Below are 71,797 nucleotides of genomic sequence, written 5' to 3'. Positions count from 1 at the left end.
ACTGCTGCCTAACTGTTAAGTATATAGTAAAGGTTGATGTTGCACTGATGGATCTTTCTACACAGAGACATGTTTGGGATTTATTTTTTGAATGTCACTGATAATCCTGGAATTCTCAGAACCTCTTCCCTATACTTAACCCTAGTTGTACAAATTAAGTAAGATGTGCAAAATTCTTGGGCTAAAGTTGAAGTTGATGGTGAAAGGCCGACATATTTTCTTCAAATTTTCCATTACCTGGGTTCATTATTTCTTATGCAAGGGATACGTTGCTTAACCACTCTCAACAATAAGGGATCTGTGCCTTGCCGTGTTCTGTGTATTTAGGTCATGTTTTAATATGATCTTTTTTATGTATTTATTATTTCTTGACGGTATAGGCTCACTAAGAAAGAGATGGTTGTGTGTGAAATCAGTGTTAGAATTTGGTTGTCACAGCGCCTCGTATTATAAGTAAGTCTCCCTGTTTGTACGTCTGCACACCGTTTTGGTCTTACATAAGCTAGCCATAGAGAAATGTTTTTCCTGCTTGGTGTGTAGACTTTTCATTCAGAAGTTTCTGTCATGTATGATGTTCGAAGTTTTATGATTTTTTTTTTTCATGTTTCCGAAAGATGTATTTTAGTTATTTTTATGTTCTATGTAAATAATGTTTATACTTGTGACTGTTTTCCCCATCAAGGTGAAGGTACTAGAAACTATAACAAAGATCTTATATTTCACGACCCTTATCTTGAGCAATAAAATAAGTGACGAGAAGTTGCCAGTTTCAACTTTTGTATTTGTGTGTGTGTGTGTGTGTGTGTGTGTGTGCAGAGGCACATCTTGTCACCAGGCTAGGAAGGAAGCTGCTTGGGGCCACTAGATGTTGAAAAACAGCTCAACTTTAAACTATAATAGCTGCAATTTGTTTCAAATGTTCATTACTTTGGGTTTTTACTTGGGGCCCCCACTGACACTAGAATTGTGTGTGTGTGCGCAAGATGGAGAGCGTTAAAGAGAGCTATTCATGGTGATTTTTTTTCTGAAATTGTGCAATTTTAAGAATTTGCCCAAATTATTTTGCTTTTGTTGTGCCTGTTATAATATCAGTAAACACTATTGTTTGAAGTTGATGGGGATATGTGATTAATCCACTTTGCCAATGCTACGTTAAAATTAATTTAAAGAATAAGATTATACCGGTAATATAGGCAGAACTTACAGAACATTTCACATTTTTCAGTTTTTCGGATTTTGCATCTGTTGTGTTATTTTGACAACTTGTAATTTTCTACAAATAAATGTTCTAAATTACAATATTTCCTTTGAAATTCGGAGGAAATGTGGTCGGTAGTTTATAGAATGAAACAAGTAAGTTTGCGTTACTCAAACATACCTATCCATAGCAAAATCTGAAAAAAATGACATTTTCTTTTTTTATTTATTTTTTGTCTGCGTTGCAGCTGCGCAGCCTTGACCATCCAACCCTGCGTGACGTAGTCTTCCAATGACACTTCTGTTTTGACCGCGAATGAAAGCCGACGCGGGAAACTTGCTAGTTGGGGCTGAAGAAGGACAGGTATTGCTCGGACTGGGCTTTTGTAACAGTGTATTTAGAGTCATCTATTGTTTAGGTGAGTATTGTACAACATGTACCTAATATGGTTCTTTATTCCACTCGTGTTTCACATTTCAGTAAGTTTACGTTTCCATGTCACGTTAAATGAAAGCAAAGTTGTACTGAGATGACTAGGAAGATGTTGCTACTAGCTAGCTTGTGAACAGCTAACATCGCTACTTTTCAACTTGCAGGTGGTAATAGATAGTTGCTCACCAGAGACAAGTTAATATCCCGTCAGTTTGGAGTTTATTTGCAGTTGGGTGAAATAGCAGGCATTCGTATACGTTTGTTTTCCGTTGTCTGATACTTGTTCGCCGCATAGTTTGCAGTGCAAGTGTGCATTGTTTGTGATGTTGCAAGCTGGTCCCTAAAGTACCTGGCGAAGAAAATCATTTGATTTGTTCAAGCCAGTGTCAGATTGCTTGCCTACTTATATAGCGACCACACTAACAGTTACACTTCTCTGCAAGGTTTGAGCCATCCCGTTCGCTATGCGACAAGGCAAAGTAATGGCAAGGCCTTCTAGTTATAGTGACATTTCACTCAACAGCATTTCATTTGACCATTGTAGAACTGTCTGACGTGGTTTCTTGACCGAGTATCACTCCATGTTTGCAAACCTTTCTAGCCTCGGCTCGCCTTTTATTTTTGACTTCTGCTCGTTTCCCCCTGGATGTAGCGACCAACACAATGAAGGTGGTAACCTGTGAAATTGCATGGCACAACAAGGAGCCCGTGTACAGTTTGGACTTCCAGAGGAACCCCGAGACGAGAGTGGACAGACTGGCCACAGCAGGCGTAGACACCACAGTTCGGGTAAGCAGACACCAGGAGGGGGAGGGTATTGCATCTGGTATGTGTGTTTACTTTATGCGTGGAGTAATGCCTAAGGAATTCAAGGTGTTTGTCAGCTTGCATAAATACACAAATACAAAACATACACAAAGACCTTATACACACAATTGTACATTACAGTAAAAGTATAGCACACTCTTGAGTACCACCATCAGCCTTACATACTCATGCTCTCACTCACTCACTCACACACTCACACACACAAGCAAGGTTCACCAAGGTACAAGAAGTGGGTATTAAAAACCATACTCTGTGGCCATAACGATGAGCGTTTGCAAAGCTGATGTGTATGTTTGACCCTTCGTTTGTACCATAGATATGGAGGGTGGACAAAGGCCCAGATGGGAAGGCCATTGTGGATTTTCTGTCCAATTTGTCCCGACACACCAAAGCAGTGAATGTTGTCCGCTTCTGCCCGAATAAAGAGCTTCTGGCATCAGGCGGAGATGGTAAGTGTTTGGGAAGTCTTATAATGCTCACTTGCTTCTAGATTCTGATAAATCATTACAATAAAGGGATCTTTTCAACTCCGGTACAGTTCCTTCTGTTCAGCAGTCATTTACTGCATGAGGTTTTTTGTATTTCTTTGTGTACTACTGACCGGGAGTTGTGTGTGTCTACCTAGATGGCGTCATTTTGGTTTGGAAGCTTAACGACAGCAAGGAGATTGAACAGCCTTCGGCTTTCAATGATGAAGATGATGACCAGCTTAACAAGGAGAGCTGGAATGTTCTGAAGACCTTTAGGTGAGAAGTGTGTGTGTGTGTGTGTGTGTGTGTGTGTGTGTGTGTGTGTGTGTGTGTGTGTGTGTGTGTGTGTGTGTGTGTGAGAGAGAATTGTGAATTGCTTCTAACCATTATTTGGAATTGTAGTCCCTGTGGCAAGTATAGTGTGTGTGTGTGTGTGTGTGTGTGTGTGTGTGTGTGTGTGTGTGTGTGTGTGTGTGTGTGTGTGTGTGTGTGTTGTGAATTACTTCTAGCCATTCAAAAAAGACAGAAGGAAAAAAATCCTTGGTCCAGGCACTTCAGTTTGTTAATGTAGTAAAAAAACAAACTTTATTTAAGGGGCAATTTTCCTTCTGTCTTTTTTGAACATTGAACCCCTTCCAAGAGCTCCAGTTGGTTTTGAGGGACACTAGTAGCGCTCTACCAACTCTTTTGCTGAATACTTCTAACCATTATTTGAAACTGTAGTCCCTGTGGCAAGTATAAAACGTGTGTGTGTGTGTGTGTGTGTGTGTGTGTGTGTGTGTGTGTGTGTGTGTGTGTGTGTGTGTGTTTCTCTGCCTGTTAGGGGCCATATCGAGGATGTTTATGACATCTCCTGGACTAATGATGGGAACTTCATGGTGTCTGGGTCTGTGGACAACACTGCCATCATGTGGGATGTCAACAAAGGTGGGCTCATGCATGCACTGTACTTCTACATTCCTGAAGTCGTGTTGGGAATGTAAAGGATGGGTTTTTGTTTTTCTTTCATTGGTCCTTGGCTTTTCTCAACAACAAAAAGTTGTTGAAAAATAATTTAATTCATATACAAAGGTAGGCTCCTCCATGTATTGAGCTAATGTGCTCCTGAAGTCATGCTGGAGATGGGAATGACAAATTAAGCAGTCTTTATAGTTACATTGCCTTGAAAGAAGGGGTTGAAAATAGAAATGCATTCTCTTATTTACTTTAATCTAACCTATCTTAGTTTCATTAAAAATGTAATTGGGGTAGGCACCCCAGTTGTCAAGTGGCATATCAACAAATGTTTTAATGCGGCTCATTTACTTGTGTGTTCCAGAAGAGCTAGAGATGGTGAGGACAAATAACGGTCGTCTTAAGTACATTTCTGGGTTTTTGTGCACTTATTGAGTGCGTCTTAATATGCGACCTTGCCTCCTCCACTTGCGCGTGTCTCCTCGTCCCGCCTCCTGACCCCTCTTCCGTGGAGAAAACGATAAAGTTTCCCAGCTGTCAGCCTAGCCACAACAACTTTTGAGGGACTGTTTTTCATTCACCATCCCAATTGCAAATGAGAAAAAAACTCTACAATTGAGCTTTTGCAAGATATTGAAATATAATGCTGTTGTCAGTGATGTCATCATGAAGAGAAGCAAGTGGAGGAGGCAAGGTCGCATATTAAAACGCACTCATTGTATATAGGAAAGTGGACATAATGTCAGGAAGGGAGTGGGAGATCAGGAAATGGGGTAAGGTTTGGAAATTACCCCGGCCAGATTCAAACCTGGATCCCTGTGAGCAAGAAGGCCATTTGTGGTATGGTGCAGTAACGTGAGGTGCCACTGCACCCGCAAATTAAGCCGTTTGATTTGATAACCTTCATAGCTTTGCCTTTGAAAGAACAGGTTTCAAAAAATAGACATGCAATCACTTACTTTAACCAAAAATTAATTGATTGTAGTCACCCAGTTGCCTGAGCAGGACTGGTTTTTGGCCGTTTTCCTCAATGTCACCTGCAACACGTGGACATCATTGGGCTTCTTGAAAACTTAATATAGTTTTTGGCAGTGCTGTTTGCAAACAGACCAATCAACAAATGGCCACAGCTAAAGCTACAATGGATAATGTTCTGAGGTTTTCAGGACATGCGGAAGGCTTTATTTTTCTTAGTGAGTGCCTGAACCGTCAGCCCTGAAGCATTTCTCTTTGCAACACGTTCCTGAATAGGCCAAGGTCATGATTGTGGCATTCAGCATGGGTCGTGTCGTGTGTGCATGATCAAGTGACAGCCGAGTATGATGAACATGGCTGGCAGCGGATGATGCTTACAAAGAACATCATATACCGTACTGTATTTCACAAGTAAAAACTTAGATTTGTCATTACTAGTATGGTTGAATGTTCATGTTAGCAAGTTATTACCAATTGAATTGCATTTAAGCCATTCACACACAGCCTCTGGTATAACCTTTTTGTCACCAAAAGGGTTAGACTCTCGCTAACATCATAGCAATTTTGTTAGGCTGTAATTAAGTGTTTTCAGCAGAGGGTGAAGGGGCCACTCTGTGAGCCCATCTGCGCTCAGTGGCTACTAGCTAAACTAGTTATGCCGTGTCCAGACCAAGAGCGAACTACGCTGCCTGGTAGCGTGGGTAGCAGAAGAAGTTTCGCCTTGAATACGCTGTATTCGCTCGAGACGCAGCATTGACATGTTTCACATAACGGCTCTGGCTTGACAGCCTGGGACATTCGGAGATATGAACGTTCCGATTGGTTGTCGCCGAACAGCGTCAGAGCGAATTCGCCTGCGATTAGATTTAATTTAATCTTCAAAATTCGCTCTGGTAGCGCAAGAAGCTTCGCTCCTGGCGAATTTGCTTTGGTAGCGCAGGTCGCGTGCCCTCCATAGAGAAATAATGACTTCCTTCGCTCCGTTCGCTCCTGGTCTGTACACGGCATTATGCTATTGTATTTGTGTTGATGTCACATTTTGCAAGTTCTAATGTTTTTCTCTGTTGATGTGCAGGTCAGAAGATGTTCATCTTTAACGACCACAAGAGTTATGTACAGGGGGTGACCTGGGATCCTCTTGGCCAGTACATTTGCACATTAAGCTGTGACCGGTAGGTAAACGTGCATTTGTACGGTTTTGTATTTGCTCATTTCTCTAAATAGACCTCCCTATGAAAGGACTGTCATAGAAATGCTAGCGGGAAAGGGAAGAATTGAAGCTAAGTTTAGAAATGATGATGATGATGAGATGATACTGGCGTCATCTGTGCCTTTGAAAGCAAGATAAGAGTGTACAGTACACTACTTGCAACATGTATAATACGATTGCTTGTGTCTTTTGGCTTTGTCCAGGGTGATGCGTGTGTACAACGCCCACCAGAAGAAGAGGGCATACAGCGTTAGCAAGATGGCCTCCAGCTCTGCACCTGAGGGAGAGGTAATGTGGAAATGGAAATTCATTTGGATCCATTTGCGCACTGTCAGTCTCTGTGACTGTGAATTGTGAAGTAAATTGTGTGTTTGCTTCAACTTTGAGCATCATTGGCTGCGTGCATAGAATATATATTTGATCACTGCCCTCACATAATTTTGAGTTTATGACTGCAAAATTCTCTCAGCTCAGCTTTTGTTTCGATGTTGTAAAGACAAATCAGGCTTCAAAGCTTTCATCACATGGTTTGTGCACTTGGTGTTGAGAGGTAAAGCCTAGATGCTCAGAGGAAAGGGCCACCTATATGCGCCTTACCTCTGTTCCCTCTAGCATACGAGGTAAAGGCATGTCATTTGAACTGTTAAGTGTGACTGAACAGATGTACGTATTGCAGACCTTGTCGTTGGTATGCAATCGTTTGAATCGTTCGCCATAGGCTGACCCCAAAGCACACTGACATTCTGAATTCATGTCTTCAAAGGAAGTGAGTCTGATGTCAGTTAGCCTTGGAAAGGCTGTGAGATTAAAAGTAAAAAGGTGTGTGTGTGTGTGTGTGTGTGTGTGTGTGTGTGTGTACTTCGTGGGCACAAGGGCAGATTTCTTTTTGTCCCTCCACCAAAGACTTTCAAATCTCACGGCTGTCCTTTTGCCTCGCTGACACTGAATGGGTCAGTAGAGGCTGTTCATCATGGTTACCATCTTGTGTGCTGTATTTCCACACAGGTGAAGAACTACAGGATGTTTCATGATGACAGCATGAGATCCTTTTTCAGACGGTTAACCTTCACTCCAGATGGCTCCTTTCTCCTAGCCCCTGGTATGCATACACACACACACACACACACACACACACACACACACACACACACACACACACGTCACGCATTTATTAACAAGTGGAAATGAGTTGTAAATGAAGCAGATATACATTGCAATCACGTACATTTCCTGCTGTCTTTTCAGCTGGATGTATGGAGGCTGGGGAGAATGTTACCAACACAACCTACGTCTTCTCCAGGAAGAGCTTCAAAAGGTCTGAATGTCTGAAATGAGGCTGTTCAATTATGGAAACAATCAATATCACAATTATTTCAGTCAATATTTGTATCACCATTTTTTTACAATTTGAACACAAATACACAGTGGTGTTCTGCATGAGCACTGGTTAGCAAGTCTGTTCTGCGCTCGCAATGGCTCAAGTGGAGGGGAATGTCTTGCGCGTAGCATAGCCTACCTTTTTGGCAGCTTAGACAATGACCCAAAAAAAATGTTTCAACTCGATTTTATGAAATTTGATTTCGTTTGACAGCAAAATTGGTATCCCAACATAAATTTGATATATTGCACAGCCCTAGCTGGCCCATTACTGCATTTACTGTAGTTATCAAAGTACACTGAACCCACTGGTCATGTCGGCTATGATTATGACCTCAATCGCAGAAAATCGTCTGCCAAATGCAATGTAACGGGTAAAGGTAAATCTCCAAGCTAAAATCCATCCAACAGTTAAAAAAAAACATTCATTTTCACCATAGTTTTCTGACAGATACACAGTTTCTTTTTAATGTTTGCTACCCACAACGACTGGTAGAACACCTGTGTTTGCCTTGGATCCTCACTGCGCGTCCATTCTCCTTTACCCGAGATGTAGTTACACATAGCCAGCCTGTCACTAGTGCCTCGCACAATTTCACTCTATTGACTCTAGCAACAAGGTCAAGTATCGCCAGTCAAACTGCCAATCTGAAGAGCGATGAAACCATGATGTCGTCTTACGGGGTCTGTCTGTGGTTCAGCAATGGCATGCGTCATGACCAAACGGCAACGATTGGTTCAATCAAAAAAGTACAAGCATGATGTGTAGCAACAATTCCTAATGCTGTAAGTTCAGACAGTTTTCACAAAGTGAAAGGAAACGGCTGATGCATCAGGCTAGTTTAGACTCATGGGGTGCATTTCAATATCAAACCTTCCGTTCAATGCTTTTGCTTGTGGTCTCATGCTTTGCTGACCCCCCGCTTTTGTGGAGAAAACGACGTTTCCCCGCTGTCAGCCTACACACGACAACTTTCAGGGGACTTTTACCTGTTCAACATTCTTACTGTAAATGTGAAAAGGACATTCGAATTGTGCTTTTGCAAGATATTAAATAAAACTATCATCAATGGCATTTTGCCTCACATCACAAGGCCACAATCAAAAGGAGAGGACAGGAGGTTAGATGTTGAAAGCGACTCAAACCAAAAAATGGCAGGGAAGCAAAAAGTCCCATTGCTGATCAGTGAGAAAAGAGAGGGGTATGTGAGTGTGAGTGAGTGCAAATGTATGCAAGCATTTTGCTGTCTTTGAAGCTCAGGCCATCTGCTGCTGCTGGATTTCAGCTGTTTGCTTTCCTCTGGTGCTGCTGTCATCCAGGTTTGGGGTTCACGAAGGGAAAACTCAATCTGTGTTCTATGAAGACAGCCACCACTAAACTCTGCAATACAGATCAGGCAGATGACCATTTCGGGACTTTTCAAGGCAAACGTGTTTACATTCTAGTACCCAGAGTGATTTAGGCTGTGATGTGTTTGATGTGATGTCTCTTTTTTCTGTTCCAACAGGCCTGTGGCCCACCTGCCCAGTCCGGCTAAGGCTACGTTAGCTGTGCGCTGCTGCCCCGTCTACTATGAACTCCGAACAAAGAAGGGAGAAGGTGAGAACTACCAGACGTCAGAAAATAATACGCTCCGAATAATGAAGCATTACACCACACCTTAAGTATCAAATAAGTTCATGACGCTGACATGTTTTAGACATTTTTCTCTCTTTCCCGGCTCTAGTTACTCTCTTGTTCTATCTTCATTATTATTGGTAAAGCCCACGGGGTTGCCTTCTTGTGTATGAAATTTGTGTCTTCTCTTTGTGTAGACGGTGAGGTGAAGCCCCTGGACAACACGCTGCAGCTGCCGTACCGCGTGGTGTTTGCGGTGGCCTCCGAGGACTCCATCTTCTTCTACGACTCCCAGCAGAGCCTGCCCTTCGGCTACGTCTCCAACATACACTACCACACGCTCAGCGACCTCACTTGGTCAGTGCTCAACTCGCCTGCATGACATAACTAATAGAACTTATAATGCAGGTTTTGTATTTGTTGTGTTCTGTGTCAGGGACTTTTTAAAAAAAAAAAAAAAAAACCTTCCCTAGTTACAAAACACCCTATTTCAATGTTTTAGGTAGCGTGCCGATTTATGCTTTCATAATTGATTGTGTTCCTTATCAGGGTGTTTTAAATTCCTTCTCCTGTCACATGGACCGGCCTATTTGAAAGACTATAGGTGCCATGCAGGTTTGTGTCTTGGGGTTGGGGAAGGTTAGGGTAGCGCTGCACATTTTTCTGTACATGCAATACAGCAAATGCTGCTGACATGAACCAACCACTTTGTTGTGAAGGCACCGATTTTGCCACCCCCTTATCAGGACAACTTTTCTTTTAATGTTGCAAAATCATCTTGTAGGTGTACCTTCTTAAAGGCCCATATGTTACATGTCAGCTTTCACTTTGTCCGATGCATTTTAGTTGTCCTTAATGTATATCCTGTATATTTGTTCATTTTAGGTCCAAAGATGGCTTGGTCTTGGCAGTATCATCAACAGACGGCTACTGTTCCTTCGTGACGTTTGACGAGGGCGAACTGGGCACGCCTCTCAAAGAGCAGCCCATCCTCAAGGTGCCCACGCCAAGCTCCGCCCAGGACAAGAAGGGCAAGAGGACCTCGGCCAATGGCAGAACAGCCTCACCCGTACCCCGCTCTTCCTCAGCCAATCAGGACAAGGACAAGTCATCTGGTGGTGTTGCTGCCAACGTCATGGCGTCCCCGCCCCCCACCAAGCCCAGTGGTGGCGGTGAGGAGAAGAAGACTCCACAGAACCCCCAGGCCAAATCCCAGCCGCGCCGCATCACCCTCAACACACTCACCGCCTGGAGCAAACCCACCACCCCCAAAAGCACAGGCTCCCCCGGCTCAGCCCCCAGCACCCCTGCCTCCGCCTCCTCCACCGCCACCCCTGGCAGCACCACACCTACGGCTCTCAAAGCAGTGGCTAGCAACCCCAAAGTCGGCCCCTCCAGTCCTGCCGTGCCTGCTGCTGCTGCTGCTGCAACGAGTGCCAGCCCGATCGCAGTGAGGCGGGTAACCCCCAAACCTGCCCCGCTCACCCCCGTCAACTCCAAGGTGTCCTCCTCGGCTCCCTCCACCCCCCTGGGTCTCACCGGCCAGAAAGGCCCCGGCAGCTCCACCAAGGGACCCACTCCCAGGTATGGTATGACCAGTGCAGCACACACCTACTGAGTTTTTCCCATATTTGTTACCCGGATGAACCTGCTGACGTCCACGTTCTCGCCATGGGTTCACAGAGGAAAAACAAGTATTTTTCGGTTGGCATTGTGAACCAACTGTCCGGTTCCCAAACGCTAGTGAATTGCAGCGTGAACACAGCGGCTGGTACGAGATTAGGTGCAGAAACGGGCACCGGCACAGCTCTCTGTCGGCCTGATCGCACCTACCCTTGCACACTATCTGTCCGGTTAAGGACAAGCCAACTGAAGCTTTACCTGGTAATTTTTCTAAATGTATGTCCTGATGTCGACATAATTTAGAACAATCATCAGGTAAAATTGTGCTTTTTCAAGATTAATTTAATAAAACCTTTATCGTCAATGACGTCTTATCTCTCATCTCAAGGCCACAAATAAAAGGAGAGGATGTAAAGTTAGATAAGTTCTGACATCCTGCATCTGTCACTCTCTCATGGGCTCTGCAGGAGCACAAGACTGATGACCAAACAAAAGAACAGAATCATAGGAGTGTGAAGGACTGAGAGGAAAAAAAAAGAGTCGTGTGGTGGAGAGTGGTTTGTGTCAGTGCTGTGCGATATGGAAAGAAAAAAATGTGATTTATATCATATTTGATGATCATATCATCAAAAAATGTGATTTATATTATATCATTATATCACGATAGCCATATACATAACGGATACTATAATTGCCATTCCGTTTTTCTATTCATTTTGTCTTTGGTTGTGTGGAAAATGAATCTTTTTGTTCTTTTTTATATGAAGGTAAAGCATTCATAGTGACCACACAAAATGTTATTACATTATACTTAATTGTATATTAGCTGTAATAATGGCTAAAATTAGATTATGATGATGGAAAAGATAGTGGAGAAACGGCACAATCGACACTTTTCTATCACAATAACTATAAATGTTGTCATACAGCCCAGCCCTAATTAGTGTGTATCTCTCAGGGCTCTAATTGATAAAGGCTAAAGTACAAAGGTGGTTGAGGTGGTGTTTTAGGACAGTTGTACATGAGCTGTTTTGTCAGACTAGCCGTAGTACTGTACTGGTCTACTGGTAATTTGTACACTGTTATGAATTGATATCAACATTCTCGTAATTTTGCTGTACTTTTCAAATATCACCGCTACAGAAATACTGCCAAACGGTCGTGTTTACAGTTAATAATCAGTTGAAGGAAGTGTGTAGTGGTCAAAACGGAACTACTGGGACGTTCACTTCCACACTTCCAAGCATGTTCCATTCATAATTGTTTGAGATGCTTGTGAGGCTTTGAGCCTCGTCTCACAAGTGGGCGACTTCAAGGCTGTAGCACTACCAAGGAAAGCATGCTTGCTTGACATGGATATTCGTCCACATTCTTCTTTTATTGTCAGTACTGGCGGCACGGTAAAGTGCAATGCCCCTATCGCCAGAGCTGTGTTGAACAGATCACAGGGCACAGTGAATTTTTGACGGCTGTCATTAATGATTCCCCGCCGTTCACGCCAAAGAACGTAGAATGGATAAGAGGGCTCTCATGCTGGAAAATGTATGGAGCACCTAAGTCACGCCCTCTACTTCCTGGTTCTTGGGGCAGTAAGTTGCAAAACATTGAAAAGAAGTGAGCGAGGCGAGTCGTGGTGGATTTGTGGTGGAGGTGGAGGTCCAAGGCTTGGATTGTTGTCGAAAAACCACGCCCAGTTATTATTTTTTGACTCCCTCTGCCCCATGAACCAGGAAGTAGAGGGCGTGACCACCCAGATGCCCCATTAGGTGCCCCATTGGCCACGATGTAGTACGGGGGCGTAGCCTGAGGGCACGGTGTGCATAGGCAGTGGGTGCAACGCCATGATGGATACAAATTGTGACACCGGAAACTCCGCAAAATCGATTGAAAGACGCTGTTTGTGCTCAATGCTCAGTTTGTGGCCAAAGTAACTACAGCTGTCAGTCAGCGTTTATTGCGTGGGATAAGTAATGACGGCTGTCAAAAAATCACGGTGTCCTATGACCCTGTTTCGCATTCCAGCCCTCACAGTAGTGGTATTGCAACTGCCGCCAGTACTGACCGTGGAAGACGAAAGTGACTTCCCTCTACACACTTTGATGACGTAAATGAGATGTCCTATCTATACATATAAACGGCCATCCGGGTACTTTGCCCGTGAATGTGCGTTACGCCCCTTTTTAGGGGAAAACAAACCGAACGTCTCATTAACTTTCATACTACATTGGCTAACCTAAATGAACACACAACACCACAACACCACGCGTCTTGGGCATGTTGAGCGTGAACAACGCTAGTCTACAGGTCCTTGTCTTTCGTTTTTGTTTTCCCAACACCACCAGTTGACTTGCATTGACTTTTCCCCCAATATTTTCCCCCAGAAAGAGGCTTAAGGCACATGGCACATGTCACGCCGTTTATGCGTATAGTCCTTGGTTAACACTGACAGCTGAGGTTAATTTGGCCTCAAACTCAACATTAACATACTGCTATTTCCAGTGGAGAACAGTTTCGCTCTGCTATTCGATACTTGTGTCCACGTTTTTTGCACAAAGTATGTACACAATGTAAAAAACAATGTGTACCAAGCAATATATCGTCACTGTCCTGCAGATGCCTCGCATCTCTACTATTTAGTTGTTTTATTATTCTTTATTCATTATGAAATATAAATCCGTACTACCGGTCAGTCTCCATGAAAATATGTGTATGATAAATTGTGCAAACTTTAGTGTTGAAATGATTATTTATTTAGAAAATAGTGATTTTTATAAATGAATAAGTAAAAAACAATGGAAAATAGAGATATAAGGTTTTCTGCCTGACACCAACAATATGAGCTGTATAATCCTATTAATGAGTCTACCCCCGATGTGTTGTCCTTTTCATGTGCATGTATCACGGAGAGGATTCGACTTTTCCATATCAAGTTGGCTTTATTGTCTATTTCTTTACATACACTGACCATAGAAGGAATTGAAATTGTGTTTCTTACTTTCCCATGCAGACATAGACGATAAGACATACTGGCGGTCTACTTACGACCTGCTGTACGACTAAAACGTCAGGCAAACGTTTTCAGTTTCACATCTGTTGCATTTTGAGCAAAGCCGAGTTATTATACCAATGAAATATGTGTGTGTGTGATGTACTCTTTTTTTGCTTTTGGACATCTCTAAGTCATTTCCCAGGAGAGGAAGTATTTTTGATTTGAACATTAAAAACCACATAATGACCACAAAGAGACTTGAAGACGTGCAGAGTTGGCTTTCTGAAAGTACAGGCGGCGCTGTCTGCATTTCCCCTCTGCCTTTATTATCTTTCACTTTCACTTGGATTTAGGTCACACTGTATATTTCACAAAAAACTCTTTCCCACAAAATGCTGTCGGTGATCTGTTGTATAGAGCTGCTTTGTTGAGAGGAGCTCAGCTACCCATTCTGAACTGAGTGGAATAATGTGTACTATCCAACCGACTGTATCTGAAATGCTTTAGTGGTCACTGCAACCCAGTTGGACTTGTTGCCTACCTAATTTGGACTAGTTTTGTGAAGAGAATATTACTTGTTACTACTCGGTTATCAGGCTGCAGTACGTTGCCATTGTTGTTTGGTTCAGCACGTTTTTTTAGTGGCAGTGCAGACATTAGGATGGTGCAACCAACCAAAGCTGATGCTTCTATTGAATGGATTAAATTACTTTTCGTTTTTGCTGTATTATATAAGAAGCATATTCATTGCTTGTACTTTACCAAATATGAATTATTGTATGGGCATTAGCTGCGGTTGTGCCACCTGATGTCTGCTACTAAAAAATGTCAATGACCTGTTTTTCTGGTGACTTAGTATGACATCGCTGTCTGAGAGAAAGGGGGATGTGGCATAATTAATACAATGCAAACTGACAGTTTCATTCTAACTGGTTCTTTTTTTCTCTCGCTCTTCCGTTTTTTGTGTTGTGCAGGCGTATCTCTCTGACGTCACTCATGCGATCACCTGCACCCTCACAGAGCACCATCACGCCCTCCTCTACAGAGAAGGCTAAACATGGTGAGTCACGCCGATCAGCTAGGGCGCGGGCCTTTGCCAGTCAGCTGGCAAACAACTCATTTACTTTGGTTTTAGTAAACGCACACCGTGCGAGGTGCGCACGCCAGTCAATAGTTAACTTCATGGGAAAACAAAACTATTGTCGCACACTCAGAATTTCATGCAGTAGTTTATTTTAATTATTTTTTTTTACATAAAGTAAACAATATATTTACAACATGCAAGTGCTGTACGTGCTTGAAATTCCATTTCATGACGATCTGTCTCTCTGGCCAAATTTGAATTATTTATACTGCTGTTGTAAGTGTATGTGTGATTAATTTATTGTCTGACTATTTATTTTCAGAGAGGCCCTCCCCCACCAGTGATCCTCTGTGCAACCCTCCAGAGTCCAAGCGTCCAAGGCCGGACTCTCCTCAGCCCAAGGGGGCCACCAAGCCCGACCCTAAACCCGAGTCTGAGGCCAGTCCTGCCCCCTGAAGAGTCCAGCACGGGCCCAGTGCAGCTGCTGTCCTCCAGCATCTGTGTGCCTCACGTCCCCACACAGACTCGCATACCACCACTCGCCCATGTGCAGTACATGTGCACCTAGATTAACATGCATACAGTACATGGGGTCCATTTTAGTCCTCCTGTCAGCTCCTTTTTCTTGTGGCCTCTTGTTTTGCTAATGCTGCGGCTCCGTGGAGAAAACACTGCTGTCAGCCTAGGCACAACAACTTTTGGGGGACTTTTACCCATTCAACATCATAATTGCAAATGCAAAAATTACCTTTGTGTTGTGCTTTTGCGAGATATTGAATGATATCTATCTACCGATCCATGATGTCTTGTCTCACCTCACGGGACCACAAGCAAAAGGAGACAACGAGAGGTTAGTTATTGAAAGGGACACACACACACACACACACACACACACACACACACACACACACTGTTGTGTACAAATGCCTTGTTGGTGGAAAGGGGAAAGACAGGTTGAGATGTAAAGACACAATCATGTCGTGTCATGTGGAGCTCTTCCTCTGGTGCTACATATACATTGCACTCACACGAACTTGCACACCTGTGCACATCTAACGTTGCAGAGTACTATATTATAACCTTTTTAAAGCTGTGGGCTATTCAGTGTTTTTCTATGCTGGTAACATTTTGTATATATTATAATGACTTATGTGCAAAAATAATTCCTGTTTATGTCGACATAAAAAAAGTAAAATGAGGTCCTGTTTTTCAGAAATTGTGGTCCCTCTTAATTTTTTCCATACAACATGAAATGTTTCTACTGTAGCTCATCAATAGTCATGTTTTGATGATTGTATTTGACTTTTCTACATACCATATACATATGTGTACACGTGTACAAACCCATGTAGGTTAATACTGTTTACTGGATTGAGTTTACAAATTATATATATATATATATAAAAATTAATGTCAGTGTTGTAGTTACTGGGATAAGTGTTCCCAGCAGATCTTTTGTACTGATTGTCAAGCATTACAAGAGGTGACTAAACAGAATGGGTGAGCAGAACTGACTGATTTCATTGCAACAACAAAAAAACCCATAACACTGATTGAGCACAGCCACGCCACGCCCTCCTAGTGATGCAACACCCTCGGTGTTGCCTCTAGTCAGGCTAAGAGCAATGTAAATAATAGTTTCTGGTCTCCAGAAAAAACGGGAACCCCACCCACTTTGATGGACACCACCAGTCAACCAGTAGCAAACCTAGGGAGGTATCGTGGGTCAACCATGCCGTTTGGGAAACATTAATTGTTATGCTCTTGGTCAGACCAAGTCTCGAAGAAATGTGAAAGTCGATGATATTGTGTGTGTACTGCACCAATCTACCTTCGTGAGGCAACTGCTATTGGAGCACACCAACAAGGTGGGGCCCTCGCTCCGTGTGGGGCCCAAATCCTGGACACCACATGTTTTGACCCCTTTTGCTGGGGTATTTTTGTTACTGGTAAAAGTGTAAAAAAAAACATTTCCTCACTGACAGGTTTTGGTTTGGGCACAGTTTAGCATTCTTTAGCTATTGTTAGGGTTAATATGAATGGAGGTCAGCAGGGTGTGTGTGTGTGCGTGCGTGTGTGGTCAATAATAAGAGTGCATAAATGCAGATGACCTAAGGAAAGAAACTCGTTGCCTTATGACAACATTGTCTCCTTCTACAGTTTATAGTTCCCATAATATGTGAACTCACTCTACGGGAATAATGAGATGTATGGCGCTGTCACAAATGAATCGACCCAAAGCACTGAATAGGCCTACTGTATCTTATCTGAGACTGGTCTGATTTTGGATGATAATGCATCATTTGTAAAGTCATTGCTGAGGATACTCAAGTAAAAATGAAGTGAAATAATGAACAATGTGGAAATAGGGTACATTTTTGGTAAAATATATTTATTTTAAATAATATTTTAATTCATTGTTGTATAAAAAGGAACATTATCAATGAAATACAAATATATCAATAATTTATCTTTAAAAATAAAAGCAGAATATTAATAGCAGCCTAATTGATCATGATCATTTAATTTAAGAATTCATGATAACTATTTTTTTTTTAAATAGGGCTCAAGTCAAAGTCAAATATCTTGTGATGTGATGATGGATAACCTAAATTTTCATCATGATCTTGCCCTCTAAAAAACACATCTTGAAATTAATGAATTCATCGCCTCGCCCTCTTTCTCTTTGGCTTCTCAGGCATGGGCTCCTGACTAATGTCCACATCAATGAGAGGTGCGTGAGGCTTCAGGTTGGGACTGCAGTAGGCCTCTGATATCCATACCCTGCCATCAGCGTCCACAGTCTCCACGAATGACGGGCAGTTGAATGTCTCCCACATCCGCTGTTTGATGACTCGTCCCATCTCAAGACCGTAAGGCCGAGGGTTGCCGGACTTAGTGGTCAACTTGGGATCCACCACAGAGTGGTAAATCCTCTTGAAGTGTTCCACGCTATAGCCATGGATCTTCAGAGGCTCCTCTCGGAGCGGTGACCCATTGCTGCAGCTGGGCTTTGGGGTGAAGGTCTGTGGCGAAGCTGGTGCTGGTGTTGGCTGGCGAAGGTCAGGGAGCACAGCAGCATTCTTAATGTAGCGCTCGTCCAGAGGCTCCTTCATCTGCCGGAGTCTGCTGTGTAGAGCAGCTTCTCTCCTCTTCCTCTCAGCTGCCTGCATGCACAATACAATGCTACTTAGTGATTCAAGCCTTCATCTTTAACTTTCATCACATTCATATAAGAAGATTCATTACAATCATATGAAAGCATAATTATACCTCAGCTTTGTAAGAAGAATCATTCAGATGAGGAAAGAACATGTCCTCTTTCTCCCTAGGAGATGGTGACCACTCGAAGGGGATGTCTATGTCCTGAGGGTTGAATTTCTTTCCATCATTTAGGCGTCTTTTTTGCTCAAGGAACCCATGGCAAGGTGTCTGGGGCAGTCCCAAAATCTCATTGAGGCTGTAAGGCAGTCCTGCAAAGGTTGACTTGGAGCAGAAGAGAGCAGGCTTGGGGACATACATGACCGTGAAGTCCCGCTTCTGCACTTTACTGGGCATGATGTGGCGGGGGTTGGCCTGCTTCTTTCTGCGACCTTTGCTCTCACAGTTGGCTTCGTGACTACTGCTGGCACCTAGCTCGGTATTGTCAGGTCCTGAGCTGGAGATGGTCTGGTACCCAGTCTGTGGGACTTTACCGGGCACAATGCGGCAAGGTTTGGCCTGCTTCTTTCTGCGACCTTTTCTCTCAGAGCTGTTTCCATTGCCACTGATGGTGCTTGAGGGCACATGGTCACTGATGGCAGGGACTTTGCAATAGGTGTGGTCCTGATGCTGTCCCTGAAGGTCCCGTCTCTCCTGAACGAATGGAGTTCCATGGGAGGTGGGTCCAGTCTGTTGGACTGTGTCCTGCGGGTACACAGGTTGTCCAAGACCAAGTAAGATGTTGGCAATCTCAAGTGTCTCAGGAGCCTTGGCCACCCCGTATAATGTATCAGCACCCTGAAATCCATCTTGGGTGGAGGGGGAAATAAGGTCTGAGTTGGATCCACAGTGACCACCATGATGTTCATCTTGGTGGGCCTCCTGAGGTTGAGGGATCCGTATGCGGAGAATCAACCTACCACCACTGTGGTCAACCGTGGAGACAGGTAGTTGGAGATGAGCCTGAGAAGAACTGTCCCCGGATGGACCATTGGTCCTGGCACGGGTACATTTCCTCTTAGCCAAGCTCACTACTTCTACATGGTAATCCTGAAGGTGTTTGGCAGGGACAATGTTTCTTCGAAGGCTGTAGTGGCCATTCAGAGAACCCTGAAGGAGAAATTGATATTAGGAAATCCTTCAAAAATAAAAATCTAAATTTATATAAAATGTTATTTTTATGTAAAGTTACATAAAAATGTGAGAGTAATGTATTGAGGCGTACCTGTCTCATATTTGCTGAAGCATTTGAGCCGTAAATGTCAAGAATAGCGTTTTTTTGTGAGGAGAAACAAGAAGTGTGGCTGTTCAATTCCATCAAAAAGATGAACTACTCTTTGTTTGGAGAATAATTTCCATGGCAATTTAGAATTTAGAATTTAGAGCTTTTGTGATGTCACTCCAGTTTTGGATAGCCAAGTCAGTGGATTTTTTTGAAAAATAACACCTTGTTTTGGCAACTGTGTCAATATATTTTATTTATTCATATAATTTATTTACCAATAGATGGGCTGGTAAATAAATGATATGAAGAAATACAATGCATGGACGGAATAAATACAATATTTATTTAAATATTTTAATCATTTCAAATTTAAAATTAAATTTCTTTTTTGGCTCAAAAGTGACCTTGTGTTCAGAAAAAAGCCATATAACAAATGAAATATATTGTTATTATCATCATTATTATTGTTTTTGTTGTAGTTATAACCTCTCTACCTTGGCTATTTTATGATTGCTTTATTACGCAATCATACGCAATCATTAATATTAATACTACCAATAACAGCAATAGGGCCTAATTTTTCTAACCGAGAGGCTGGCATGCCTTGATTTTTACAGGAGAACAGAGATCACAGGTGGCAAACATAGACTATTAAACTGACTTTTGTTTTTTCCCCCCAACCCCCTTTTTCACCATCATTATTAGGCCTTTTATCAAAGGTCCTTTTCTCTTTGGATGATCTCTTCTTTTCGAAGTACACCTGTTCCTTGCTAGCCTGGGAACACCCATACTGCCTTACGTTCTACACAATCGTTTCGATCACTTGTGATTAGGTCTGGTGGTAACCAGGCAAGTTCCTTGCAGGCCTGGCTTCTGCATGCAGCAACATTACATACAAATGCAGAGTGTAATATGACTAATTCATTGAAAGTAATGTATTCATTTATTGTAATTATAATGTGCTGGTATGTAACATAATACAAAACACAAGTACCTTAATAATCTGAAAAAAAAAAAAAAAGTCTGATGTCCCAAACTTGTCTCTGATGTACTGTTATCTACTGTCTGAAAACCATGTAGCCCCTTAATGCGCGCTGTACCTCCTGTGGCACGCTGTAATAGATATTGAAAGTTAACTACTATAGTACTAGCCTGGTCCTGACCATCCCATAATACTACCATTTCATTTCGTATTAATGGTCTGGCATTTGTTTGCTCTGAAGTGATTGTAGGAAGCAGGAAGTTTGCACTCAGTTATGGTTTGAAATTATTGGACACCTCTCACCCAATCGCTGGCAGTTACTCAACAACAACATAGCGCAGACCAATGGCTCTGGCGCAGATGTGTACGTCATTGTCACGAGCGTCCTCCCCATTTTGCCCCCACGTGGGGGGCGTATTTGATTATTGGCTGTTTTCGGGGGGGGTTGACAGTGCACAGGGCCTTTGGTAATACATTACGACTTGGTCATTGCCATATTGGTAACAGCTAATTTATAAAGCTGTGTCTTAAGGGGTTAAGGTTATAAAGTATTACACCTAATTCCTACTCATGCCAATTTACTCTCTCTACACTCATAAAAAGTCTCAAAGTTTGTCTTGAGAAAAATTCAGAAAGTCAGAAACCCATGACATATCAAAATGCCAGTTTAAAAAAAAGAAAGAAAAAAAAACACTAAGCATGCAGGTTTTGACATCAGATTGGAGTGAGATGTGAACTGCAAGCATTTCATTCAAATTTGACATCCCAAAGGGATGGGTATGAGTCAATCACCAGGAACCTGTTCTGGGTCCCATTTTGGTTATCAAGTCTCTTCAAAGTTCTGTCCTGTGTTGGTATGGTATTCTCAAGTCACGTTTTATTTGTGTGTTATGGGGTCCTCAAGTCCATAGATAGATAGATAGACAGATAGATAGATAGATATCCTTCATTGTTGCCAAAGTTAAATTCGTTTTCGACACTATCATAACTTGTCACAGCCAACATGGAGACATAAAGTATACAATACAGACATTAGATTAGATAAAACTTTATTGTCTGTTACACATGAAACAAAAAAATCTTTGACGTGGAGACAACTTGTAACTTCTGAATTACCCAACACTCCAAATAACTACGTCATTGACAAACATTGCATTCTTTGTTGACAATTATACAATCCTGCTGTGGAATGCATCAAAGAGTACTGAAGATTATCGGAAGCCTCTACGTCCTCTACGAGATATGTTGCATTAATTGTTGATCGGCATACGATGCTCTGTGGAACAGCTATGGAAATTAAATATGACGGAACATTACTGGAAGCTACAACCTCCGTTTTCCAAGTTACTGTCAACACATGAAGCAACTCTGTTGAGAACTTTAACAGGCCAAGTCTTTTACACCACTGGGCAATGTGTGGACACTGCTAGATGACACGACTGTGAAAAAAATATAAAAAAAATATATATATACAGTATAGTCTGTTTGAATAGTGGATTGATACTATCTTTGCTTCTGTATGTGCTGGAATTACAGCCCATTCCACCTGAAGTAAACCACTAAGGTGTAGTTGGGCAAACTAATTAAAAGTCATGAAATAAACACATCTTCCCATCAAGGCCTCATCATGTGCCCAATATGTAGGCCTATTGCTGATGATATATATTTGGCCATTTGTTGATTCGTACTCCTCAGAGGTAGTCTTTTTCTCGGCTAAGTCTTCCAAGTCCCTATGGGTGAGCAGAACTGACTGATTTCATTGCAACAACAAAAAAACCCATAACACTGATTGAGCATAGCCACGCCACGCCCTCCTAGTGATGCAACACCTCTGCATTGCTTCTAGTCAGGCCAAGAGCAATGTAAATAGCGTTCCTGATCTCCAGAAAAATCGGGAACCCCACCCACTTTGATGGACATCAGTCAACCAGTAGCAAACCAAGGGAGGCATCATGGGTCACCATGCTGTTTGGGAAATGTTAATTGTTATGCTCTTCTTGGTCAGACCAAGTCTCGGAAGAGGTTTGAAAGTTGATGATAATCAGGCTAGATTGATCAGGGAAGGGACATGCATGCTCATTTAAGTGTAACAGATGCCAGCTAACACAGCTTGGTGTGGGACGTTCGTAAACCTCTCTCCCAGAGACTGATATACTGCTGCTACAAAAAAATAAAGGGAACACCAAAACAACGCACTGCAACTCTACATCAAGCATACTTCTGTGATGCCAGCCTGTGTAGTCAGGACAGTATTAAGCCAATGTGGACCTCTCTGGTGCCCTTGCTATAAACAATATTACATTTGTGTCTTGTGCCCTTCCACTGGTCCAAAATGGTTGGTGCACTGTGCCGCTGTCCATTAAGGATACTCCGACCCTATGTCTAGTTAAGAAGCAATTCTTATTGTGAGTCCATTTTGCCTACTATTGTGCAAATTTAACAAGCAATGAGTAGAAATTAGAAAAAAAATAGGGCAATTTTGCAGGTGGTGTCACAGATCATTCCTCTTTTTTATACTTCCTGGCTGATTTTTTTTGCATTTTCACACTTTCACTCCCTAGTGTTACAATCTGCTATGGCAAGAAGGTTTTCTATGTCCCCCAGCACAGCGTCCAGAGCATGGAAGAGATGCCAGTAAACCAGGGCATGAGAAGGCCATGGGACAGTTCGTGACCCAGAGCAAGCACCTTCTCCATGCCATCTCCAGACTTTGGCATGACTGTCATGTCTTCAGTCTGAGCCTGCTCTCATCTGTGAAGAGCACAGGCCACTAACAGCAAATGTGCCAATCTTGATATTCTCTGGCATACGCAAATCGATCCCCAAGCATTAGCTCCACATGTGGACACCAGGCCCGCATACCCTCCTCGCCAAGCTTGTTTCTGACCATCTGAGCAGAAACATGCACATCAGTGGTATGCAAGTGGCAGTGCTCTTCCTATGCTACTTGGCACAAGGGAGATGATAGCAGGGCCGGATTATCCATAGTGTCCAGGGGCACCAACCCTTTTTGACCAATGAGGGGGCACCACAAGACACAAACTTAGCAAATATTGTTTATAAAGGGGGCACCAGTGAGGTATAGTGCCCGGGGGCACCAGAGTGGCTTATACAGTCCTGATGATGTAGTCCTGAGTTGTAAACTGTCCTATGGCCAGCTTGGATGTGTGGCAGCTAAGCAAATTCTGCGGGCGACAGACCATGCCTCATGGCACCTCCAGGGGTTGAGGGCACATGTGACCCAAAAAATCAGCAAAGAAGGATGGAAAAGAGAAATGGTCTATGGTTGCCACCTGCAGAATAACTGTTGGTTGTTATCTTTCATTTCTACCCATTGCTTGTTAAATTTGCACAACAGTAGGCAAAATGGACTCACAACGAGTGTTGCAGTTCTTCCATTGAGAAGTTGCCACTCTGTCTGTCACCTTAGGACAATGTGACAGTCATGGCCTAATGGTTGGGTCTGAATGAGGGGCTCTGGTTTGAATCCCATTTCATCTATGGCTCCAGTGATTATCTCTTGAGAAGGTCATGTCCAGCATTAATGACTGCATCTTTTGTTTTAATGGTAATTTGAGCAGAGGTGTCAAAAGTAAAAGGAAAAAAAGAAACAGTTTCCTTCCAACACAGGTAACTTGACTGCGTAACCAGTACACATGTGTACTTTTCTTACATACAGCTGACTCTGCACTGGTTGGATCAAGTTTGAGGTATTTTCTTGTCTGGTTTTTAGTGTTTTTCAGTAACAGCAGTCTATTCCATTAGGTGCAATGGAGTAAATAGCGTAGCAGCTATAATATAATGTGCTGGTGTAGGCCTACTTTCACCAAAAATTTACTTTCACTTTTACTTTTACTTTGGACACCGCTGGATTTGACAAAGGAATTAACATTTTTTAAGGGTCACTGTTAAGACGTAAGTGCCCATAGGAATGTAGTAATGGCTAATTTTGCTCTGTTGACTGGAAAATTACAAACAAAGTCTGAGACTTGCCAATGGTTGCTTCACTCCAGATGTTGCAGCTATGGAAGTTACTAAAGACTAAAATCTGTAGGCTGAGTCACGTGGACATGAGGATGCTTGCATGTGTTCACAGTTAAAATGTTAATGACATCATTTGTTCCTCAAATGAGGGATATGGTATACACACACAGCGTTCGGTGGATAATAGTTTTTTTCTGTAAAACAGAGTAGAAGCATCACATTTATTTGTGGAACTGATTCACATTACAAAGTTTCTGAATGGTTTCTGTATAGAAGTGGTTTCATTTTTTTGTTTTAGAAGGGGCTCCATGTGATAAATTAAACTGTAAATTTACTTTTGTAAAATGTAATTACTTCCAAAAGTAGATGTAGGCTACTCTTTTTGTTGTAATTACATAACTATTACATGATCTTGCACCGAAGTACAATGGAAGAGTATTTCTACTTTTCTACATCTATGATTACTTCACAATACTATTTTAAAGACATTTACATAATGTGAATTCACCCTCTGTATCTTTTTGTCTTTGTAATGTGACAAATGGGTTATAGCAACTGTTCATCTATTTTTCTCTCTATTGGAGAACCAGTGGTTGATTTCAGACATGCAACGTTATACTAACTTAGAGGGATCCAAACCCATTGTTAGATTACTTGGATACCTCATTTTATTGTTGCAGGTTTTGTTTTCAGCACTTTCCCTTTTCAGACAAAGTCACTATTTGTCAGAAAATGAGAATGAAGAAAACTACCACTGTTAAAACAACAAAACAAGGACCCCTTGTTTTTTGTATTTGTGTTTATCTATTTTGTCCCATTTGACAAATACAGGAAGTAACATGACCAATCAGTATGGAAGCAAAGTATTGCAACTGTTTTGGATAATTGGTTTGTAGTATGACACTTATTAGAGCACTTTCCATTCTGTGATCAAAATCTATTCAAGATTTGGTTCAAAGTGCTTACTAAAGAAGAAAGAAATAAGCTCAAAATATGTGTGTGTATACAGTACACAAATATTTACAGTGGAACATTTTGCAGCATTAACCCTAATAGTCAAATTTAACACTCTTCCAGTTGGTTCTACTCTAAGTGTTACATTAACGCTGAAAAATCCCTGTGTAGTTTAGTATTGACAAATATATCTGAGGGCCAAAGAGCACCTTTTCAGCACAGCCGTTTCCAAACTTCTTACATCTAAATTGAACTGAGATGTCAGCTGCTTGCACTCAATAAAACAGGTGAATACCAATGCGCTGCTATGTTTGACTTTTCTTAGATCGGCGTCTTTGTGTGTTGGTGAAGGTTGCGACAGTTCTTCAGAGTATGGTATACAGGCCTTTCATTTCATATCAGAACAGAACAGTAGCTGTGGTGTGTGTGTGTGTGTGTGTGTGTGTGTGTGTGTGTGTGTGTGTGTGTGTGTGTGTGTGTGTGTGTGTGTGTGTGTGTGTGTGTGTGTGTGTGTGTGTGTGTGTGTGTGTGTGTGTGTGTGTGTGTTCACACGTGGGTGCGTATTAACTATTTTATTTGCTGTATCTGGGTCATGGTATAGTCAAAGGGTTTGAGGGAGTAGCAGATCATTGGGATCCTTAGAAAAGAACTGAAGAATCCTTTATAGGTGAAAGGTGAGAAGGTGAGAAGTCCAGTTGCTTACTGGTCGTGTGGAAGGCTGTTTGTCGAAGGATGCCTTCTCACTCCGTCACATGATCTTTACCTGCTCCATTAGCTATGGAGGAGTCTTGTAATGCCAATGGTTGCCTAACCATTTGACTTACTTTATTAGACCCTGAGCCTGAAACATTAGCCTGAAGCACAAGCCTGAAAATTAGCATTGTACAAAAGCAAAACCTGATGTGTATGGTAACTTTCAGTGAAACCGTTCTCTGTTTTAAAATGTGTGGAGTTGTCATTTATTTGATTGCCATGATCTGGGCAACATCAAAATAAGATATGTATAATTAAAAACAGTTAAGTTCCTGAAAACATTTTGAGGCCCCCGTTTGCGCTAAGATCTAAACTCTTATGACACCTCCTTTCAGTGGCAGCCAGTTTCATGTTAAAATGTAACATGACATCACATACAATTCACTCTGACTTTCTTTGCAAACTGAAGTCATTTCTGTTAAATAATTTACAATGCTGGACATCCGAGCACGGATCTGTTGAGAGGGGGGAATGGGGGTGGGAGATACTTTGGAAGGCATGGGTGAATCATAGGTCTCAGATGAATGTTGTGTCACATGATGCTGCTGGTATGTCCCTCAACGGTAGCTCACAATGACCCCTCTCAACAAACTAACCACCTCCAAGTTACTTTCCAACAGTCTTGTTCCCTGCTTGTTCTAATAAACTATCTAACACAGTTCCTCTGCTTACTTATATTATGTTACTACAATTGCATTTGGCAGACACTTTTGTTCCAAGCAACTTATAATCAAGGACATAATCATAGCATAGGCCTAGGACAATACCTACAGCACATGGTTACACACACACACACACACACACACACACACACACACACACACACACACACACACACACACACACACACACACACACACACACACACACACACACACACACACACACACACACACACACACACACACACACACACACAAAATCAAACACAAGATGCCTTAGAGTCTTTCCCGGGTCTGGGCCAGTTCAGGCATGAATGCAGTAAATAGTCAAGAAAGAGAAGAGTCTTTACTTACGGTACTTCTCGGAGGTTAAGAGAGATGACTATTCTTGTTGCCTCTGAAAGTTTCTTCCACCACTGAGGGACAATGACAGAAAACAGTTTTGACTGGGATCACATAGAGCAAGCAGGATGGCAAGGCTAGACAGTTATGTCAACATGTCTGTGAAGATTCTCATTCATCCAGGTCAACTTAGTCGAGAGAGTTTAGTTGTAGACGAATGGACTTCTTTTTGTATCTTTCAGATGTTTCGACTGTCAGATTTCCATAGTTCTGATTCTGATATTATTGGAATCAGATGTATTTAACCGAAAAATGGATCTGTTAGGCCAGTGGTTCTTAACCTTTTTTTCTTAACGCACCCCCTTCCCTGTGCCGAAGACAAGCCGCGCACCCCCTACCCAAACTTCTACACGTGTATTCACACTAAAAAAAATGTTTAAGTGACTAATTACACTGATTCTTGCTTGAGCCATTAACCAATACCGTAATGACTTTAAAATGGGGACTGAAATGTGTTTTAATTTGCTCTAAATTTGGTGTAATTATTATGTTTGCAAGCCAAATTTTGGTCACAGCCTCAACACAAACAAAATTTCGCGCACCCCCTGAAATCTCTGCCGCACCCCCAGGGGGTGCCCGCACCCCAGGTTAAGAACCACTGTGTTAGGCCAACCCCCGTTCTAAGTGTTATGTTCCTTTTTAATTTTTGGTAAAAGCATCCACTTATTAATGTAATGTGATACAATGTACTGTGATATTTTCAAAAGTGAGAAACATGCCAGGACTGTAAGTAGCCTACGTTCGTAGGGGATGTAGCCAAGGGCACTAGGAAATGCCTGCTGCATTACCGTCACCCTTCCGCGAGTCACGGACGAAGCAAGCCCGCCTGACTCACGGAGTGTGAGGTTCTGGAAGCCAGTGACTCATCCTGCGTTGAAGGCAGGCACTCGTGTACGGCACTGACTGTAGGCATACTCTTCTCCAATTAAAATGGTTCTTTTGGTAGTGCTGCATGACTACTTGCTTTCCTCATGTACAGTACAGTTACTGTATCTAAATCATAAGTGTTTCCTTCCTTGTAGAGTCTAGATGTACGTACTCATACTTGAATGGATGCTGATATTACAAAGGAGGAAAAAAGGAGCTGATGTGAAAAGAGTATCAAGCATCCTTCAATTTGAAGGTATGTACAATCAGGGAAGCCGACAAAAGGGGTCAGTTGTCCCGGGACCAGGGAGGGAGGTCATCCAGTATACTGGCAGCCGTGTCCTAATGGTTAGGTCTTAAGATCAGAGGGCTGCAGGTTTGAATCCCAGCATACTTCTCCCAACACCTCCATCCAAGTGCTGTGGAGCAAAGCACCTCAGCAGGGCAACCGATGAGCAAAGCAACCAATACTCTGAAAAATAACTTTGGATAAACTTTGCTCTGGAAAAAAGTTCCAGCTAAGTCCAATGGAATGGAATGGAATGTGTCCCCATTACATTGCATGTATCGAAAAAGGGGAGCCTTTCAGATGACTCTGTCCCGGGTCCAGTCAAAACTGTCAGCAGCCCTGCGTATAGTCCACTGACAAATTACACGCAATTCTGCCAAAAGGTTCTTGTCAAACAAATCCACTTCTCTGACAAAGCAGCTGCATATGACCTACAAACTAAGGTGATATTCTTTGGCCTGGTCGCCGGAATATAGGCTATAATTAATTTTATTGTAATTGGATATAAACAATTAAACATGTCAGTCTATTCCTTTTTAGAAACTCTTTTTTTTACATATGGACTTGTAATAGAGACAGCAATATACAGTAGAATTCTGAAACTCAGGTGGAGAAGTGAAAGTGAACTGTTTGGTGGTCGGGTCAATACATTCCACACATTGTTGAGAAATGTAATGTATATAAATTTAGATGGTTCATGTAATCAAATTATTATGCTGTGTCAAATCCTGATTGTAGTGTGGCGCGATACCAAACATTCATGTGGAAACACTACAAGTGGCTTTTATTTATAAGTGTGTTTTTGTTTGTCTATGTAGGCCTACTTTGTTATTCTTTTTTATTTATTATTATTATCTTTCTTTTTATACAGGTATGATCAAGGGCGCCAGAATGAGTTTTAAAGTGGTGGTGCATTTTTTTTGTTTTCTTCATTCTTTATTTCTTAACAATGTTATTGCTGCTGCACTCCACTCATTTGTCTGCAGTAAAAGTTGAGAATTCCCTCATTTAGGGAGCCCAAAAGTGTGAGCTTGTATGTCTTCTTGAAATTGGACCTTGAGTCTGGAATAAAGTTAATGATGATAGATAGAATGCCTTTTATTGTCCCCAAAGTGAAATTTGTTTTCACCACCATCATAACTTGTTACAGCCAACATGCAGACAAAGTATACAACTCAATACACAATAAGAAGTACACGGAAGTACAAGTACAAGGACAAACAAAACATTAGGACATCAAGCGCAATACATGCACACTCACACCCAAATACTGTCAGACACCATAAGCACATACTCTCACATACATACACACCCGCACCTTCTCATACAGGCACACTCCAACAAAAATACTGCACCTGTCACCGGGTGACAAGGTTGAGTGGGGGAGGAACCATTGTGTGCGGTTGGTGCTAGCTAGGGGGAACGGTTTGAGAGCCGGACAGCCATGTTGTAAACAACTTCAGGTGGCTCAGTTGCTGGATTGGTAGCAGCTGAACACCAGAATTACATAAGGTTTCACTCTTGGGCTGCAACAATATTGTATCGAACCGAGAAATCGTGATACACAGAGTCACGATACTGTATTGCGATATACGCAGACAGTATTGTGATAAATGCGTTGACAGATTTGTACCCCTCAGTCCAGAAAACAACCACATGATATGAAGTGATAGTGCTTCCAAGCTTCAAATCATCAGCAGCATTACATTTCAACTTTTTAGAATTATTAATAGCCTCTTGTAACCTATTCTACCAATTAACTATCAGTTTTTATTCATAATTTTATTTTATAATGTTGGCCTATGTGAAATCATGGGGTTTATTGAACCGTAGGTCATAAATCGTGATACGAACCGAATCGTGAGTTGAGTGTATCGTTACAGCCCTATTTCACTCTAACTGCATAAAGCAGCCAATTGGAGGATGGATAGTGAGAAATGCTTTCTAAGGTCCCAGAATCCAACTTGAGGCAGGCGAGGTCAAGGGGCAGAAGAGAAGCAGGCCAGACTGACTGGGGGAACAACACTTGAGGCAAGAGCTGAAGAGAGTGGGTGCATTCCAATGTGGTGGTTCCTTGAGTCTCAGTCCGGGGGCTATGGGAGTTGCAGTGCTCAAAGGTTTACTGTGTGTTATCCTGAAGCTACCCGCTTGTTTGAAGTGGTTCACCTTACAGAAACTTGTGTGGTGTGAAGAGTGTGCCCCGCGCCCCCTAACTGTGTACTGCAGGTGACTTTGAGTAGGCCCAGATACCGCACAATGAGGACTGAAGCAAGACTGTACATTGCCCCCTCCTCCACCTGTCTGCGTCGGGAGGACCATTCGCCTTGCTGGAGGGCCCAAAGACTGTGTTGGTCAAGTGAGACAAAGCCCTATGGGCATCCATGCATCATGGCGAGCAGTGCATTGTGAGTGAGGGTAATCCTCTGTGTCTTTGATCAGTCTGGATGAGTGGCGCCCCAGCGCGGACGGCGCAACCCCCGGACGCAGCCAGGAGAACTGTGCTTCAACCCAGTATGCCACTACACAGCCCCAGGCACCCCTGTCTGCCCCCGGTGGCACCTGCACTCCAATGCCGACATCAGCTGCCCTCACCCCGCCTCCAGTGCAGCCTGTACCATGGTCCAGCTTGTCCAGAAACCCCGACCCTTAGCATGAACTTCTGACCCTGCCCTAGAGACTGCCCCCTCTACTCCTGGGTTATTTATTCGAATAAAAAAGCTGCACAGTGAAACTGAAATCATCTGTGTCTTGTGTTGTGTGGGTTGGTTGTTTCTCCTCAGAGAAAAGCAAAACGTTTAAATGGGTGCGGTGGCACCTAGTGCCCACTACCTGCGACACACACTCCAACACAAATGCTGTCAGACAACATAAGCACATACTCACACAATAAGCCATACAACCACACCAACAGTCACATGGGCTACTATAGTGTATACACTATATACACAACCAGAGGGGGGCCATACAGGGTTATTGTGGAAGGTTGTTCAGTGCTGTGCCGTGATGGGACAAAGCTTTTGTTAAAGCCTGCTGGTCGCCATCTGAGTGACCTATACCTCCATCCGGATACATTAGGAGCAGGGTGAAATGTGGGTGAACAAGGTGAGTGTGGTCTCTGATGATTGAATGTGCTACACGTGTCACAGCTTTGAAGTTGACATCAGTAAGGTTTTGTGTAGGGTGGCGAGATATTTTGGATGCAGTGTGTGTGATTTTAGTGAGTTTGTTTCTGCAGCTGGTGGAGAGCATGTTGTAGAAGCAGGGTGAGCAGTACAGTAGAATGGGCTGGATGGTGCTGGAGTACAGATGGGAAGATTAGGGGCAACAGAGAGGGTAGAAAGTTTATGGATCATATTAAGTCTCTGTTGAGACCTGTTGAGAGTCTCTGGTTGTGGATGAAGGTGGAGGCCAGATGGGGTGATGGTGAGTTGTGAAAGACCATTTCCTTTGTTTTTGTCATTTTAAGTTCCAGAAAGTTGTCTGTACACCACTGAGTGAAATGGATGATGATGATGATGATTATTAGGACAGGTCAGTGAAGCTGGTGACAGGAAATGAGTGGGAGAGAGAGACTGGGAACGATTGGCGAATAACCAAGGCCGGAATCAAACCCGGGTCGCCAGCGTAGCAGTGCAGTGCCCTACCAATAGAGCCATGGTCGGGCCACAGTAAGCTTTTCTGCTATTTATGGTGGTGCTAAATATACATGAAACAGAACAAGTTTTAATATGAAACACTGTACCTTAGCATGTCTAAACAGTCTGTGAAGTGGACAAATAGCCAAGCCATGTCTATAGCTTTAGTAGGCTAGCATCTGAAAATTATTCCATTATGTTATCAGTTTACCAACATGTAATGGTTTTGTTTGAGTGAAATCTACAAAGAGGTTTTAGTAAGCTGATGTAACCTTTACCATGGCCATGAGGGTATAGCACAGAGAGCCAGGAGGGACTGAGGAGTGGAATCCCTTTGAGGCCCATGCGTGTGTTTGTCGACGGCCTCACTGTAAATCTCAAGCTCTGGGGAGGCGAGGCGCTGAGCAGACAGAGGAGTAGTGTGCCCAGACAAAACTGAGGTTTCTTGGAGAGAGAAAAAGGATAGGAACGAAGAATAGCAGATTTCAAAGATACAGTCCATGTCTGTGTGTGGAGGGATTAGCCTATTTACCATTTGTATGTTTTTTCTTTGGTCTAGTTGTCCCGTTGTCTTTATGATGAGATTTTGTCTGTTTCGTGGTAATAATTAATTACTGCTTTTCCTGCTTTTATATATACTGAATCTGCAGTATTTATATGCTTACTTGGTAGTTATGGGTATTGGTTAGGGTGTCAGACCCAAAGGTTGCCGGTTCGACGCCCGACCCGCCAGGTTGGTTGGGGGAGTAATTAACCAGTGCTCTCCCCCATCCCCCTCCATGACTGAGGTACCCTGAGCAATAGCATGGTACCATCCCGCTGCACTGCTCCCTTGGGGTGCCATTGGGGGCTGCCCCCTTGCACGGGTGAGGCATGAATGCAATTTCGTTGTGTGCAGTGAACACTTGCGTGCTGTGGAGTGCTGTGTCACAATGACAATGGGAGTTGGAGTTTCCCAGTTGGGCTTATATATACTGTGTGGATCCTAGGAAGAGTAGCTGCTGTGTTACATCAGCTAATGTAACGGAGGCCAGTTAGCAGTGTGTCGTTGGACGTTAGTCAACCTTCCTCCCAAAGCCTCATAGAGTTACTATCAGCACTGTGTTATATGACTGGTCCTTTAGCTCAGCGGTGTAGTGCTGTGCCTCCAATACCAGAACCGACCTCAGTTACACTGGTGCTGTGACCCGGATGGGAGTGAGGTTTAGGGAGGTGAGTGCAACAGAGGCCAACTAGCAGAGTGTGGCGTTAGTGTGCAACGTTAGTAAACCTCCCTCCCAAAGCATCATACAGTGTCGTAGCACCGAGCTATCAAACTGGTCCTTTAGCTCAGCGGTATTGTGCTGTGCCTTGCATACCCGAACTGATGTGTTGACTAGGAGGTGGTGAGTTTGAGACCCGAAGGGGAGGGACTGCGCAGGAACACCTCAGTTACAGTAATACAGTAATGCATTGATTCTCAAAGTGTGGTCCGGGGACCACGTGTGGTCCGGGGACCACTGGTGGTCGGCGACAGAGCTCAGGTGGTCGTCGAGGGGATTTTTTTTTTTTCCAAGACAAGCTAGCAGTAGGCTATAATTGTAACATTATTACAAAGCTAAATGAAGCTGAAGTCTTATTTTCACCACAACAAGACAGCCTTGTAATGTGAATAAAAAGTAAGTGATCTGCCTTGAAAATAGGAGTGTGAAATTAGCCGTCAACTGTCAATTCAGTAAACAGGTGGTCACTGAAGATTTTTGGGGGGCCAAAGTGGTCCTCGGTCTGAGAAACTTTGAGAAACACTGCAGTAATGGGTATCCGTATAAAGCACCAGAATACCTCAGTTACAGTAATAATCCGTATAAAACACCAGAACACCTCAGTTACAGTAATCGGTATCCGTATAAAGCCCTTCTGGGACGGGCATTGGAAATTAGCTTTTGGCTATAAATGCTATGATGCTTGCTGTTTGGTTGTTATGCAACCTACATGTTATGTATCTGTCCCTATCAAATAAACTAAACTAAACCAGATTAGCTCTAACATGCCAATACACTGTGTATCATTTCTGTCATAGATTTTTCCAGAGGTCCTCGCAATGCCACTATCAAAGACACATACATCTCAGTACAGGTGAGACAGTGTCTATGCCATTGCCAGGAGTCACCAAAGCGGGTGCCAAGTAGCCCTCCAGGAATTTGTGAGGTGCCCACCAAACAGTGACAACTACAAGATTTTAGTCACAGTTTCTTAATATAGGTCTAATATGAGATTACTTCTTTATAACCTATAAAGAATATGTATAACCTATAAGCAAATTATCATTCAATTATAGTGTGATTGTGTAATTTAACAACAATGTTAAAACATCGGTAGAGGATTTTGAACAAACAAGTAGCCCTCGGGTAGCCCTCAGTAGCCCCCCGCGTAGGCCTTAGTAACCCTATAAGACCCAGAAAGGTTGAGGACCCCTGGTCTAGATTCAAGATCAAGATTCAAGATTAGTTTATTACGTCTTATTATAGGTTTGAAGCCTATAAAGAGTAAAAATTGTTGTGTTTTTCTTGTGTCCTCAAAAAGATTTAAAAATAAAAAATAAAAAAGAGAGAGGTAGGGGGGGGGGGGTGGTGGAAAAAAGTGCAAAAAAAGTGCCTTGTTGTCTTCAGCATGAATTCAGTAATCTAACTGCTTGGTGGAAGAAACTACTTTGGAGTCTGGTGGTGTGAGACTTCAGGCTTCTGTACCGTTTCCCAGATGGTAATATAGTAAACAGTTCATGGTTGGGGTGACTAGGATCAGCCAAGATCTTTTTGCCTTCCTGATGCTCCTTCCCTCGAACAGCTCCAGTATGGAGGGTAAGTCACAGCCGCATATGTACTGAGCTGTACGCACAACCCTCTGAAGAGCTCTCCTGTTGGCTTGAGAGCAGTTCCCATACCATGCAATAATGGTCCCTGTCAGAATGCGCTCAATGGTGCCTCTGTAAAACGACCTCAGGATCTTGGGTCTCATCCCAAACTTTCTCAATCGTCTGAGGTGGTACAGACGTTGCTGGCTTTTTTTAACAATGCGCTGTGTGTGACTGTCCCAGGTGAGGTCCTCTGAGATGGTAACGCCAAGGAATTTAAAGTCTCTCACCCTCTCCACTGTCTCACCGTTGATGTTAATGGTTTCAAACTGGTGTTCTTTCCTCCTGAAGTCAACTATTAATTCTTTTGTCTTGGACACATTCAGAGACAAGTTGTTTCCTCTACACCACTCCATGAGGTTGTTTATTTCTTTCCTGTAGGCTGTTTCATCATTGTTTGTGATTAAACCGATAACAGTGGTATCATCTGCAAACTTGATGATGGTGTTGTTGTTGTGTATAGCCACACAGTCATGCGTATATAGAGAGTAGAGGAGAGGGCTCAGAACGCAACCTTGCGGAGCTCCCGTGCTGATGGTCAAGGAGGATGATGTGATGGAGCCCATTCTCACCACCTGTTTCCGTGCTGAGAGGAAGTCTAGTATCCAGCTGCAAAGGCCACTGTGAATTCCTAGACTCCGGAGTTTATCATCGAGTATGCTGGGGACAATGGTGTTAAAGGCTGAGCTGTAGTCCACAAACAGCATCCTTACATAGGTGTCTTTTTTCTCCAGGTGTGTTAGGGAGGTGTGCAGTGCGCTGGTGATGGCATCATCAGTTGATCTGTTCTGTCTGTAGGCAAACTGATGACAGTCAAGCGTAGGTGGAATCATTTCGCAGATGATGTTCTTCACAAGCCTTTCAAAACATTTACTCACGATGGGGATGAGGGCCACATGTCACCAATCATTCAAGCTGGTGATTTGGTTTTTCTTAGGCACTGGAACAATGATAGATGACTTAAAGCTGTTTGGCACCACACACATGGACAGGGAGAAATTGAAGATGTCTGTAAACACACCAGCCAGTTGCTCTGAACACACTTTGATGACACGGCCTGGAATCCCATCAGGTCCTGCTGCTTTCCGAATGTTGACTTGTTTGAAAGATTTCTGCCCATCAGCCACTGTGAGCATTAGGCCTGGGTCAGAGAAGTGAGAAAAGGAGGGGGCTCTTACTGGAGGTTTGGTGTTGACCTCAAAACGAGTATAGAACTGGTTCAGCTCGTCTGCAAGTGAGGGATGAGAGACTTGGATGTTGGACTTTTTCCCCTTCAGATCTGAAATCATGTGCAGTCCCTGCCACATATTTCTTGAGTCATTCCCTTCCAGCTGTTATGCTTTTGTTGGGGAACAAGGGCTCTGCTTATTATCCATCAACACACCAAATATGTCACCAAATATACATGGGTTCACCGTGTTTATAAACACGATGTTGTGAGGAGGAGCAAGACACTGGCAGTCAACCACGTGAGCTATTTTTTTTTACCGACAGCGGTTTCCAACAATCAGAGGTTGAGTTGTGCGCAGCTAGTGTCGCGCAGCCAGGAGAAAACAAAAATTTAGATCCTATGTATAAAGGACCTTCAATTAACTTTTTTTGCCTTTGTGTGCCTTCATTGGGGATAGGACACAGATCCAGAAGAAGAGAGGTAGAGATAGCTGGGAAACGACCCAGACCAGACTCGAACCTGGGTGCCTATGGGCATGCAGGAACCCATTATGTCTTTTGAAAAGCAAACCTACGTATAATGAATTGTGAGTTGTAAAGACAACAAATTTGTCAGATAAAAACTACAACCACCTCACTGTACAACAGTTCCTCCAAGCAGCATGCACACTTGAGTTGCAGACTGCTACACCCCCCCACCCCACCACCAAAAAAATAGAGACAAGGGTCGTTTAGGCCTGCTGCAGCTGTTCAACACCATGATGAGGAAGAACATTATTGACATGGGCATGTATGTTTCTGAGCACTTATCTGTCTTTATCTGTGGTGCTTTTATACATAGCCCACACGTAGACCACCTCAGGATATCTACAGCATAGCACGGGCACATTGCACCTCCATATGTCACAACCTCATAGTAACTGCTGACAATCAATGTCTGTTGTGCAATCCGGCATGACACACATTGTGTGTGTGTGTATGTGTGAGAGAGAGACAGAGAGAGACAGAGAGACAGAGAGAGAGAGGGGGGGGGGGGGGGGGGGGGGGCAGGAGTGCACACTAAAATTCCTTGAAACCTTGAATGTATGTACATATGGCATGATGCTACACTAAATTCCTTCTCAATATCGCCATAATACAGTGGTCCAGTTCTGTCCGGTTCAGAGAGGTGTAGCCTGCATCATTAAGTCAGTCCTAGCCATCAGTACAGGGCACTGTGTAGCCTACACCAACGTAGGCTATTCAACAGCCACAGTAAATGTACCGGTACATCAAGAAGGCTAAGTACTTGTTAAGTAGGCCTAGTCCTATCTGATACCCCCTCATCTTACCAGGATGATTTATCAATTGTGAGGCTATAGGCTGCAAACTTGTTGGATTTGGATGGATTTATGTATTTGAACGTGTAACAAGCCCTTATAATTCAGAGCCAATACAGGAAGATGCATTAGGCCTATTTCATTAGTCTGTCATTGGAAAGGATTCAAAGGCTATTTATTTGTTGCACATACAATTTCAGTATGGCTATCACACTCTCCTTGTCTATTCTATTCCTAAGAATAATAGCCTAGTAGATTATACTTAATAAACTGTGGCAATAAATTAAGATATATTATTTTCTCTTGTGAGGCAAGAGATATATTTAGGCTACACACTGAGATGGACTAGATTGGTAGCTCATCCAGTCTCAGGTTCTCTGGTTAGAATTAATCCTGGCCCAACCCACATGCAAGGCACTTGTACATAAGAGGGTAGTTGCGCGAGGTTGTCATGGTGTGTCGACAAATATCGCGTTTCACGAGTATTCTTTCTTCCCTTAGTGTCTGTGTAGTCAGTGTAATAATTGCTATTTCAAACAGAGCAAGTCGACATAGGCAACACAAGTAAGGCAACATTGACGTCAACAACCTATCTTGATGTAGCCTAACAAGAAAAAAAACGACTAGAAAAAAACAGTAGCTGTCAATTGAGTGACGGGCCTGCGCACCAATAGGATTGCCGATAGCTAAAGTTCTTTAAAAGGTCTGCTAATAGGTCTTCAGCGAGGGAGGGGGAGTGACACTGGGCGTCAGCACGATGTTAGGTTGACATCTGGTTACCAACAGAAGGTTACGAGTTAAAAAATTGGATTATTTGATCATCTGACTGGGCTCGCGTAAAGGCGAGCGATAGTGGACGCGCGGGAGGCGAACGACACGGATTTCTTTTCAAATCAAGGCCGCTTATTCACCTTGACGTCTCCGTGTTTTGGAGGGAGATACCTTCTCGTACATAGGTCGTTGAACTCGCGATGCTCGGTAGATAGCTGCCTGCAGCATGTTGCTGACGAGTTGAAGAAATCCCAAGTTACAGCTAGAGGGTAGCCTTCTGTCGACAGCGGGCTACATCACCACGCTACTGGGTTGTTTGCGGATATTTGGATAGTCTGCGCACCGGTCCAGGTCCTCTGCTGCTGATGGTTCGATTTGGCGCTCCTACAACTGTGTCACAACGCCGTAAAGCCCCTCGCTGGAAGCAGGATCAGGCATTATTGTGGGACTTATTTACATTGAGCATTGGCGCGGTACTCAAGGCTACTTCACTTCGGGGGTAGGATGGACGTTATAATGCGTAGAATTGTTTGATACCCTTCTGAACAACACATTACCACGGATTACGTGCAATTCAACATTGATTGCATGTCAAACTTTAGTTTTGTGCCAAAATCAACGCAGAAGCCTCACACATTGGATGCAGTTTAATGGTTCTGGTGGACTCCCTTGTAGACAGCATCAGACTTTTGTCTGTGGTGCACGTGCAGTGTTATTGTTGGATTTAGCACGAATTGTTTGGCTCGTTTAAACACAAAGGAAATGTAGGAAGGGCCAGTAGCCAAATTCAACCCATAGTAGTTAGTTTAGATTTGTGCAGGAGATGGTGTGTAATATTTTCAAAAGGACATTTGTGAAATTTCGTTGAAGGAAGCCTTGTAGCGTTTAATAATCCAGGCACTTAACTAGTTCTGCTTGAATTGATATTTTAGCTGTCTGCTGGTCCGCTAACGTGATTGCCCCATTGGTGCCTAAGGGGGGAAACAGATTAAGAGATCTTTTGGGCATCTTTGTTTAGACACTCTTTTGGCGGATAAGCGGGTGTTGTGTGATGGCATATTAATTTTTAAAAAGTCTTATTGTTAAAGTTTCATGAAATTATGGACGTGGGTTCCAAAGGGGCTGTGATTGACCCCGCCATCTCAATGGAGAGTCAAGTGCATCACCAACTTTCTCGGATGGTGGAAAGTTTGTAGCGGGCAGTTGCCTCAAGCATCCTTCTGACTCGAAGGCAGGGAGGTGACTAGCCTGTGTAGCCTATGTTAGGTTTGTCCCCTCTTGGGACAACAGAGAAGATAGACAACAGGGCAAAAGAGGCCACATCATAGAAAACAGCCAACCTTACAAAAATGGCTGGCGACTGTACCTACAATACGCACTATGTTAATGATGACACTTTTGGCACCATCAAGCAGTCGGCGGATAGGCACGAGCCTGCAGATGTCAGTGGCGTGCGCGCGGCGCCTTCGCCCTACTTCGAAGAGATCGGCGGCTCACTTTACCGCAAAAAGTTGGAGAGGGGTTTCGTACAGTACCGAGAAGTCCTGATCGAGGAGAAGCGACTGAACGCCATCGCTACTTTCCATCAGAAGCGACCGGGGAGGAGACACCACACCCTCGAGGACACATACAGATTCGTGGCAGAGCACTACTGGTGGGAAGGTAAATTGTTTTTTTCCTCCTTTGTTTTGTGTTTCCCCTGCCTCTTAACCATGACCAGAAATGACCCCATCTCAGAGCTGGAGTCTTTATGGGTTTCGGGTGCATATGTCTTGGGGCACCTACGCAGTTTCATTCCCGCTCGAAAAAATAACCTTTGCGTTATTCAGAAAGCTCGCAATGCTTTCTGGTTTCAACTTCTATGACATTTTGGCCCAAGGCTGCTATGTAAGTGCACAACTGAGACCCCGTGGCGCTTCCCGCAGCTCTTCCACTTTTCCAGCTCTCCATATGACTTCTGTAAGCCAACTTCCTTATGTCCCGAGATGTTTTGGGAATGTCGGAAATCCGGTGATTTATCGCCGACATGCGTATAGGTTATTTAAGGACGCAGTCAGTGGCGCACCGACTGAAAAGCCTTGTGTTGCCCCTTTTGTTGGAAATATTTGACAGAACTAATTTTGCGGAATATTTGACTTACTAAAACTCGGTTCTCTGCTTTTAACATCCGATGACGTCTTTGTAAAAAAAGCATGGGGAACTGCAGACTGAAACCAAAAGTTGGTAAACATCATGGTTCTTTTGGGTGCATGTGGACAGGGCACTTCTCATTTGCTCTTTCCAAAGACCCAGTAGTTCCCTCTCATGGAAGACTTACGCAATCTTTGGATCAGAATCCTATCAAGCATTTTCATCAATGTGCAATGATTGTGAATGAATCATGTGCTCATGTGTGGATCTCTGGATGTCTCCATGTCATACTTTGCATACCAGTGATGAGAACAAGATGCTTATCAGTTGTTGGCATGGCATACTTTTGACTTCTTTAACAGACTCTCATGACTTACAGTTGTCATGTCTGATTTGACTTTTTTTCGAGTTGCTACACAGTTGTGTCTCATGGGTTTGTTTGATCCTTATAATGTCCCCACAGGAATGTACCTTCAGGTGAGGGAGTACGTCCTCGGGTGTGAGGAGTGCAAGCACAGAAAAACGGAGAGCCAAGAGGTAAGCGACCAGCGCTGGTGACTTTTAACTTCACTGATTCCACACAGACACAAATTTTGAAATGCAGTTCTGCTCATCTTTTACAGTCTATGAAATTAAAATATGCCTGCACGTTCGTGCACACTTGATCGTCATCTTTCTGGCTTCCTCCCTCCCTCCCTCCCATCCTATCGCTCTATCTGCATATTTCATCATACTGCTCCTATTCTCTCATCCCCCTCTCCGTCCTCTTAATGATTTGTTTGTTTACTCTACTTCCCCTTGGTTAACAGGAGCGGTGTGTGTCCAGAACGATGATGTCACACAGCCAGGAAGTGCTGAGCAAGCTGAAGGCCCAGCAGGAGGCGGGGCTCTTCTGTGACATCACGCTCAAGACGGGCGGTGGCCACGCCTTCTCTGCCCACAGGGCCGTGTTGGCAGCCGTCAGCGAATATTTCCAGGAAGTTTTCACTGAGATGGACTCTGCTGCTGTGCCACAGTCCTACATTGATCTCACAGGTACACTACTACTACTACTACTACTACTACTACTACTACTACTATGACCACCACGACTACTGCACTACTAATGCAGCATAGTGTTCTACATTACACCTGTTTGCATTGAAGTCCTTTCCGTTCCTTTAGGAAGTACATTGTGATGTGCAATGTTGCTTTGTTTTCTCAGCCATTTATCAGAACTTTGTCAAATACATTAGAAATGGCAGTTAAAAAATGAGAAAAAAGTTCTTGGACTCTCCCTGAAGAAGGCACTCGTGCCGCGCCGCCTGGGCTTTGTTTTATGGTACATCCACATAGGACTTGTCCTAAATAATAAATACATTTTATTTTTGAGTGCCTTAGAGAATCCTTTTCTCACTTTTTGTCACTCACACTTTTGACTTTGACAATGTTCAATACCTTGGACTAAAGATCACCTAAATCAAAGAAGCTACAAACCATTGGATTAAGAGCACGCCATAGTCCTCAAAACTAAAATTCGAACTGTATCATGGAAAAGGCAATACTATAGGAAACAAGGAGTGTCATCTATGTCAGGGATTCTTAACCTTTTTGACGTCGAGGCCCATTTTTTTCCACTATGCAGTGTCCCGGGGCCTGAAGTATTTTTTCCACAAGGGATAGCCCTATATTGATTAGCCTAATGTTAATCTCATTTAATCTCACTAATTAAATCCACTCACAGTTTAGCAAACCAGAGTCATTCACACATGCCTCTCTGACATGCCTCTCTGACAGCTCAAAGTTTGCGTGACAGCTCTTGACTTGCGCTTTGTAATGAATCTGCTGTTCGTAAATTCAAGGCGCTTTTCTACACAAGTGGAAACGCGACGCGGGAAGAACAGACATTCCACAGCCCTTTCCCAGTAGGACCAACTATCACAATTAAGCAAAATTTGTGAAATGACTGTCTTGTTGGGGACACTTGGACAAGTATAAGGGATAAAGATTCAGTAACTAGAATTATTGTGAGTAGCCTAACCGTTGAACACCTATTTCTAACTAACACGTGAGGATATTATGACACAGAAGTCGTCGCCAAATCAGCTGGGAAGCGAAACCGGTTGGTAATTTCGCTTTTTCCAAATAGCCCACTGCAAAGTGTGTTACCGTCTTGTTCTTAATGAATCTCCTCCAAACAAAAAAAAAAACGCGGGGTGTAGTCATTGCGCTATGACAGAGTTGCGTTTGAGGGAAAAGACGCACACTAGTATTTGATAACTAGCGGCCCCACGGCCCGCGCGGCCCACTGGTGCGAAATTGAAAGTTGTCTGCGGCCCAGGAGGTTGTGAGCGCGGCCCAACTTTGGTTAAGAATCCCTGATCTATGTGGCATGTCTTTGCATTTTGGGCGCTGTGTTTGAGAGAGCACACAGGAATGTAACGCAATGGTAGAGTGAAGCAAAGTAATGACATTTTGTTGGGGAAATAGGAGAGAAGGAGGGTTATCTTAAAATAAATCCAGAAGCCTTTGTTTAATATTTGTGTGTATTGTTTAATATTTATATTTAATGTTTGTATTTTGTATTCATTCTGTAACCATTTTATTTAATGTCACTTTTTCAAGGAAGGCATTGGGTTGAAATTAATCTAGAACCTCCAGTCTTCTCCTTTTGCTCGTGGCCTCACACCTCGCTGACGACGCGCCGCCTCCATTGAAAAAATGATGAGGCAAGACATCATCGACCATTAGTTTAATTTAGTGTCTTGCAATATTGCTATTTAATGTCCTTTGCAATCGGGATGTAGAATGGGGAAAGCTCCTCCAGAAGTTGCTCGGTCTTGGTTGACAGCGGGGAAAACTTTTTTTCAATGGAGGCGGTGCGTCGTCAGCGAGGTGTGAGGCCACAAGCAAAAGGGGAAGACTGGAGTTCTAGATTGAAATGGATGCGTTGTGATGTCAGTATTGTTCACTCCCTACAGGGTGTGTTTTGCACATTTTCATCTCATTGCAAGGATGTTCAATTCCTGTTAAAATATGGTGTTAACTACTGTTGTGTAAACAGGCCCTATACACACGCTGACCCCAAACATCACTCTTGTCTTTTATAAGTTTCAGTGGCTGTGCTATGGATTATTGTACATTAATGGTAGTAAAAAAGATGAAACCATCCCAACATCACCCTGTTTTTGTTTTTATTTGTTCTAGGCTTCAGTGAGGAGAGCTTCATGCCATTGCTGGAGTTCTCCTACACCTCCACGCTCACCCTGAAGCTGGATAATCTTCCCGAGGTCTCCACCATGGCCCGGCACCTCCGCATGTGGCCTGCCCTGGAGGCCTGCAAGGCCCTGCAGAGGGAGCACGGCTCCCCAGGGGCAGCGCACCATGCTGGGCTAGCGCGCTCACTTGCCCCTGGTGGCACCTCTGCGGCTGCTGCTTCCCTGGAGGTGCCCAACAACAACAACCGGTGGACCTTTTCGCCGTTGGCACAGCGGATGGACGCGCTCCAGTGGAAGAAAAGGCGAGAGCCGAGTGGTGGGGAGAATGACGCCGGCGGCCTCTGTGCTGGATCTTTCTGGAACTCTCATACTTCTCCTCAGAACGTGGAGCACTGTACGGACGGTGCTTTCATGCTCAGCCTGGACGCCTCAGAGGACGAGTCTGAAGGCGAGGGCTCCAGGTGGCCCGGCCTGGCCATGCCTCAGGACCGGCTTCATCCACAGCCCGAGGAGAACGGCTTCTCCTCCTCCTGCAGCCCCAATCGACGCTTCAAACTCATGGACTTCAAGTCTCCGTCCTGCAAAAGGAAGCTGGTCACGTCCTGCAGCCTCTCGTCTTCCCCAGCCTCGCCGTCGGCTGCCCACCCCCCTTCACCTGCGGGCAAACGCCACACGACCACTACTTCTGCCACGGCCTCTCAACCAAGGGCCAGGCAGGGGCAGCCGCCCGCCCGCCTGCTACGCTCCAGCCCCGGGGCCGCCCTTGCGCTCCGGAGGCTCCTGCCCAAGATAGACCTCTCCCAGAAGAGGAAGAGGAGGCGGCTGGGCTCTGCTTTCTACCCCGGCTCCTCCTCCTCCTCTTTCTCCTCCTGCAGTCACCGACCAGCTCCTGATGAAGCCAGTCAGAGCCAGTGCACGCCCACCAAGGTCAAGCAGGAGCCCGTGGAGGAGGAGGTTCTGAGCCCTCGGACTCAGGAGAAGTACCGTCTCCTCAGCGTGCTGGGCTTGCAGAGGAAATCCCTGCTGCCCAACCCGGACGCGCTCATCGGCTGGAAGCAGAAGAACAGGCTCAGGAAGCCCAAGGTCAACAACTACTCGCTTACCAACCAGCGGAAACCCAAAGCTGGGCCAATCAGCAGCGTCGGCATTATCAGCAGCAGCAGCAGCAGCAGCGGCGGCGGCAGCAGCAGTGTTGATTTGACACCGGGGGCCGAGGGTCTGACGGACGGCATCGGCTCCAGCATCAGCATCATGGCGGAGATCAACCCCACGCTCTCCATCTGCGACATGACCCGCGTGGAGCTGCTGCGGCGCGTTATCAAGGCCGAACCCCTGGAGCCCATCAGGCACCAGAGGACCAAGAGGAGAAAGCCGGTCTACCCCGCTAGGCCAACCTTGTCTACTGTCAAGAACACCCGCAGCAGGGTGACACTGCCGCCCCTCCTGCCCACGCCCTGCCCGTCCCGGTACCAGGGAGTGCGTAAGCCACGGCCATTGCCGACGGAGCACAAGAACGCAGTGAGGGAAGCGAGTACCACGCGGGCCGGAGTTTCGTCCTCTGCGAAATGGCCCGTTGTTGGTGCGTCGAAAAAGCCTGCTACTGCTGCTGCTGTCGTTATTAAACAGGAGCCTGTGAGCAGCCCGGTTTCGACTCACCTACATGCACCGCTGTCGCACATGCAGCACAATCGCCACTCCAGCCACTTGCGGCAAAGGCCGTCGTCCGTGCCTTCTCCCAGACCCAGAAGGTCCGTGTTGGACGACGGGTTCGTGCGAACACGGTCCTCGGTCCTGACGGGACGTACGCAGAGGTACAACAGCAGGTGCATGGTAGCAGTGCAGGGAGGTCGGCTGAGGCCTACCACCACCGCCACCACCCCCTCCTCCGGCCTCAGCTCCGACAAGGTCTCCGCACGCAGCAGAGCGCAGGTGCAAAGGCGCCTGAAGGAGAGGGAGAGGAGGGAGGAGGTCCCGGACTGGGCGCAGCATCACGGCCTCCATCAACACCCCTTATACAAAGCCATTAAGGAAGAACCAGCCGACCCCGTGCCCCTGTCCGCCTCCTTACCTGACCCGGAGACCCCGGAGCGGGGCAAGCGGCAGAGCAAGCTCCCCGTGAAGCTGCTGGATCCCGGCTTCTTGTTCAGCTTCTGTCGACCGACCGGTGGCGGCGCCGGTGGCATCAAGAGGGAGGAGGAGAGCGTGGACATCTGCCTGACCCGCTCCGTTACCCACGGCAACGTGCCCCCGCACGGCAACCCAGCCGTCCCTGGGGACGTAAGAGGGAGCTACACCAGACTCCGCAGGAGGACCCTGGTGGAGGCCAGGGAGGCGCCGCAGCCTAGGCAGCAGGGACGCGGGCAGGGGCAGGGGCAGAGGGATAACCAGAGGCCCAGGCTTAGGGTGCAGACGGTGGGGACGCTGCCCCAGAGGAGGGACTCCTCATCCTCCTCCTCCTCCAAGGGGCTGATGCGGAAGGTGAAGAAGGAGCCGGAGGAGAGGCGAGTGGCCCAGACTCGGACTCAGCGGGCCGGGCAGGAGCGCTCTAGACCAACCCCTGCCCAGAGGAGCTCCAAAGTCAAGCGGGAGCCTCCAAAGGTAAAGTTTGTTAGGTGAAATATGTGTGTTTAGAAGCATACATATGTGGATATAACTGTGGTCCTCATAACTATGAAGTCTTCTTGCTTTCTTCTTGTGAATTTATTGGTAAATGACCAAATTGAAAGAGTTAAAACACTTCTATACTTGCTTAGAGATTATTTTAGTCTGACCACATTTTGATAGTGGGAGATGGAGGGTGGAGGGTCCTTCAATTTCACTAACAAGCACACAGTCCTCACAAGCATGAGAGAAAGCGAAAGAGAAATGCAGCGTTTTAATATCTAGGTTCAGAAAACTTTATAGTTGTTAAAAGAAAACCTATCCAATAAATAGGAACTTTTTTTTTTTACTTTCAAGTCAACCAATGCAGCGATTGTAGTTATTCTTTCAGCAGGGTTATTAACATTGAGTCAGTTTTGAGTTTTTGAGGACAGCCCTGGTTCAAGAAAGTTCAACATAACTGACAACAGGGCATTTTAGACAACTTTAACCCATATTACACACAGAAAACACGGATGGCAAGGCATGACAGAAACGGGGTTAAAAAAAAGAGTTGTACCTCTGAAGACAAACCTACACATTTCAATATGATTAGATCCAACTTTGTCATTACTCAGTATAAATACAGGGAAACGAAATGCAGTTTAGCATCTAATCAGATAATGAAAGAGACATTCACAATTGATTTACACAGTCAAAAAACCCTAAAACACAACAAGAACTGTATGTACAATGGAAAACATGCCTACAATGCATGGACAAGACACATGACAATCTTAAGTATGGAGCATGAATTACAATTACAAGTGTAATTACAAGTCAAGTGTCAACACCTACCTTACGATGGAAAGTGCAATGAACATGGTGGTCTATGCTTTTACCTTTCTGATGTTTAAGTCATGTGCAAAGGGCGTTAACGAAACTAAACTAACTTGCTAAATTTGGCCCTCATAGTGAGCACGTTAGTCAAGTCAAGTAGGTTTTATTGTCAATTTCTTTACATGCACTGGTCATACAAAGAATTTGAAATTACATTTCTTGCTTTCCCATACAGACATAGACTAATTAAGGTAAGGACATAGACAGTATAGACATAGACAGTACTTATACATGGACTTAAGACAGTATGGACATAGACAGTGCTCATACAGACATTTAAAGTGCAAGACTGGACAACAGAAGACTTGTAGAGGACATACATTAAGAGGTATTTGTTGTGTTTTTGTGCTTTTCCTAAAAAAAGTCCTTTATAGCGTTCTGACATGGTAATAGTAGCATTTTGAAGAAAATAAATATAAAAAGGTCTGTCAAGTACACCAGCAGCAGTGTGTGTGTGTGTGTGTGTGTGTGTGTGTGTGTGTGTGTGTGTGTGTGTGTGTGTGTGTGTGTGTGTGTGTGTGTGTGTGTGTGTGTGTGTGTGTGTGTGTGTGTGTGTGTGTGTGTATGTGTTTAGTGCAGGTAGAAGGTGCGGTGTGCGTCTTGTGTGTGTGTTCGTGTGTCTGTGTGTGTGTGTGTGTGTGTGTGTGTGTGTGTGTGTGTGTGTGTGTGTGTGTGTGTGTGTCAGTGTGTGTATGTTGGGTTTAGTGCAGAAAGTGCGTGTGTGTATGTGTGTGTATGTGTGTGTGCGTGTGTGTGTGTGTGTGTGTGTGTGTGTGTGCATGTTTTGAGTTAGTGCAGGTTGAAAGTTCAGTCACAAGTATAGTAGTGCAGGTGGAATGTTCAGTCGCAGATATGGTGGTGGGGGATGGGGAGGGGGGGTTGTCAGTGGCCTTGCTGGCTAGAGGCTGACAGTGGGGGGGGGGGGTTGTCAGTGGCCTTGCTGGCTAGAGGCTGACAGTGGAGGGAGAGTGGGTTGAGTGTTCAGCATCTTGATCGCTTGGTGCATTGTGCTGCTCGCCCGTTATGAAGAATGGTGGTAACAAACTAATAATAAAAAACTAGTTTTAGATTATACTTTGTGTACCTAAGTGTAACTGAAACATTGAATTAATAGATGGATTAAGCACCTAATGGGAAGGAATTCATACAAACATGTTTGTTTTCGTACGCCATATGATTTGGAGTTTCCTGTACTTCTTGCCACTTCAATGTGGAGAAAGTAGTCATTCATCTCTTCCAAAGCCAATGCTTGGTTTTGATTCCACATACCTACACGTACTTCATGGTAAGCAAAGTTGCTAGTATGGAGAGCTTAAGTGGATGTCATGTTTCTAAAGTGTTCTTTATCTCCAGACAAACACTTCATGAAGTGTTAAACAGCTCTTAACTGTCACAGGAATCACCCGTGAATGGACAAGATTAGCTGTGTTCATCAACTGCTTCTAACCACTGCAAGTATTTGTTTAGCTGCCCCATACATGGGACCTGGACTGTTCATTTCAGATTGGTTTAGGATTAGCAGTGTCTGGAAACGTCCATCAACCTTTGCTGTGATTTAAGACATATAGATATACAGCCGCGGCAAATATTGAGAGACCACTTCGAAATGTTCAGTTTTTCGGATTTTGTTATGCATAGGTATGGGTTTGAGTAAAACAAATATTGTCATTTCATTCTATAAACTACCGACATTTCCTCCGATTTTCAAAAGAAATTATTGTCATTTAGATCATTTTTTTCCCAGAAAATATCAAAATGGTCAAAATAACGCAGAAAATATACATATCTATCTATAAGATTCCCATACATCCAGTTAGTGTTAAGTGAAACGGGCTGTAAGCAGCTGCATTTTGAATTTTTGGAGCCTGTACATGGTTAGGTTATGAAGCAAAGAAATGTCATTGTCAAACCGCAGTTGAGAAAATAAAAAACATTGTTCCCTTAATGCAGACATGGTCTACCTGAATCTAATCTACACCTTGTTCAGGCATGATCTATAGAGTTCTTCAGCGGAAGCGGAAGCATGTAGTAGATTGTAGTCTTTCATGTTAGCATTTAAGGACGTCCTGGTTCCTATCGGCTTCCGGCCTCCATTGGGAATGAATAGGGGTAAATTTCAAATAAGCTCCGAGTGCAAGCACGCGCTTAGCGAACCCCCGCAAACTGTCGAGGGTGTTAAAAATAGGCTGTAGGTATGACATGGTTGATCATTTTGTGTCAAACTTCGACATAAATACGATGTTGCGTCCATATGCTAAACCCGGAAGCTTTTGACAACTACAGAAGCGGCGCCTGTATCTAACGGCATATACGTGCGGAAGGTTGTACCCATGGCAACCAAAGGAAAGTATGTAGTTCGGAAGTTTTAATGATCAGAAAGGGGTTAGCAATATTGAATTATAATCGTCATGATTTAACATGTGAATACACCAACATGATGATACGATCCGTTCCACTAATGAGAAAGGGATGCGGGGACACGCTAATGTTCGTTGTTGCCGTGCAACTTATATTTTTGCCAAACCTGAATCTCTATGGCGTTTTGCAATGTAAAAAATCGCCATGGAACCGGTAGTCCAAACGCCGCATACAAGTTGACGTCAAGGCTGAAGAGCTCTATTGTTGGGGATACGTAGGTCCCCCACCCCTGCTCTATGGGAGACTATGTCTTGAAGGAGGCCTTTGAGGCCGTTTTATACGGCCCCCGATATAATTTTAATATTATACAGGTATGCCTATATTTGGAAGAGGAAACCAATGCACACCAGAGGTTTCGAGGTGCAGGTAGCGGGTGCAAGATCACTTTCAGAGAGGAAGATACCGCACACTCTTATCCATCATACTGAATTTTATTTGTGGCCATTCAAGTTTTTACACAAACATAGTGAAGACACCTCTGGTTTGTGTTCATAGTATGGCCCTCGGGGGACATTTACGACCCTTGGAGGAATTTTGAATGGAGAAGGTTCCCCACCCGTGCCGTAAAGCATGGGCATTAATACAGATAGAAACCCTAGCAACATGTTGGATTTGCTTGCCTTCCCGTCATTATCAGCAAATAAAATTACAACATAGCCATTTTCAAATGAATGCTCATTTGCTGTTCTGCTATTTCTTTCATGCCTGAATGTAGGATGGGAGATACTGTGAAAACAGTTCAAGCTAAATCCTACAAATGTGCAGGACAGGAGGGAGAGGCATTGAAGTTTGATGGCTATGTTGTGGTCCAATCTTTCTGACTGACCAATTCAATATGATGAAATAATTGGAGCTCTAGAGATCAGTAAAATAGTTTTTTTGTTTTTTTTTTGTCTTCGGACAAACCTCCTAGTTTTCTATTTGTAATATGGAGTGAAGAAGATTTCAAGTAGTATTAGTAAGTAGTAGTAAAAAAAAAGGCCACCTGTTTTATTTGTTTTATTAATGCAGTTACATAATGGCAAAAATTGCGTAATTAGTTGTGTAGCTCTACCATGTCCCAGTTGTCACATCCATGTTTTATGGCCTGTGTGACATAAAAACAAGGGCAAACTTACACAAGGTATGCCTCACTATCTTACTGGTGTTCTGTAGCCCCTGGTTTGCATTGGCATTGTGTCTTACAGAGTTCAAGACATTTGTAAAAGTTTTATCTTTTATCTGACATATTTCAACGCAATGGTGTAGCGTCCGTCTTCATCAGAGTGTCACATGGATGTTGATGAGTGACATACTTTAAAATCAGCTGATGTTGTTGTGGAGTTGTGACCTCCCTGTTAATATTGCTGCTTTCATGAGTGGTCCTCTTAGGATGGAGGTCCAGGGTGCGTTTCTCGACAATGTCGTTGCTAACTTGTTTAGCAACTTAGTTGCAATGCAATTTCCCATTCGAAACTTAAAAAGTTGCTAACTGGTTAGTAACAATTGCTTTCGAGAATCGGGGTCCAGGTGTGGGAGAGCATGTACAGTGAGGAGAATAAGTATTTGATCCCTTGCTGATTTTGTTGGTTTGCCCACTAATAAAGACGTGATCAGTCTTTAATGTTAATGATAATATGTATTCTAATATGGAGAGACAGAATATCAAAAAGAAAATCCAGAAATTAACTCTAAAGAATATATAATAATTGATTTATATTTAATTGAGGGAAATAAGTATTTGATCCCCTGCCAACCATCAGGAATTCTGATCCTGCAGATCAAATGACACTTCCAATCAACTTGTTCACTGAATTGAACACACCTGTTAATAGTAACCTGCACAAAAGACACATTGAATCTGCAGAATCAGTCCATAGAATCAGTCAATCAATCAAACTAAACTCGCCGACATGGGACAGACCAAAAAGCTGTCAAAGGATGTCAGGGACAAGATTTTAGAACTCAACAAGGCTGAAACGGGCTCCTGGATATTAAAGAGCAAACTGTTGGTGCATTTCTTCCTAATTTTAGGACATACAAAATGATCATCACTCATCAATGTTAGGCCTGTCTCTGGTTCCATACAAGATTTGACCTTGTGGGAATTTAATAACCAGAAAAAAAAGGAGATAAAGCACCTTAAAACTGTATGGGAGGAGCTAGGAAATTATCTCAAGGCAGCTGGGACCTCAATCACTAATAAAACTATTGGAAACACTTGATACCACAACGGATTAAAATCCTGCAGTGCATGTGTGGTACCCCGGCTTCAGAAGGAACCTGTTCAGGCTCACCTGAGGTTTGCCAATGAACATCAAACTGGATTAGGATATGCTTGGGAGGTGCTGGAATGAGGTGACACCAAAATCAAACTGTTTGGCATTAACACAACTCGATGTGTTTGGAGGATGAGATATGCTGCCTATGATCCCAAGAACAACACCTTCTCCAACATCATAAATGAAAGTGGTAACATTATGTTTTGAGGTTGTTTGTCTGGCCAAGACACAGGACAACTTCACATCGTCAAGAAATGGATGGAGGGAGACATGTAAACGACATGCTGCATGCCAACCTCTTTCCCACCACCACTAGACTGAAGGTGGGTCATGGATTTGGCCTCCCAATATGATAATAATCCATAACATACAGCCCAAGCAACGAAGGAGTAGCTCAAGCAGAAGCACATTAAGGCCATGAAGTGGCCTAGACAGTTTCCAAACATTAACCCTATAATAATCCTGTGAAGGGAACAGAAGCTCCCATTTGGCAAGCTACAGTCATACAACTTAAGTCGTTTAGAGATGATCTGCAAAGAAAAGTGGACACAAATCCTTTCTAATATATCCACAAACGTTGTCATTAACTGAAAGAAACATCTGACCTCTGTATGAGAAAACAAGGGCTTTGCCACCAAGTATTTTGTCTTCTTTGACTAGAGGGGTCAAATACTTATTTTCCTCAATGGAATACAAATCAATTAAAATATATTCTTCAAAGTTATTTTCTGGATTTTCTTTTTGATATTCTGTCTCTCCATATTAGAATACATTTTATCATTAATATTATAGAATGATCATGTCTTTATTAGTGGGCAAACCGACAAAATCAGCAAGGGATCAAATACTTATTCTCCTCACTGTATGCTCCCTGGTCCCTGTTCATGGTTGTTGGGCTGCGCTCTCTGATTTCTATGGACTCCTTAATCCAACGGTGGTACTTGTTGTTCTCTTCTCACAGTCTTTCCCCCAACACTTCACAGTTAAAGGGACCACCTTGAAAGCAAATGCATCCCACATTGACAAGAATCGTATTGCATGATTATTTGGGGGGTATTCATGTCCTGCTTCATATAAAACTGCATAACTAAGCTTTTCCAATCATGACCAATCGCATCCATTTGATACTAGCCAACCCCCTACCCAAGAATACGTTTCATGGATTACGTTTGATGGTTAAATGAAACTTGGAAGTGTGTCCAGGCATATGCTGCCATGTTGGTTGCGCAGCCCTGAGCGGGCGCAAGGATACCCAAATATCCCTTTGAGGGTTAATACATTTATTCTACTCTACTATACTACATGAATTACCATGTACAGTTGAACTTTTAGAGGCAGCCATGGTGTAATGGTTAGGGTGTTGGACTGTAGATCACAGGGTGGCAGGTTAAATCCCGACCCTTACCAATCCCTTCCTCCCTCCATGTCTGAAGTGCCCTTGGGCAAGGCACTGAACCCCACACTGCTCCAGGGACTGTATCCAGTACCCTGTAATATCTGTAAGTCGCTTTGGATAAAATCATCAGTTACATTTAGTGTAATGTAATGTAGTCCACCTCTTCCTGGCTTTCCTTCTGCTTTCATACATACTAGAGCATGACACGGGAGAGGATTTTCACTCCCGTCCCATCCCGAACCCAGAAAAAAATCCTGTCCCGTCCCGTCCCATCCCATCCCAGACTGGAGTAAAAGAAACAAATCCCATCCCGTCCACTCCTGAAAAGAATGTCTCCCAATCCTGCCCACTCCCACTCAAAATCAACCCCAATCCCATTTCGTCTTTTTTTGTTTGTTTTTTAAAGAAAAAATAAGCGGCATTCCCGCTCCTGCCCGCTCCCATTCATCTTTATTCCCGCTCCTGCCCACTCCTGTTCATCTTTAAAATTTTGACTCCCATCCCGCGGGAATCCCGCAGGACCCGCAGGACTCACGGGAATTCCTGAAAAATGTCATCCTCTAATACATACATACATAGTGATCACACCTGGTCAGCCAAACAGGAGCAGTATGAGTATGCCATGAGGAGTTGCTGTTCATCCAAACAGTATGATTATGGATCAGAAAAAAAAATTGTTTACCAATACCCTGTAATATCTGGAAGTCGCAATGGATGACGGCATCCACGAAGCGTAATATAATATGTAAGGGTTAACGTTCGGCGAGAAGGTCGCTACCGTGGAATAGCAGCACGACAGAGAGAATCTTTAGACCCCGACGCGGAGCGGAGGGGTCTTGTTCTCTCTGAAGTGCTGCTATTCCACAAAGCGTCCGACTCGCCGAAAGTTAACCCGCTTATTATATGGATATACTTAAATGATTCACACATGGCGGGGACATTTCTTTAGGCCTATTTAATGTTAACATTGTTGCTGCGCAAAACAAAACAGTGCCGTTGTGGAACACCGCTAGGCAACAGCTAGGTAGCCAGGACAGGTGTTGTCTATCACAGCAGCTGATTAGAGTCTTGTTGAAAAGTTAGCAGTGAAAAGTCTTGTTGCAATTGACAGCGGTCTGTTATAGACCAACCCGTCCGTTATCGAAAAATAACAGACGTGCGAACGTTGGGGAGCCCCGTTGAAATGAATGGAGCATTCGACCGATGACGTCACAACCATATAATATAATGTAATAATGATAAGACAAAAGCGGCAGCTTTGCATCAGTCCAAGTGTAATGTAATGCATACAGGGCATTTGGATAAAAGCATCAGCTAAGTGATGTGTAATGTCTCCAGGGAAGCTGGGCAAGCTGCTAAGTGTAGTGTAATGTCAGCTAAATGTAATGTAATGCAGTGCAATGTCAGCTGTGTAATGTAATGTAGTGTAATGTACAGTAATGTAGTGTATGTCAGCTAAGGGTAATGTACAGTAATTTAGTTTAGTTCAACAGGGACCATGCACAATACACATTGATTACAGAAGTAAAAAGATGGCTTGTGCTAGCTATATAGCTAATTTCCATCTGCAGTCCCTGTAATGAAGTGTAATGTCACGTAATGTAGTGTAACGTCAGCTAAGTGTAACGTTATGTCTCCACAGAAGCTGGTCAAGCTGCTGCCTCTGCAGAGCCGGCGCTCTGTGCTGCTGGAGTCCATCCGGCGGGCGCGACTGAAGCAGCTGCGGGGTCCTAGTGCCCAGGCGCCGCGCGGCTCCCACTCCTGCCAGCAGTGCCGCGCCTCCTACCGCGACTGCGACGCCCTCATCATGCACCGCATACGCCACATCGAGGGCAAACACTGGCCTTGCCCGGTACGTTCATCCATAGAACATACTGTAAACCAGGCTACTATTCCGTGCTACTAACTGTATTTTTACATGTGCCACATCGAGGGCAAACTCTGGCCCTGCCCAGTAAGGTTATCCCTAGGACGTATACCTTGCTCCTATACCATTAAAGAATCCTCTATTAAAGTAAGATACTGTACATCAAGCCCGTTCTTTTCCTGGATCCGTGTAGGGATGGGAATCGAAAACCGGTTCCGTGCGTCTCGATTCCATGGAATCGTTTGGCAGTTTACTTAATGGTTCTCTTATCGATTCCAAGCATGAACGTAGGCCAACAGCAAACCAAAGCAGCCACTCGTTTGAACCGTTAAAAGTTTTGACGGTACCAAAAAAAGTTCAGTGTGGGGGGCGCTGTGGCGCAGCGCGCTAAGCCCCCCACACTTGGGTATGCATGCCCACGGGGACCCCGAAACGAGTCCGGACGGGGTCATTTCCCAACCCTACCCCATCTCTCTCCACACTCACTTCCTGTCGCACCTTCACTGTCCTATCCGAAATAAAGGCCCAAAAAGCCCATAAAAATATCTTAAAAAAAAAAGAAAGTTCAGCGTAACATCCCTATTCTCCCAGTGCGGAGGCATTCGTGATTTGCCTTCATAACTGAACAAAGGAAGACACTAGTTTGCATTTCGGGTAGCCTAATAGAGGTTTTATTAAAAGTGATAGGGAAACCTAAGTAATAATCTATCATTGACACTCGTCAGGATCATCTCCCTAAAGTTTCAGAATGCAGAAGGCATTTAAATACAATACTCCAACGCACCGTTAGAATGTCATCTGCTTCAAACAAGTGGAACTCAGTGGCAGAATAAGCCGTCCTTGGGCTACTTGCCTTTCCCTTTTGCATAGGTCCTATATTCTCCAAATATCCATCATCTATGTCTAGATTATAGGCTCCTGAGTTACCTGCATTAATATAGTCTGTTTTGACGAGCCACGGGCGTTTCCCCCGGCATTTGCGATCGATTTGCAAATGACTAATTATGGCACGCGACTTAAATGACACGTGAGCTCAACATCTCAACAAAGGAAGACGATAGGTATACACGCAGGTATAGGGTCTATTAGGCCTACAGTTAAACGTGGTCAGGAAACATGAGCAATAACCCATCACTGACGGCATATCCCTAAAAATCGCTGAATGCAAAAGGCATTCTTAAACGAAATGGGACTCCCCAAGCAGCTTTCTTTTTGTCTGCATCTTGCGCTGCCAACAGGTGAAACGCAACTGCAAAATTTAATTGATCTATGAAAACTTGTCTATATCGATAGTTAATAATTTGTTTTATTTTCACAAATGAGAATGGATAAGAGAATCGATAAGGAATCGAATCGTTTCGAAGAATCGATAAGGGAACCGGAATCGTGAAATCCTTATCAATTCCCTACGTGTGACGTCAGGTGAACGCCCCTTTAGGAGACCCTCAGTTATGTGACCCTTGGATACTTCAGGTTGAGAATAAATGGAGTTCCCTTGGCGCTGTAGATGGCAGTAGTGCACATCCTGTGCAAGCCGCCATCAAACACCACAGAAAGAGAAGAAGAAGGAGGTGACAAAGCCCCCTTAGGAGACCAAACTTGAGCACACTCCATTGCATTGGGTGGGTGGAGTTTGAATTATTTTACTCTAATAGAAGATTGATACCATGCTTTGATACCATGCTACTAACTGTACTGTACATACGCGACATCGAGGACAAACTCTGGCCCGGCCGGGTAAGGTCAACCAAACTAATCTAATGGCCTTGATTAAAGGACAATTTAAACCGGGCATACACTGTGCGATATTTTCAGTTGTGGGTATTAAGCTCCTGCTCACACTGCACGAGGAAATTTCGCGATTTAAAAGAAAAAAATCTCACGACTCACATCCTCACACTATACGAGCCGACGGTCGGATGCGAGCAGAATGGTTCGACTGTGCGTCACGACACATGTGTCCCGGGGCTGCAGAGGAGGGAACAACCTGGGGTTGAGATGAGGACGCGGTCAAGAGCGAATCGCACGACCCTATTAACTTGTGCATGTGTAGTGTCAAATCGTGTCGTAGCACTGCTTTAACTGTGCGATTTAGTCACAAGGCACGACCAGGATTTCAAACATTTCTGATTTTCTTGCGACCCTGCGATTGCACGATCATGAGGAGAAATCGCTTGCCGTTACCCCATGTACACTTTATGATGCGAGACTCACCATTGACCTGCGATTGAGCAAGAAATCGGCCCGACTCCCAGAAAGTCGTGCGAGTGACAAATCAGGGCAAAATCGGGGCAGAAGTCGCATAGTGTAAGCCCTGCCTTAGGCACTACATTACCACATGAACAGCGACCCTGCCTGGTACGGTCACTGTACCCAATCAGTTGTGCCTTTTCTTCAAACTCTACATTGCCACATCTGGGGCGAACACGGTATTGAAGGGGTATCAAGGAGCATTTCTCTTGGTCGCTTCAGAGGTTGGAGGACTCTGCCTCTCCTAACTAGCTTATGGCAATAAAGGAACATGGAGGACAGCAGGGTTCAAGTAAAACTATGAGGTATTGTTTTAAATGGCAACTTTGACACTTCTCTGTTTTGTGTCTCTTGTCCTGTGAAAGTCCAGTAATGCTGGTAGTTCATTTCCATACATGTGAGCATAAATGAGACATGGCAATCTTCCCAAGACTAAGAAGAGCACCCCCTTTTTTGTTTCTCGTGGGGTACTTGGTCTTGATCAGGCCTGGCTGCTACCTGCAATTCAAACTATGAACTTGTCTATAAAGGTAAAAAAAACCTTGAGGCTATCCTATGTAAAACGAATGCAATCGCAATCTGTGTTATAAACTTTTGGTAATGCCTTCTCTGACAGTACAGCAATTTCTATGTACTTTCTGGGTAACAGAGCGAAGTTACATGGTATCTAACGGGTGAAAAGTGAAAGAAAGCCCATTGGGAAACTCCAACTCCCATTGTCATTGTGACACAGCACTCCACAGCACACAAGTGAACACTGCACACTGCACACAACGAAATTGCATTTATGCCTCACCCGTGCAAGGGGGCAGCCCTCAGTGGCGTCCCATGGGGAGCAGTGCGGTGGGACGGTACCATGCTCAGGGTACCTCAGTCATGGAGGAGGATGGGGGACTGGTTGATTACTCCCTCCACCAACCTGGCGGGTCGGGAGTCGAACCGGCAACCTCTGGGATGCAAGTCTGACGCCCTAACCGCTCACCCATGACTGCCCTGGAGGGGCAGTTATAAAGGGGGCAATTACAAAGTGAATACTATGTGATAGACATACAAACATCTCAAGAATTACTATGAAAGTACTGTGTATTTTCTGTGTAACAATACCTTCTTTTTTCTCTGTTACCCTATTACCCAGAAAATACACAGTTATTTCTTTTTCTTGGCAATTACATGGTATTTACTGTGTAATTACTCCCTTTTACCCGTTAGATGCCATGCAAGTTCTCTCTGTTACCCTATTGTTACCCAGAAATTACACAGTAATTAATGTACCGTAAAAGATAGCATCACCAAACTTGTTTCTATTTAAAGCTGTATGGCGAGGCCTTGTTAGTATTGAGGGCTTAAGCACAGCTGTGCTAGTGTAACTGATGCCAACTTGCAGAGTTCAATCGTAGACCATTAGTAAACCTCCCTCCTGAAGCCTCATACAGTATCGATAGCGCTGAGACATCGGTCTGGCCCTTTATCTCAGTGGTGTTGTTCGGCTGAGTGGCAGGCTGCACAGGATGATCAGGGTTAGAGTGGTGCTGTCAGACCCGGATGGTCGTGAGATTTAGGGGGGTGAGTGAAACTGATGCCAACTAGCAGAGTGTGCACTCTTAGTAACCTCCCGAATCCTCATGCAGTATATATATCGCTGAGCTGTAAGTTAGGACTTTTGGCTCAGTGGTATCATACTGTGCCTCCCATGCCAAACTGAAGCGTTGCCTGAAAGGTTGCGTATTTGTAGCCTGGTGTGTGTGTGTGTGTGTGTGTGTGTGTGTGTGTGTGTGTGTGTGTGTGTGTGTGTGTGTGTGTGTGTGTGTGTGTGTGTGTGTGTGTGTGTGTAGCTCTGGAGCCCCCTAGTGGCGCTCATCACTCACAGAGCTCTGGCATAGCCCTTCTACCTGTAGCTGCTCCACATCCTATTCGCCCCATTATACAAAATTTGGCAGCAGTTCAATGGATTTGCATTAGGGGCGCTGTTCAGACAGTGGAGACTGGGGTTCCCCTATTGGGCTGGGGCTAATCGCCCACAAGAAGTCGTCTCTGACCGTAAATTTTTAAAAAAAACACAGCAACCTGGGAGTTATATCCGTCTAGTTTCTTACAGCTTTGACATTTGTGACTAGCTATGGAAATGACGAAATCCGATTGGTGAATGAGGAACTAAACCGGATGCTAACGTAGGCGAGACGTAGCCTAGCCACAGGCTAACTGACAAACGTGAGGCCAAAAACTCTGCCGATCGTGATGTACGCCACAAATAGACCAATCGACCTCATATTTAGACACTACAATGTTGATTTCTGCCTTCAATTTTCAACAGTTAAGAAATCTAGCGTCGGATTAACACAATCTTAAGGTAGTAAAGCGAGTCGCCGCCATGATTGTTTTCCAGAATCACCGCGGGTAGAGAGCTCACGTGCAGCATTCTGGGTAATTGAGTTTCACGTTATTCATGCACAAAATGTGTGTTTTTCAAAAAATGCAGTGAGTTTAAAACATCAAACCAAGTGCCATTTGGAAGGGTAATTTACACTTTAGGAAAAACGAAATGAAAACCGGTGACCTTCCATATCCGACACATCAGCTCATCAGGACCCCATTCATTCTGACTGCTCTCCTCTGCTTGAACATCGCCGCATCGTGGAGAGTACCACCTGGAAGAAGCTGTCCGTTTAATCTCTCCTCTATAAACCCTCTCTGTGTCTGGGAGCATGTAGCAGGATTCCGTTTCTCCACTAAAGAAATAAGTCGGAGCATTTATTGTTTCAATATCAATGGCAGCTCGCATTGAAGAGTCCCAGGACATATTAGGCTATATTAGGGATGCAAATTATCGATTAATTCATTAATCATTAGTTGATAACCTTATCGATCGACTTACGATTAATTGATAAGCGGCATTTTTCCCCCTGAAACCTCCATGTTTCTCTAAAAAAACCTACTAAATCTAAAAATTTTGATTAAATATTGAGATAAAATACCACTTTTAAGTTCTATTTCAATTCTTTAATCCAAAGGTGATTTAAATATTCCCACTATTCACACCCCTCCTCACACACACTCTTCACATAGCCTACCCATTTCACCTGGGTCTGTTGTCAGTTGAATTGTCGATTAATTGCGATTAATGTTTTTTAATCGATTAACGCATTGATCGATTTAAGTCGATTAATCGATTAATCGTTTGCATCCCTAGCCTATATTGACGCTTTTGAGACCAACAGAAAACGTTTTTGAAGGATTTTTTTTTATATTGAAGCAAAAAATGCGCTGATTATTTTTTTGACGAGAGAAATGGAATCGTATGGGTATTCTATACCCTCGGTTCTCTGAGGGAGATAAGTGAGACACAGACTGTGACTCTATGGGGTTTAGCGCCCTCCCGCGACCGCTCTTGAAGCCTTTTTAAACACGCCTATTGGCTGAGTTGAGCTGTCACTCATAGGCGCCCGCCGCCTATATAAACCGTGACAGCTCGCTCATATTCACATTACCCAGCTCTGCAAGACAAGCGAGCAGGAAGGGGCAGCACAAGTCTGTGGGTGCATCCCAATATGTGTCCTTGCCTCCTCCACTTGTGCTTGTCTCCTCGTCCCGCCTCCTGGCCCCTCCTCCGTGGAGAAAACGATAAAGTTTCCCAGCTGTCAGCCTCGCCACAACAACTTTTGAGGGACTGTTTTTCATTCACCATCCCAATTGCAAATGAGAAAAAGACTTTACAATTGAGCTTTTGCAAGATATTGAAATATAATGCTGTTGTCAGTGATGTCATTATGACGAGAAGCGAGTGGAGGAGGCAAGTGGAGGAGGCAAGGTCACATATTGGGATGCACCCTGTGTCTCACTTATCTCCCTCAGAGAACCGAGGGTATAGAATACCCATACGTTCTCTTTCGGTCGAATCGTTCGACACAGACTGTGACTCTATGGAAGTTTTAAATACGCCCCTGAATGCTCATTCCCAACCAGTAAAAATAATGGGAGTGAAAAAACACGCTGAAAGTGCAAAGCAGTCCAGGTCTTGATCCCCCCCGCCTCAAGGACAGCGTGAGCCACCATGGACGCTGTAACATCAAGGCGAAAGTGTTTTACAAAGGTGTGCGGTGAAACCCAACCCGCAGCAGCGCAGACAGTCTGGACAGGAACTCCTCTAAATGCGGCCCAAGATGCGGCGACTCCTCTAGTAGAGTGAGCTCTGAGAGCAGGGGGGTCCTTCCCCAAGGCCCGATAGGCCATTGCAATAACATCGACAATCCAATCCTTAGAATTAGTCGCAAAGCAAACAAATAGTTGGTCAGTACGCCTGAATGAAGAAGTTTTGTCCATGTACAAGCGTAATGCCCGGACCGGGCAGAGGGAATATAACCTCTCCTGTTCCTGCGAGGAGAAAGGAGGGGGGTCGAAAGATGTCAGTTGTAGATTGCAGCTGCCGTACAACATGGACACTTTAGGAATAAACGCTACATTGGGCCGAAGCGTGACCCTATTATTATCCTCACTGAATTCCATACAGGAGGGGTGTATAGAGAGAACAGTGATCTCGCTCACCCTTTTAGCTGAGACAAGGGCCAGCAAGAGGGCAGTTTTGTACGAGAGGACCAATGCTTGCAGTTTGTAGGGGCTCGAACGGGGTTTGGCAGAGTGCGTTCAGCACCAAGGAGAGGTCCCAAGAGGGAACGGTGGAGCGCACCGCAGGTCGAAGGCGTTGAGCGCCCTTCAGAAATCTGTTAGCCAGAGGGTGCGCTCCCGGAGATACACCATCGTAGCCTACCATTGTAGAGAGTAGGGGGTCCGAGTGTGGTTGGGGCTCCAGTGGTAGCCCGTAGCATTCGAAGCTCTGCTGTAGTGTTCTCAGCGAAAACCGAGAACAGTCCGTGCATCCCTGTGGATTCTCCAGGGCCTCGCGGGCATGCTGGAGACCCAGGCAGTTAACACTGGCCGGGTGGTGGTCCTTGGAGTCGATGAACTGACCGCACGCGTTCGGGCATGGGCGCAGTTTTGGGCGCGATGCGGAATGCACGGCGAGTCCGTCCAAAAAATAAAAATATATATCCAAATATCGTTATCGCAGGGGTAGCAAGCTTGTGCAGCTGTCCGAACAAAAAACGGTATGAAGAAAAGTGAAGCAGGCAGGTGGCGAGCCTCTTTTACTTTTTCCTCTCAATACCTCAACGCTAAATGGCAAGAAAGGTCTTCTAAGCTAAGCTAAGGCGCTAAGCTAAACCCATAGAGTCACAGTCTGTGTCGAACGATTTGACCGAAAAAGAACCTGCTCCCAGACCTAGTAGTGGACCTCACAAACAGTGTTAATTTTGACAGGAATTTTTAATTTAGTTTTAGTTTTAGTCTCTTGACGAAATTTTAATTTTAGTTTTAGTCACAATTTAGTCATCTAAATCATTTTTGTTTTAGTCTAATTTTAGTCGACTAAAATTCATACAATTTTAGTCGACGAAATCTAAAATAATTTTAGTCAACTAAAATATTACATTGATTTCCTCTTGTCTACACTTCTCTATAAAATTGTCAAACTAAAATACCATTTGGGGAAATCAATGATTAAAATGACATATTGTAGCCTAATAATAAAATATTGTCAAAAACTGCCAGAGCGTCTTATAAGCCAGTGCCTCTAATGTGTAAAAAAATAATGGCCGCAATTGCAAGCACTCATAAATCTCTGTCGATATTTTAGTACGACTTTGGGGGGAAACGGGACTGTGTACGTTATGAAAAAATACTTGTGGGTAGCCTATACAGTACCAGTAGGCCTAATGGGTCATTTGACGTGAAATCAGACACTTTGGGACCCGACCGACCCGGATTTCAATCATACTTGGTGTGCCTTTTCAGTAGCAAGGTAGCACCCCAGAACTGCATTGGTTTGAATCTGACACTAATATTAAGGGAGAAACAGACTAGGAAAGGTCCACATGTGAGGGTAGGACACTATACATTCAGCCTTGAATATATCAGTCAGTGTTAGTCACAAAAAGATGCCTGTGGTGTTGTTTGAAAGCTCTTTTCTGGCTCTACATATTACACAATCGCCTTGGAATACAACTACTCTCAGAATATGAATTATGATAAATTAAAAAATTAAAAATTGAATATCTAAAAAACTCATATTTTAAAATGGCCAGTTCCTTGTCCAAACGTAGCCGGCAATGTCATGAGCAGCACCTAAAATGCTGGTGTTCGGTTTGTTATTCATTTCAGAGAGAATTTGACTCACAAATATGGCGTCATACAGACCACTTACTAATAATATGGTAATACCATAGTAGCATCACATGACAAAACAAAAACAAAACAAAAATGGTCAGTGTCCATGGTCCCAGGTTTCAGAAACTAAGGCAGATGTCCATTTATACATACCAAATGATGATATGTGAATTTTTGAACATTCCTTCTCTGTGTACCTGTGCCATCTTCCCTTTACCGTACTTTAAAGAGATAATCAATGGCTACACTCTCATTTTGTACTCTAGGCCTACCAGAGCATTTGAAGCAGCAGCTGTGTCTTTTGTAGATAATGTATAAGTACGTCCCTTTGCAGTTACAGGTTACACTACCAGAAGCACATCCTGATGATCCATGACAAGTCTATCTAATCTGAAGGGAAAAGTGAAGGATGGAGATGGCCCATGAGGATGCAGGAAGTTCAGTTTCACCTCTCCAGTGCTCGGCATACATTCCTCAGCACATGCTAGCCACCAGTTGCCATCATATACAGCTACAACATACCCTTTGATGCTTGAAAATGTAACACATTCCTTTACTGAGCTCACTCTTTCAACTCTGCCTTCTCTGAATGCTGAAAATGGCCTAACTTCCACTGTGTCCATTGACAATGGGCAGAAGCTGTGTAGTTTTTGAGTACCTGGAATAGTTATTGCAGATTCAAACCTTTTCAACAGGTTCTCAGCTTCATGATGGTACATCTCTGTTGTGGCAAACTGGCAATGGATGTTCTTGACATTATCCTTGACTGACTCCCTTGAACCAGGAACGTTTTTAAAACTATAGTTTTATAATTCAAGATGCTATTCAATCATTTCACTGGAACAACCAGTGCAGGCCACAATCCATCCATTTGTATGCTACTACCAAGATCAGTTGAAACTGGGGGAAAAAAATCTAACAACAAAACAGATTTTTTTCCCCCAGTTTCAACTGATCTTGGTAGTAGCATACAAATGGATGGATTGTGGCCTGCACTGGTTGTTCCAGTGAAATGATTGAATAGCATCTTGAATTATAAAACTATAGTTTTAAAAACGTTCCTGGTTCAAGGGAGTCAGTCAAGGATAATGTCAAGAACATCCATTGCCAGTTTGCCACAACAGAGATGTACCATCATGAAGCTGAGAACCTGTTGAAAAGGTTTGAATCTGCAAGAACTATTCCAGGTACTCAAAAACTACACAGCTTCTGCCCATTGTCAATGGACACAGTGGAAGTTAGGCCATTTTCAGCATTCAGAGAAGGCAGAGTTGAAAGAGTGAGCTCATTAAAGGAATGTGTTACATTTTCAAGCATCAAAGGGTATGTTGTAGCTGTATATGATGGCAACTGGTGGCTAGCATGTGCTGAGGAATGTATGCCGAGCACTGGAGAGGTGAAACTGAACTTCCTGCATCCTCATGGGCCATCTCCATCCTTCACTTTTCCCTTCAGACCAGATAGTCTTGTCATGGATCATCAGGATGTGCTTCTGGTAGTGGAACCTGTAACTGCAAAGGGACGTACTTATACATTATCTACAAAAGACACAGCTGTTGCTTCAAATGCACTGGTAGAGTACAAAATGAGAGTGTAGCCATCGATTATTTCTTTAAAGTTAAAGTACGGTAAAGGGAAGATGGCACAGGTACACAGAGAAGGAATGTTCAAAAATTCACATATCATCATTTGGTGTGTATAAATGGACATCTGCCTTAGTTTCTGAAACCTGGGACCATGGACACTGACCATTTTTGTTTTATTTATGTTTTGTCATGTGATGCTACTATGGTATTACCATATTATTAGTAAGTGGTCTGTATGACGCCATATTTGTGAGTCAAATTCTCTCTGAAATGAATAACAAACCGAACACCAGCATTTTAGGTGCTGCTCATGACATTGCCGGCTACGTTTGGACAAGGAACTGGCCATTTTAAAATATGAGTTTTTTAGATATTCAATTTTTAATTTTTCAATTTATCATAATTCATATTCTGAGAGTAGTTTTATTCCAAGGTGATTGTGTAATATGTAGAGCCAGAAAAGAGCTTTCAAACAACACCACAGGCATCTTTTTGTGACTAACACTGACTGATATATTCAAGGCTGAATGTATAGTGTCCTACCCTCACATGTAAACCTTTCCTAGTCTGTTTCTCCCTTAATATTAGTGTCAGATTCAAACCAATGCAGTTCTGGGGTGCTACCTTGCTACTGAAAAGGCACACCAAGTATGATCGAAATCCGGGTCGGTCGGGTCCCAAAGTGTCTGATTTCACGTGAAATGACCCTAATCAAGAATGTCGCGGGGTACAGTAGCCTACTGTATGCAAGCGTTACAAAGGCACGACACCACCTGTTGGAAGACCTCTCTCTCTCTCTCTCTCGGCTATTGCAAGCTGTTGCATATTAGTTGCTTGATGCAAAGTTGTGATGGCACACGCGCTCTCGTTGACATGGTTGTGTCCATGGTTGCATGCATTCGCAGGACGTTATTGCAATAACTGCATATAACAGTCCCCAAATAACGCACATGAAAGCGTGGAAGGTTCACTTCCTATTTCAGTGACCTTGACTGAAACAAGTCGCAAAACTCCACACTTCCGAATCATTTGTGATCGGCACTGAAGTGATTCTTATCAGAAGGCTTGTGCCTACGCATAGACCATAGACCCTTAAATTACAAACATTAGCGAACATTGAAAAAAGATCAGACAACGACCGTCGGGTAGCAGGTTCATGAAGGGAGTGGAGAAGTTCCGCAAAAATGCATCGTTAGAGAAAGATGTTTGCTATGTGCGACAGCACCACCACTATTTCATGACTGCATAAACTTCTTCGTCATGGATAAATGGGCAACAATATTTTTTTCCAGCAGGATTGCACTGAAAAGTAGGCTACTACTGTTACTGCTGCACCAACGCAGCCTGTCACTGTGCCTGCTGCGTGTCTGTGTGTGTGTGAGGAAGGGGAGGAGAGGAGACGCGGAGCAGATGAGGGTCGCGACAGTTGCGAAATAGCAGGCAATTCTTTTCCAATGTTTCAGTGACATAGGTTATTAACAAAAATGCTTCCTATTGGTTTTCGTCTCCGGTTGTATTGTAGTCACATTTTTATTTTTTTGACGAAAATATAAATCAATATCGTTACATTTTTCGTACAAACGCACGCTGTTTTTTTCGTCATCGTTTTATTGTCGTCAGGGGAAAAACAATCGTTAACGAAAATTATGCCGAAAATATTTCGTCACGAAATTAACACTGCTCACAAAGCTGCGCGGAACTACAGGTCGGGCAAGACCCAGGCAAGCGTATTTGAGCCCCGAGTTACAAAGACCGCGGGCACACAAGCTTATACTGTATGTGCAGACACATTTTAATGCCAATTTGAAACGCCAACCGTTGGTTCCACAGCTTTGTTAATGGCACTGTGGCAGGCTGCACGGTTCATGTTGTAGTCTGGGTTGGTAGACAAGTTGACAATGGTATTTATTTATCTTGTGACCATCTCCAAAATCTGAAGGCCCAAACAGTAGGCTCTTTGTCTTGTTGAAAGTGTGGTAGTCTTGATCATCCGAGGCACACTTATGTTAGTATTTTAATGGATAACGGCTACGCGTTTCAACTGCAATCAGTCTTCATCAGGGCAAGATAGTAACAAGCTAAATACGCAAGTTCTCATGTCCTTTCTGAAGAGCAGTGTGTGGTGGACGGGGCTCTAAATTCACATCAGCCAACTGTGGTGTATAATGGTGAACATTTGGTTTGGCTTGTAGTAAAGAACTTACTAGCCACTTTGACGGATAGTGAGTGATGTTTGGCTGGTGACATTTAGCATAGCTACTAACCAAATTGGCTAGGGATGAAACTAGTTAATTTACAGCCCTGGTGGTGGGTATTCTGATGGTCTACCTGTCCGTTTCTCATCATTTCCCCTTGTGTGTCTAGCTGTGCAGCAAGACCTTCTTCCGGCAGAAGAACGTCAAGAATCACATCCGCAACCATGACCCCAAGCTGTACCGCTGTCGCCAGTGCATGGCCAAAGCGACATGAGGTAGCACACACACACACACACACACACACACACACACTGTACAAGCATTGCTTAAAAAACCCTGCCTTGAGTACTGTAATGCGTTTACATATTCAAATGTTATTCATCATGTGCATATTGAAGAAAATGATAATGTATTCATGTGTATCACTCTGTAATTCGTATGCATCACCTTGTTTTTTATAGGAATTGCATCAACGGTTACACATTTCCTGATAAAGATATCCAGCAAGTTGAAGGAAAGCAGGACAAACGGAAGGATTCCTAAAATTACATTTGGATTCGAGATGGTTTGGAGCCTTGGCATTTTGAAGGTGGAAAGGCACAAAAAGTTGTTTGTTTATTTTTTATTTTTTGGCTTTAAAAACGATGGCTGTGAAATACAAAGAGAAAGTGTCACACGTACCGTATGCTCCAAACGATAGATGTAATTATTGCTCTTATTATTGCTGTAATTATAATTAATATTAATGTTGTGGTTCCATCCATCCTTATTACTGTTATTTAAAAAATGACCAAAATGATGTTGTATTTTTATGGCATATAGGCATGTAACTCGATACCAGTTGTGAAGCACTCAGGGCTTGTGGTGAGGGTTTGAGTCTGGTCCTCTTGGTTACACTTTATGTACATTGTGAATTGTTCAGAAGGATTGAAATAATGATTATTACTACTACTATTGTAATTAGGCTGTACTGCTCTTATTATTAATGTTATTATTGATTTTTTTGAAGAAAAAAAAGTATATATAGTTCTATTGAGTGCACTTAAAAACTGGTAGCTTTGTTGTAAACCTAAGAGGGCCCCTGTGTTGGATTAGCGAGCTGGAATATACTTGAAAGGTTGGACAGTGTTGTTTTTCGTAAGACTGCTAGAGCTGGCGTTATTGGCTGGATGGGCAGGTTTTAAAAGGCACAGAAAGCGGAAGGGGGTTGTGTAAAAGAAACAGGAGTGGTTGAAGATTGTCCTCAAGGTTTTTAATAAAGATTACTGCAAGCAAGCCATGAGTTTAAAAGACAAAATATTCTACTGATTGCGAGTGGGCTTTTTTGCTCACTGTTTTAAGGAGTTGTTGTAATAGTTGAAAGTTTTGACGAGCCCCCGTGAAAGAATTCTTCACTGTAGTAGCCCAATGGAACCCCCAAATGATATGACATGACATGAAATGGAAGCTGAATTTTATGTGCAGTTGTCCTCTTTTTAAAACGTCCCCAGTGTATTTGTGAGGGTTGTTTTTCCTGCTTGTGTTTGGGGTGAACTGATCAGAGATATTATCCGATGGCAGGCTGTTCAGAGTTTAACCTTGTGTCTACTGCCTACTTTTAAAAAGAAGGGAATACTGCCATATTGCTAATGGTTGACTTTTTTGACTCTGTAATTGACACAATATGCTACTTGTTTGTTCTTATAATTCTTAAAAAAAGGTTATTTGCCACCTTTTTTTGTATTTAAAGAATCCCTTCGCCTTTGCCTCAACGAGCATAGGATGAGACCTTTTAAATGTATAGAATGTTGTTTTTGTCTAACAGTTAAGGGTTCAACAACAGCAACGACTGAAACTGAATAAATTTGGAATTTTACACTTTGGCGTGTTCATTTTCTGAAGTTGTTTCTTGATGGGATGGCTTGAGTTGTTATTCTTCATGTAGAGAAGCCTAACTAGTTGGGTCTATGATATTTTTCCTCACACACTGAATTTAAAAGTACAGCATATAGGATTGTGGGTATTGCAACTATGTTGCTCATTGAAACTGTGCTGCCTGTTGCTAAATGTGATCTTTTCATGAATATTTGACTAATGAATATTTACTAAGTGATAAACTAATATTTACTACTAGTATGACCGAAGTACAGCAAGATTTGCAGCTAAAGATGTCTATTACTGCAAGTTAAAAATGGCGTTCATGGAGAAGATCCACCTTTTCCTTGTAGCCTATGAAGTGTAACTTTCCCAGTCATAATGAATACTTAGAATTTGATGTTGGTACGTATTCATGAAAAAGGTCACATTTGAGAATTCTTGAAATGAAGTTCTTAAAATAGTGTGCACTGTATCTTTAACAGAAAAGTCTAAAAAACTAAACTAAAACTTAATGTGAAATAATCTCTCATGATCGATAAATGGGTAACAGTAACACTTTGAAAAACGGTCTCTAAAGACGTCATTAACAGTTTGTTAACTAATTCTAAAGAAAACATTTACAAATGTTTGTGATGAGTGAGAAGCTAGTTGCACAGTTGCACAGTGTTGTGAGAATGGGCTCCTACTCAGTGGATGAGATTTACCTGCCAGACACTTCTGTATCTGGTGGTTTCATCTATTTAAGTGGGTCTTAACTGGAAGAGTCTTGGAACCCACAATTGTCCATGGTCAATATGTTCTGAGCCTTTTTTTTGGTCTCGCCATCGGAATAATCGAATAATTATCAAGGACATACATGCATTTCAAAATATGCATCAGCATTACATGTAATGTATTGTTGTATGTGGACATAACATGTCTAACATGTTTCACTCTCTTCTGTCATTTATTCAATACCACATCTTGTTTCAATTTTGTGCCTGACAATAAAAGGGTGAGTTAATAAATTTTTACACCACACCTCCGCGACCCGCCCAGGACCCCTCCGCAACCAGCTTTTGGGTCCTGTCCTACCAGTTAAGAGACACTGATCTATTTTATTCTTTGGAGGACAGACCTCTAGGACTGCTGCGGCTGTGTCTGCTGTACTACCAACATGAGTTCTTACTCATTTACCAATATTCGTTAATGTTTTGTTAATAATTTATTCATTCTTTAAGTGTGTTAAGTCTGTAAATGACATTTTCATGGGATCCTTCCTTATTATCAAGTGTTACTGATAAATGTAAGCTTAGACAGGAGGAAGTGGGGTAGGACGATGGAGGTTGGGTTTGTTTCTGAGACACCTTCAAGGATGGTTTGGCATCATTTCATGTCGCCCATAATTGAAGTATTACGGTTATGCCGTCACTACAGTCCTCACATTTGATAGCGAGTTCGACTGCCTCTTCTGGAGGAGAAACCTACCGCAAAGAATATGGAACAACTGGAGTCTCGTTGCCTACCGCTTGAAGAGAACACGTGCACCGACCAACACAAGAGGGCGACATCTCGCAGCAAATGACCAACCTACATTTGCATTACTACTACGTGTGAGTTTAGATTCACTTTCACCTAAAACCTCAAGCCTACCACATGCATTTAATAGGCTAACTTTTTGTAAATAACATTACAATGCCAATAATAAAAAAAAAAAACTATTGCAGTAAAATGGGCAGAGTGGAACATTCACATTTAGTTTCAATCTGACATCCCATCACATAGCATCCTCAGTAGGCCTAACTGCCAGAGATACCTTGTTCATTCAGTTTAATTGAAATTCTTCTATATGAATTGACAAGTATTAGCCTACTGTATGCATATTGTAGGATTTTGTGGTGGGCAGAGATGAGAGAGTGATGAGTCTCTTCGCTGATAACCTTGACCCGTGCGCCTGAGAAAAAAAAATCCGAGAGGAAAATAGAAGGGCGGATAATCCCACGGCTCCGGCTCTGTACACTCACCTTGCCATCACATTAGGATGGCCAGCCAGCCGTGAAAGGCCACTCACCTCTATCTAGCACTGCGCTCTAGGGCGCTACCACGCCATTTCCATGTTGCGAGTTGTATTACACCTTGTGAAACAGCGGAGTTTGAGTGAGTGGGGGTTGGACAGTGGTCACAGAGTTTAGGCCCTGTGTATTTTAAGCGGTGCCCCAGTGTGACGGAGTGATAGCCTATAGTCGTCGTTTGGTAGTGGCGTGGCAAAGTTGTGGCTGCTCTGATTGACACGTTCTGGAGAGTGGGCAGGTTGTGGGTTCGCTAAAACAAAAAGTACATTGCAATGTAATTGAATGCATGGCTTTGCGCGTTCGGACTATTCTTACATGTCGTTGTGTAGCATATTTATAGCCACCCACTTTGTTTTTTTAATGATTAAATGGCTAAACAGTTGCGCGTAAAGATTTAGAGAGCAAACGATCCAGAGCGCGGGGGTATCAGCAAAAAAGTGCAGCTTGTGGTTTGTCAGCAGTTGCTGGATGGGGATTCTTTTCACCATGTGTTAGAGAACTGCTGGGCATGAGGCATGAATGTCTGGACCGTACCAAGTGCGCCGAATAAGAGGGGAGACTGTAAGGGAGAGGAGACGTGAAGCCCCTTAGGTGCCCCATTGCTCTGCCACCCCCTCCTCTCGTCTCCCCTCCTACCCTTCACCCAAAGAGCTCCCCGAATCTTTTGATGTCCCCGTCAGTAGTGTGTGTAGAAGGGGGGCACCAAAAAAGAGAGAGGGAGAGGGAGAGGTCTCTTTCAGGTGCCGTGTGTGTGTGTGTGTGTGTGTGTGTGTGTGTGTGTGTGTGTGTGTGTGTGTGTGTGTGTGTGTGTGTGTGTGTGTGTGTGTGTGTGTGTGTGTGTGTGACAAAGCCAGGAGAAAAGAGCCCTCTAGCACCCCCCCCAATAGAAAAGGGAAAGCAGAAAAGAGGAGAGATTCCGAAATTCAAATTATGGGGTCGCTGTTTGGGATTGGGGTGGTGGTGGTGAGGGAGGAGGTATATATCTGTGTGTGTCTGTGTGTCTGTGTGTGTGTGTGTGTGTGTGTGTGTGG

At 43.7% G+C, this 71,797-nt stretch overlaps 4 protein-coding genes across 4 annotated transcripts in view; 3 read left to right on the top strand and 1 right to left on the bottom strand.

The window, feature by feature from the left end:
* morc3a (MORC family CW-type zinc finger 3a) overlaps nt 1–759 on the top strand; it is a 33,249-nt gene extending 32,490 nt beyond the window's left edge. Inside the window, exon 20 of the mRNA XM_063213963.1 lies at nt 1–759. This exon is cut by the window's left edge and continues 629 nt beyond it. The gene's annotated coding sequence lies outside the window, so the exon portion shown is untranslated.
* Nucleotides 760–1,451: 692 nt separating this feature from the next.
* Nucleotides 1,452–16,072, top strand: chaf1b (chromatin assembly factor 1, subunit B). The gene is made up of 14 exons (XM_063213962.1): nt 1,452–1,616; nt 2,283–2,419; nt 2,775–2,907; nt 3,084–3,204; nt 3,752–3,855; nt 5,933–6,029; nt 6,271–6,355; nt 7,073–7,166; nt 7,313–7,382; nt 8,953–9,044; nt 9,260–9,419; nt 9,948–10,646; nt 14,649–14,734; nt 15,081–16,072. Exons 1-14 carry the CDS (start codon nt 1,514–1,516, stop codon nt 15,212–15,214), a joined length of 2,115 nt encoding a protein of 704 aa, XP_063070032.1. The 5' UTR covers nt 1,452–1,513; the 3' UTR covers nt 15,215–16,072.
* Nucleotides 16,073–17,211: 1,139 nt separating this feature from the next.
* Nucleotides 17,212–19,267, bottom strand: LOC134461808 (uncharacterized). Its single transcript, XM_063214652.1, has 3 exons — nt 19,185–19,267; nt 18,032–19,069; nt 17,212–17,925 (listed from the first exon to the last, which is right to left on the bottom strand). The coding sequence occupies exons 1-3, from the start codon at nt 19,191–19,193 to the stop codon at nt 17,422–17,424; spliced, it is 1,551 nt and encodes a 516-aa protein (XP_063070722.1). The 5' UTR covers nt 19,194–19,267; the 3' UTR covers nt 17,212–17,421.
* An 18,566-nt stretch (nt 19,268–37,833) lies between these two features.
* Nucleotides 37,834–68,713, top strand: si:dkey-229b18.3 (uncharacterized). The gene is made up of 7 exons (XM_063213961.1): nt 37,834–39,524; nt 40,456–40,529; nt 40,802–41,027; nt 43,179–45,787; nt 54,387–54,596; nt 67,028–67,133; nt 67,320–68,713. The coding sequence occupies exons 1-6, from the start codon at nt 39,212–39,214 to the stop codon at nt 67,130–67,132; spliced, it is 3,537 nt and encodes a 1,178-aa protein (XP_063070031.1). The 5' UTR covers nt 37,834–39,211; the 3' UTR covers nt 67,133; nt 67,320–68,713.
* The last annotated feature ends 3,084 nt before the right edge of the window (nt 68,714–71,797 follow it).

This window comes from Engraulis encrasicolus, chromosome 13 (assembly GCF_034702125.1).
Source record: "Engraulis encrasicolus isolate BLACKSEA-1 chromosome 13, IST_EnEncr_1.0, whole genome shotgun sequence".
In the NCBI taxonomy this organism is placed as follows: domain Eukaryota; kingdom Metazoa; phylum Chordata; class Actinopteri; order Clupeiformes; family Engraulidae; genus Engraulis; species Engraulis encrasicolus.
This window is presented reverse-complemented; position numbering and strand designations above follow the sequence as displayed.

Bases quoted from the DNA above. Each gene is read 5' to 3' on its own strand.
- chaf1b (XM_063213962.1), top strand. From the start codon at position 1,514: ATGAAAGCCGACGCGGGAAACTTGCTAGTTGGGGCTGAAGAAGGACAG. The intron at 2,420-2,774 runs GTAAGCAGACAC...TTTGTACCATAG, and splicing joins GCGTAGACACCACAGTTCGG to ATATGGAGGGTGGACAAAGG. The intron at 6,030-6,270 runs GTAGGTAAACGT...GGCTTTGTCCAG, and splicing joins TGCACATTAAGCTGTGACCG to GGTGATGCGTGTGTACAACG.
- LOC134461808 (XM_063214652.1), bottom strand. The intron at 17,926-18,031 runs GTATAATTATGC...TTGTGCATGCAG, and splicing joins ATTCTTCTTACAAAGCTGAG to GCAGCTGAGAGGAAGAGGAG.
- si:dkey-229b18.3 (XM_063213961.1), top strand. From the start codon at position 39,212: ATGGCTGGCGACTGTACCTACAATACGCACTATGTTAATGATGACACT. The intron at 41,028-43,178 runs GTACACTACTAC...TATTTGTTCTAG, and splicing joins GTCCTACATTGATCTCACAG to GCTTCAGTGAGGAGAGCTTC. The intron at 54,597-67,027 runs GTACGTTCATCC...TTGTGTGTCTAG, and splicing joins GCAAACACTGGCCTTGCCCG to CTGTGCAGCAAGACCTTCTT.